This window comes from Cryptomeria japonica, chromosome 1, assembly GCF_030272615.1.
Source record: "Cryptomeria japonica chromosome 1, Sugi_1.0, whole genome shotgun sequence".
Lineage (NCBI taxonomy): Eukaryota > Viridiplantae > Streptophyta > Pinopsida > Cupressales > Cupressaceae > Cryptomeria > Cryptomeria japonica.
Window position 1 is genome coordinate 9,843,401 of NC_081405.1, and position 72,089 is coordinate 9,915,489.

Sequence of the window (72,089 nt, forward strand, 5' to 3'; positions counted from 1 at the left end):
CTTGGTCTTCTCATGAATATGGATCTTGAGTTGTTCTTGTTAGTTTTGGAGGGTTCATTTAACGAGTATCTAGAATGTTTCTCTTTATGCATATGAGTTTATTTACAATGTCGTTTATGAGGAGTTTAGGAGATGTTATTAGCCTTATGCCTAGTTAGGGTTTGGATTTTAGTTTGATATTTCTTGGCTAGAGAGGCATATGTCCATGTTGGTTATATGCAACATGTATTTTATTTGATCTATGATATTGAATATTTGATTTTTTTTTTTATTGGTGATCATTTTTTACTCGAGCTTTGAACCACTGGGGCCACAATGGGGGACCCCATCCCCTGAGTACATCATTTATGAATTTGAGGCATTAACACCTCTTTATCTCTTCCTCTCTGACATATTCTCCATTCTCCTTATCTCTTCTCTCCCCTTATCTCTCCTCTTTCCCTATCCCTCCTTTTCCTCCTTATATCTCTCTCTACTTATCCCTCCTCTCTCCTTATCACTCCTTCCTCCTTATCTCTCCTCTCTCCTTATCTCTCCTTCATCTCTTTCATGGCATTTGGGTTCAATCTCCAATGTGGGGCCCCTACCTCCATCTCCACCATGGCGTGTGAGAATGATCTCCAACGTGGGGGCTAGATTCTTGATGTTGCGAGCTACCATACTCTGCTAACCTCCATCCCGCGTTTATCGTCATTATACTCGTCGGGCAAGGAACAACCGTTTGACCCAACACATCAACATGTCAGGATTCAAACTTGAGAAGTGACATAAACACCACCTTGCAACTTACCATTGCACTGCGGGGACATCCCCTAAATAGTTGGTTGTTGTTAATGCAAGTTTTAGTTGGGATTGTGAAGTGGATTTAACTTAACACAACTTAGAACTTTGAAGTGTTCGTAGAAGGACATGTTATGTGATATGGTTTACATGTTTTTTCCCTTTTTTCTATGACAACTTCTTGGAGGTTCATGTTCACATGGTTTGATGTGATGGACTTGGTATAGTTATGGTGACTTGTTGTGAGAGAGCATGTAGTGATTTTTGTTGAATGTGTGGATCATGCTGATTATTCTTTGTTACTACATAGTTTGATTATAAGCCATGCCCTAGTATGAGTATTGATTAGTGAGCTTGATTGTCGGCATATTCCATCATTTTACTTGCGTATTTAATTTCTTATTTGTTTGTTTCGTTTGTTTTGAATGCGTGTGCATAAATTATTATTTGGTTGAACCCATGAGTACTATTTTAAAGCAAATGTGACCATTATTTAGCCTATTTATTTGTATATCATATTGACAAGCAATGAGAAAATATTGCATTGATATCCTGTGATATTGTATTAGAGCTTGACTATAAGAGAGGCAGTAGAGAAGAATACATTAGGATAAATTTAGTTACTACTATAGTGTAGCTCCTTTCAATTCACACCTATTGAGCTAGAAGTTGTTCCAGTATACCTCCCATCAATACGAGATGCCACAGTGGTGTATGAAAATGAAGCCATTGGAGGAGGCTCCTTTGACATTATCAAATATTGACATTATCAAATATTGTTGACAATGTGGTCTAGATAAAAGTCTATCCCATTATCATATTTCTTGCTATAGCCCAGAGTGAAATATCCACCAATATCACACGAGCAACTAGATGGTGGTGAATGGGAGTTAGATGTGCATGGAGCCTCATATATTTATTTTGAAGGCATCCATTTCTTGTGGGTTTGAGAACATCCTTTAAATCTACCTTTCACACTCAAACTATCATGGTCAATGTTCTTGTCATTGCTACAAACTCCACTCACGTTAAAGCTTTGTGAATAGGTAGATAGGCCACCACGCCATGATTAATGAGTAATGCCATTTTTCTTGACTAACAGTTGATTCAATCTGTGAAAGGCTGATTGAAGGTGACTATTTCAGGAGGTCAAGCAATCTACTCGAAAGGACTATGTTGAGAAACTTGTTGCATATTTGTCTCTATATTATGGCCACAATGACTATTTTATCCAGACCACCAAGAACATGCCAAGATTTATTGAGAGGTTGTGTAATTCGACTTGGCGGTGATCAAAGTGTTGGGCATGCGACCAGTGAGTAATAGAACATCCTGTAACTTTGTCTTCTAAGAGTGTTTGTTGTGGGCATTTTAATCCCTGCAAGGGCCTGTAGAAAGCTCAAATGTAGTCATGTGTAAGCCAATCCAAGAGGAGTAGAAGACGTGTACCTACATAGATAGGCCAGTTCATTTTTGGATCGATCTCTCTGCAAGCGATAAGAATCAATTACGTGTCAACTACCATTTTCAATACATATGCTCATAAATGGCATTTAGTGGTCTCTACCACCCCAATGACATCGATTCATTCCAAATATGTCCACTTCAACTTTGGGGCCTCTATAGTCGTAGTCGATGTAAGGTGATTTTCCTTTTTTATTTTTGATGAAAAATTCAGGTTGGTACTCAAATAGGATGAAAAATTCATGTTGGTACTAAAATAGGTCGTTTAAGCCCTCAATCACAAGATGTTGAGCATAGTCATTTTTAATTGCAGGTAGTCATTAATTCTGAATATGTTTCTATTTATTTATTGGAAAAGTTTCGAGTCGTAGGTCTAATTTTAACATTTTTTCTTTTCTATTTTTATAATAGATACATTTGAGTACACTATTCTTGAAGTGTATAGTAAATCTTGTGACGAGGTTTTATTTTTTAGTCTTCATTTGTCAATTTAGTGGATATTATTGCTTGTAAATTAATGAGGTAAATTCACTTCAGCTACTAAGGTCAGTGGTCATAGATGAGGACCTTCTAAGTCAAACAAAGTAATAAGATAAAATAATATAATGGTAGGAAGTTCTTCAAATTGTCTTCTTCCTAATTGAAACTATAGCACAAGATAACTATTTTGCATGGAAGACCAAACTTAAAACTCAACTTGAGTTAGAAGAAGTTTGGCATGTGGTTGCAGTACAACACTATGCGATCTCAAAATGATGTTGATGCATAAGGGATAATTGATCAAGCCGATTGGAAGGCCAAAATGATCATTACATGTTCAACATGTTTGATGAAGTTCAATCTTTCATCCGAGACTCGTCCATAGCCAAAAATGCATGGAACAAGCTCATGACAAGACATGAGGTGAAGAATTAGAATTAGATCGTAAATTTGTAGAGTCAACTACATGGCTTAAATATGAAGAATGGAGAGCACATAGAATTCTTTCTCAATAGGATTTATGAGTTGAGAGTTTTGCTACAATCATTGTGAGAAACAATTTAAGATACTATCCTAGTGTCCATTACCTTACAAGCATTGCCTTCCAAATACAAAGTTTTGTGACAAATTTGAGTGCCACAAAATAAACACCTAGTTTTGTGAAGTTGGCGAATCTACTTTAGATGGAAGAGTCTCTAAGCCAAGATCATGTCGAGGAAGATCATGCCATGACCACACACCATAAAGGCAAGAAGCCTAAGAAGTGGTTTGGTGGATCTCCCAAATTTGGTAATTTGTCTAGATCTCATAAGAAGTGTCCAACATGTGAAAGGGTTGTATGTGATGTCGAAAGCTATTGGTACAACTCCTTGGCCAAAGGATCATCCAAAAAATTACAATAAATAAGTCATTTCAAGGTGGCAATACACAATGGGAGTAGGACAAACTAGAACAAGATGACAATGTTGCTAAATAAGACTCTCCTTAAGAAGATATTTGTTTTCAACGCACACTTCAAAAGATAGTTCGCAATCAAACTCAATTTGGTATGTGGACTCGGGTGCTACAAAGCACATGACTAGACGTGAGGAGTGGTTTCTCACATTGAAACCCTATCATTGTAAAGTCTCTCTTGGAGATGATACTACCTATGATATTCAAGGCATTGGTGAAATCTCTTTATAATTTGACATGCATAGGTGTATGGTCAGTAAAGTCTCATATGTGCATGGACTTACCAAAAATCTTCTTTCTATCACTCAATTTCTTGACCACAACCTAAGGATTGAATTTGGTAAAAATCATGATAAAAATGGTAATGCCTCAATTGTGATAAGTCTAAAATTGTAAAGATTGTTGCAACTACTACTAAAAATGGTAAAATACTTAAGCTTGATACAATTGACAATAATCAAGCCTTAGTGACAAAGGATAGTGAAATTGCTATGTTATGACATCATCAATTTGGTCATTTGAGCACTATTACATAAACTTAGTAATAAAAGGATGGTCAAAGGGCTCCCCTCACTTGAAAACTTGAGTGTTCTTTCTTCCAATTGTATTGCTAGAAAACAACATCAAGCAACATTCTATCTTAGAGTTTGTTGTCAAGACAACCTTTGTAGCTAGTGCATAATTATCTGTGTAGGCCCTAACACCTAATCATTATTGATGATCACACAAGAAAAATGTGGGTGTATCACTTGTAGAGTAAATATGAAGCCTTTCCCTACCTCAAAGAGTTTCACACTCTTGTGGAGAAAGACACGAAGTATCCTAGTCATGTCCTCCACTTAGATTGAGGGGGGGAATACATTAGTATATAATTCTCCACTTGCTTGAAGGAAAATTAAATTCAACATCAAAGTTAACTTGTACAACATACACACTTCACCAAAATGTAGTTGTTGAATGGGGCAACCACATCATCATGGAGATGGTACATAGCATGTTGAAGGATTCTGAATCGGGACATGCATATTGGGATGAATTTGTGAATACAATAGTTTATCTTCTAAATTATGCACCAACTAAAGAACTTGATGGTATCGCACTAGAAGAAGCCTAGACATGGGTAAATCCATCTATTTCTCATCTTCGTGTATTTGGTTGCACAATATACATGCACATTCCTAGGCAACAAAGAAAGAAACTTGATGAAAAATATATTAAATGTATTCTTTTTGGTTACAATGATGAGTCTAAGGCCTATCATTTTATGGATCCTAACACAAAGACGATATACATAAGTGGAGATGCCATTTTTTATAGATAGTGCTATTATATTCAATCTAGATGGGAATTATAGATAAGTGCAAAGATAGCTTTGTAGTGTAAAGATAGCTTTGTAGCCAAGGATGATGCCCATAAAGAAGGGATTGACTATAAGAAAACATTCTCCCACAATAAAAATTAAAACCATCAAAATGATTGTTGCTTTAGATACACAATTTAGATGGAAATTGTACCAAATGGATGTAAACAATGCATTTCTTAATGGGACCTTATGGAGGAGGTCTATATGACCCAACCAAAAGGATACATTGTATGTGGTAAAGAAGAAAGGGTATGCAAACTTTCTAAGTCCCTATATGGTCTGAAATAGGGTCCTAGAGCTTGGTACATAAAAAATGATGAACATTTGCTAAAACATGGTTTTAGTAGGCATCCATATGATCCAAATCTCCACCGTAAGGAATGTGAGGGGAGATTGTGATCATTAATGTGTATTTTGATATAACCTAGTTATTATGGACATCTCAAAAATAATGGTTGAGACAACCAAAATTGATCTCAAGAAGGCATTTGATGTGAAAGATCTTACGCTAATAGACGTTATTATCTTGGCTTAGAGGCACAACAAACTAATCACTATATTTTTGTATCTCAAAATAAATATGCTAAGACACTACATGAGAAGTTACAAATGATGGATTCCAAACCCATGTATACATCTATGGAATCAAGATTGTGGTTATCGGTTATTGATCCATCTCCTTAGGTAAGTGCAACTCTATTGACAAGTGATTGGAGGTGTAATTTACTTGACTTACATTAGACTAGATATATGTTCTATTGTTAATTACCTCTCAAGATTAATGTAATCTTGAACCAAATATGTGCAATTGGAAAGCAAAAAAATGGGTACCCAAGTATATCCAAGGTACAACATTCATGCTTTTGAATATAAAAGGATTGCTCATTTCTTCTTAACGAGATATATAGATGCAAATGATTCAAGTTTTGTTGATGACAGGAAATCCACCTTTGGATTTATTTTCTTCCTAGGACTAGGTCCTATTTTTTAGGGAAGTAAGAAGCAAGCCACAATTGCTTGTTTTTCAACATATGCAAAATATCTTGTAGTAACTGAAATAATTTGTGAGCCATTTTTCTAAGTCACATACTATAAGGATTAGGGATTCCTCAAAATCAACCTACAATCCTCTATCATGATGATTAGAGTGTTCTCAAAATTGTTCACAATTTAGTGTTTCATGAATGGACTAAGCTTATTGAAGTTGTCTGCCACTTCATACAAGGACATGTTCACAAAAACAATATTCAACTCCAATTTTTCTCTACTCAAGAACAACATGCTGACATCTTCACCAAGCCTCTTAGATGAGTGAAGTTTGAAACCTTTTCATGATTCTCTTGTTAGTACTTTAAAACAATGATGCAATAAAGGGGAATGCTGGCATATTCCATCATTTTACTCATTTATTTGATTGATATATGTTTGTTTGGTTTGTTTTAAATAGGTGTGCTTAATTTTTTATTCGGTTGAACCCGTGAGTACTATTTTAAAGCACACAATTCACCATTTTTTAACCTATACATTTGTAGATCATATTGACATAGGCGATGATAAAATAATGCATTTTTTTAATAGTGATATGCCTTGATCTATTTTCATGGATGTGTGTATTCTCCAGTCACATGTTTATATATGGAGCTTCTGATTACAATTCATGGGTTGGATATGTTGTTGGCATGAGTTCTACTGATGGTTTTAGATAACTTTATAGATATGGATGATTGAATGCGTTAGAATTTGTTATGGTTGTTATTTCCAATTGAATGTGTTTTTTTTTCACTTGATAGTGTCTTGGAGTCTTTATTATCACTTGTGTTTGATGCTTGTGTTCATTGGATTGGTGTATCTTCATCATGACTTTTTCTTTTTCTTTTATATGTAGCATGTTGGAGGATGAGAGGAGTATTTGCTTGAGATGGTGGACATCTTAGATAATATTATAGGTGTCTTGATGGATCACAAAAGCAAGTTGGAGATTCATGTGGTTTTGTAAATGGTCATGATGATTTATTTCATTGATTTACCCTTATGAAATATATACAATTTGGAGAATGTTAGGGAAATGACATTATACACCTTGCACGAGAAAATTATTATTTTAATTATGTAAAATGGTTATTTATTCATTGTGCATATTTAGAGTTGTGTTTAGTGTAAGGAAGTTAAGGTAGCGGAACAACTTCCTACACTAATCTTGAGAGGAGGGTAATGCATAACTTTTATAGATCTTTACAATAGTTACAAAAATTTAACTTAAATAGCATGCATACCACAACACAATGATTTATGTGGGGAAAACCCTTTCAGGAGAAAAACCCCACACTCTAAAAGTTGCTTAGTATATTATTCAGAAATCAACAATATATTACAATATACTTGTAGAGAAAGCTTCTTACACGAGTATCACCAATGGAGATCTAGAGGCAACTCAACAACTATTAGACTCTTTGAATACATCACACTGCATAGACATAATACAACATGCCCTCATAAAAATAGGGTTGCCTTCTAGGGAAAACAAAGCGCACCAAATATCTATCGTTAGATCTATGACCTAATGACAAACAATCAGGATTCATAATGACAAATTATAAATAAAATTTTGTTTTGGGGGCATTGTTCCTAAAAACCCCCGCCAAGGCATGTTGCCCTTTGGACCCCCGACACCCCGCCTTGCAACCCCCACACTCACATATCAATAGTACCCTTTTATCATTGAAAGGTTGAAACACAATTTTCCTAACATTTAGCCACATTAAGTATCTATTTGGGTCCACTTTTAAAGATGTATGTGACATTGAGTGGATGTGTTATGTGTGGGTTACACATTGAAAAATATTTAAATTTATGAAAATTTGTACCAAAAAGTAAGTGTTGGGGTCAATGGTTTTGTGTACTCATAGTATGAAGACACATGGTTGTATTTTACCACTCAATTGTTTTGTGTGAGTTTGAATATATAAAGCAATTACATGTTTAGTGGTTGAGGGTATCTGTTTGATTGGTTGGCTAGTTGGTTGTTTGACTTGGCTATCATTGTATTGGGATCTCTTGTTGAGTGCATATATGTGTAGCATTACATGAGATGCGTGGTTACATGCTCAAACACACATAAGATGTATTAGAGGAGCTTGATGTTTTAGAAGTATGAACATAGAGACTCTGTAAGTGTATTGTAATGTTTCTATTGTTGAATAATATATTGAGTGTGGATACTTTTGGAGGCCACATTTTTTATTCCTAAGGGTTGTCACAGAGTATAATTTGTGTAATGTTGTGGTATGCTTGCATAATGGTTATTTTGTAAACTTGTATGCATGCTTTTCTCTAATGAGCTTATGTAGGAATAGCTTTGATCAACCTAGTGATTTTCCAACATCTTCACTCAAAATGAATTCAACCTTGAAAATTGGAAAGCACCCTCTACAAAAATATATAAACATATAAGAATCATTCCTAAAAATCCAATAAAAAAACCTAAAAAATTATACTTTTCATGTTAAAACTTACCAAAAAATAAGTTTTGTTAGTTTCAAACTCATATTTTCAATTTTCTACAACTCATATTTAAATTCATAAACTAAAACAAATGATAACAATGAAAGTGACATGTAATTCCATATATTATAAACATGATTTTACCATGATGAAAAATGACAATGTCAAAATGTGAAAATTATTAGCTATTGTGAATCCCATCAACATGGCTACAATTATCATGACATGATATACTATATCTAAATTAATGTCTTGTACATGCTAATTTATATGGAAAACAACCACTACCATTATAAAATCTTTAAAAAAGAAAGATTCTACCATGCACATGTAAAATCATTATACATGAGTGGTAGACAACATAATCAGTACTTGGAAAAGGTGAAGTTGTAATTAAACTTTAGGGACCAATGGAGTTAATATTTATTAAGTCAATACATAATTAAAACATATAAAAAATTACTCAAGGTCAAACATGCTATTTGCTTCCATTAACTTCAGTTAGGGTGCTCCTAAAGCGATTTGGTCCCGACTCCCTGCTATGTTGTAGGATACCTCCAAATGCAACCTGTCACCTAAACACTTAAATTATTTTATAAACAGAGCCCACTAAGTCCTCTGACCAATGCTTCTGCAGTTGAACAGAAGCCAGGCCCTGTTGAAAGCAAACTAGAATCTGCCCAATAATACTTGACAATAGCATTCTGTTGAGGGTCTTGTGCTATGTTTAGAGGCTACCACTGAGTAACTTTTGTTTGATCGGCTGCAATAGGCCGACCGCCGACCGTTTGGTTTGCGGCGCTTTAAGGTTAGATTTTTTGTAATATCCTAGATCTGTTTCATGCATATTAATAGCCCTATTTATATTTTTGGATAAAACCTTTGAAAGCGCCTGCTTTTAGCCCTTGAAGGGAAAAAATTATAGTTCTCTCGCTGTTTTCTTTTTCCTTGGCCGATTGTCGATAGCCGAGTGCAATTTGTGTAGGTAGGTAGGGATGCTGGGAAAGTGAATCTGTTTCAGAAGTCTTGTTGGGCTGCGTGGAAATCGATTTTGGTAATAGGCAAGATGAAAGAAAAATCAACATCTTTGAAGGCAGCGAAGCTACATCAACAGCAGCACAATGGAGATGTTTCACCTTTTACCTTTTCCAAATTGTTGGATCCACAGGCTTCTTGGGATAAGGTATTCAGTATTCCTTGTCTCTTCAAGCATTTAATTTCGTTTCACCTGTTTGTCTTTTCCCGTCACTTCAATTGGTAAAAAATAGTGTTTTTAAACGCAGATAAAATATTGGCTGAATTCAGTTGATTCTAAATTTAAATATTTTAGTCCTGTTTCTTGACTGATTTAGATTGGTAGATCTCGTGGGCTAAGCTTGGACCATATTAGCAAGATTTGTTAGCACGTGTTAAACTTGAATCCACTTTTAAAGAGTATCTGCTTATTATCACTAGATTTGTGAGTTTCCCGATTGAAGTGGCGGGTATTTGAATATGGGTTATACTCTTAAGACTGCGTAGTTTATTATAAAACTATGTTAAAGATGATGAGCCGCATCATAGGTTTGAAATTGGGAGGGTTTTTGAGAAAACCCTAAAATGGAAGAACTGTTTGTTAGGGCTTTGATCACGACTTTTGATTGGATCATTGAGAATCTCCATTAAGGTATCATGTGAAGATCAACAGGATTAATTGTATACGCAGCAGCTCAACAGAGAGATAGGCAGTTTTAGGAATACCGACGTCTTAAGTTTGTTAAAGAAGCAGATTTAAACATTTTTTGACTTAGCCAAAGTATGAGAAGGAAGACTCGAATAGTAAATCTGTTCATGACTATCTCCATTTATCATAATTACATAATTTATTAGGGCTAGCTGGAATAGTAAATCTGTTCTAGTGTATATTCATGACTTACTTCAGATTATGGAGTCCAACATTTGATCAATGAGAAGTTCGAATTACAATTGGCTTTAGCGTAATGTACACACTTTAAGTTAATAGCAAAGTAACCGAGCATTCTAGATTATTTAACGGCTGATTTGTTTTGATTTTAGTTTTTGCCTTGTTGACTTTCCATATTCATATGTTTATCAGATGTTTTATATCACTTGTAATTGATAGGTTGTCATTATGCTAGTTGGGATGGTTACAGTTGACATAGGAGGCAGGGTTATGTGGACATCACAGAATTGCAAGCGTTTCTTCTCCCATTCTTCCGAGTTGAGATTTGAGTAAACGATAATGATCACTTGATAGGATTCCTCTATCCAGTAGCAGCTGACCTAACTGCCAAAATTTCAGTGAATAGACCTAGCTCTGGTATCCATTTTTGGAGGATTTTGAAATTCGGGTGTAACCTGTTTTATCGGTAGAGAAAAGTTTGCAGTAATTCCTAAAATTTGATGTAAATACCAATAACCATGACTTTTGGGCAATTGATGGCACATAGGCAAGGGAGGGGAACATATCCTCTTGAATCCACCATTGCTTTCGGCAAATCCTCCTTCAATAATCTATTTCTGTAACACATGAAAAAAGTTAATAAATCTGGGTTTTCCCCTGTTGGTGTAAATAATTATTCATCATGGATATTATTACACTTACTTAAGTTTACTTAGGATAATGCATTTCATAGTAGTTTGGATATGAGACACTTGGGTGTTTGTGCCACATTGGGATAGTGTGTGTAGGAGAAATTCCACCTCTTATGGTGTTGATCTTGTTATTACACTATCATATCCACTTATTGTGGAGTGATAATTCCACCTTCGGTGGGTGATCCACCTCATGTGGAATATTATATTATTTCTCCTACCTACCCACACCTATTTCCTACCTACCCTTGTTTCTTATTGAACCACATGTCATATTTGTGTGCTCATACATATCCCTAGCCTTGCCTATATAAGCAGGCTCATCTACATTGTATGTAACGATAATCCAGTTGATTGTTGATCATTTTCTATTGATGAGAATACAGTTTATTCTTGTCCCATATTATGTCTCTATCTTGTACATTTCATTGACCTCTTGATCTTGGCAAAATCCAACATGGTATCAGAGCTATTTGGGGCTTCATTGATTCGTCTTGAAGAGGCATTATTGTGACGTCAAGAGGCAGATCTGAGGAGTAGCATCATTTGGAGGCGTCCTAGACCAGATCCGACCTCGCCATTGCGTCCGGAAGGCCATTTCCATGAATTTTGGTTATAAAGTTGGCCTATTTTGTTCAACTTCAAATGGCCATAACTTGCTCATTTTTGCTCCTTTTTGGGTGCAATTTTTTTTGAAATGGGCTAGAATTTCGTGCTCTCCGCAGTGGTGAAAGAATTTTTTGATTTTGATGCACGGATTTTTCAGAAAATGCAGTTTTTGGTGACTGTCCCTGAGTAATCCCAGTTTTTGCAACTTCAGAGGCTTCGTTTGGGGTCATTCGACCTTCTTTTCAGGTGCCGTTTTTTTTGAAAGTGCGTATTTTTTCGTCTACTTTCACATGATACTATCAGATTGATGTCATTGTAAGTAGAAATTGTACTTTCAGATCTTGGCCATTTTTGGCTATCTTGGTACTTGTATATTTGCTTGAATCTCAGTTAGATTCATTGCACTATTGATTGAAGTCTCTTATATCTCATTTGAGAAGTTGTAAAATTTGCATCATAAGCCCACTTTGCCTTGTCTTGCAAGTGGCTCATTGTAATCGCACTAAGTATAAAGTGCCAAAATCATCACTTTTGGGGGGGTACTTTGATTGATTGAATTTGGGGGGTGTCTCTTGTGCTTTTGTGCTCTTGTGTTCTTTCCTTTTTGCTGCTATGGGTTCTTCTAAATTTCCTCTCTTAACTCCACATAACTATGCTACTTGGAAAATTGATGCATGGAGTAAACTTATGGAAAAAGGACTCACTCATTACATTGATGGAACTATTGTTGCTCCAGCTGATCCTAAGGCTGATCCAGTTGGTCACTTAGATTGGCTCACTAAAAATATCATGGCAATTGGTACCTTAAGAAAGTATGTATCAAAGGATCTCATTTTTCATATTGAGAAATGTACTCTAATCAAGGATGCTTGGCAAAAGTTTCAAGACTTGTATGGTCAAGTTGATGAGATTAGGGGATATCAAATTGATAGTGATCTCACCATGTTAGATCCCAAGAACTTTGATACTATACAAGATTATGTCACTAAGGCAAATGAGTTGAGGGCACAACTCAAAGATTGTGGCATTGATAAGAAGGATATTCAATTGATATTCAACTTGATAGGGAAGCTTCCACAAGAATATGCAGCATTTGTTTCTAGTTTCCAAACTCATAGGATGACAATGGGTTCAAGCTACAAAATGCCTACATTTGATGCTTTCAATGAAATGTTGATGATGGAACAAACTAAGTTGATAAGCATGGGCATTCTTAAGGCTTCTTCTAAGTCTCAAGCATTAGTGGCAAATCAAGGAAACAAAGGAAATCAAGGAAAGGACAACTCAAACAAGAAGAAATGGCAATCAAAGCCTAAAGAAAAAACACAATCTTCTCCACAACAAGGAGATTCATCCTCTTCCAAGAGAGATAATTCACCAAAGAGGGAGAGACCTACTTGTGCTTATTGTAAAAAGATTGGTCATGAGGAACATCGTTGCCATGCTAAGAAGATTGATGAGCTCACACATATCATCAAAAAGCATAACATTGATTTGCCTAAAGTCTACAAGAAGGATGATTCATCAACTTCCACTTCCTCACATTCAAAAGGAAAAGGGCAAGCATTCATGGCTTCTACAAGTGGAAAGACTCACTCTTTTGGAACAAGAAAAGGAAAAGCTCTATGTGCTACAACAAATCATACTTCAGAAAGATGGCTTCTAGATTCAGGGGCTTCTCATCATATGGCATCTTCACAGTCTATGTTCTCTACATTTGAGCCTTGCACCATGCCTCAGATTTTGATGGGCAATCATACATACATGGATGTGATTGGGAAAGGATCTATTGACATTGGGGATAACTCCTTCAATGATGTGTTGTGTGTACCCCACTTGACAAACAATCTCCTTTCTATCTATCAAATCACACATGGCGCAACTAAGAGAGTTGTGGAGTTCACACCTGACTCAGTTTTTATTAGAGACATGGAAACTAGAGCTATCATTGCAACTGGGGTGGTTGATCATGCATCTCGGTTATACTCCTTTTCAGATTTTGTTGATGATGATGATTTCACATTTGATGATTCTACACATGATGATCACACTTATTGTGATGGTTCAGACTTTGAGGAGAACTTTGGACACTTGAACATGGGGATTCTCACATGTAACCCCGTTCTTGAGTCTTGTATTTCATCTTCTCATATTGATATCACATCACCTATTGCACCTGATGATGCAGATAGTGCGACAGTTTTGCCTTCATGTGATTCAGTGCAGCAGGATATACATTGTCTTCCAGCTTCAGATTCATGGGATGATTACATGACAGATATTGCAGGTTTGTTTGTGGAATCCTACATTGCAGATTTGGGAGACATCATTGATGACATTCATCTTCTCTTTGATGAAGGTGATTCTTCTTCGATTGTTGCGAGGGCACACTCTGACCCTCTTGTTCATTCTCTACATGATCATTCTTTCGAGGTTGACATGATTGTGGATACTTATGTACAGCAGTTGGAGGAGGTCTCTTTATGCTTTGAGGAGACACATGAGTCTTTGGATATTGTTCTACATTCATCTTCACTAGATGTTGGAGTTCCTTTTTCAGCAGTGTGGAGCAGTTCACCACCTTTGGAAGGGGTATCTTTTAGCATCGACATGGGGACACTTGAGCAGTTTTCAGAGATTCCTTTCATCATGAGTTTTCTTCATACATCTTCCCTTCATGATTGGGGAGACTTCATGGATACACCTTTGGTTTTGTTTCTTCCTAAGGGGAGGAATGTTGTTCGACGTTCGTGGAGCAGTTTCTTCATACATTGAGCTTCTATCATTGGTGCAGATTCTTCATTGAGGGAGGATCACAGTTTGACTTCTCTTCTTCTCTCATATGGGGGGGACTTTTTCCTCACATGGGGTTTTGTTCCTCACATACTTCTTTGAGAGTTCTCTTGTATAGCTTTCATCTCTCTTTTGGGGGAGGGTTTTTTCCCATTGGGTTTTTCTCTCTTTCCCCACTTTGTGAGAGATTTTATTGCATTGGTTTGCATGCATTTGCATTTGTTCATGGGTACCTTACATGGCCTCGTAGCCGGGACCCATCTTGCATTGCTTAGTTGCATTGTAGACTTAAGTGCATTCCCCTAAGTTGCACTTAAGGGGGGGTGTTGGTGTAAATAATTATTCATCATGGATATTATTACACTTACTTAAGTTTACTTAGGATAATGCATTTCATAGTAGTTTGGATATGAGACACTTGGGTGTTTGTGCCACATTGGGATAGTGTGTGTAGGTGAAATTCCACCTCTTATGGTGTTGATCTTGTTATTACACTATCATATCCACTTATTGTGGAGTGATAATTCCACCTTCGGTGGGTGATCCACCTCATGTGGAATATTATATTATTTCTCCTACCTACCCACACCTATTTCCTACCAACCCTTGTTTCTTATTGAGCCACATGTCATATTTGTGTGCTCATACATATCCCTAGCCTTGCCTATATAAGCAGGCTCATCTACATTGTATGTAACGATAATCCAGTTGATTGTTGATCATTTTCTATTGATGAGAATACAGTTTATTCTTGTCCCATATTATGTCTCTATCTTGTACATTTCATTGACCTCTTGATCTTGGCAAAATCCAACATCCCCTTCAAGCAATCCAAACAAATAATGGTAGATGAGAAACGAAGGATGTACTTGCCCTCTAGAATCTGTCATTTCTCCTCAAATCCCTTTTCAAGAACCCCTAATGTGTAACTCTTGAAGGAGCTTCTGAATCTGGGTTTTCCCCTTGAGACACTGTAAATATAGTCATTTGGGAGTCCTTAAGGGATAACTTTGTGATGACTAAAGCCTCATAAAAGGTTAAGAGCTCATAAATTTGACTTTTGTGTTGCTAGACACCACACATGTGATGTATAAAGGGCGATAGAAACATTTTAATGAAGATGCCTTACACATACTGTGTGTTTCAGATGATTTTGATTAGAATGGATTAACAAAAGATGTGCCCAGGTCCAATACTCATTTTAACAGCCCCATAAGAGCCCCTGATTTTTTTTTCTTTAATATGGAAGGTTCTCCACAGAGTATAAGTCTGTGAGACACATGTGGCAATCACTGTTCAATGATGCCTCAAACCAGAAACCTCCTTGTTCCTGTGCAATTAATATACAGATCTTGGAAGGTATGGGCTGAAACTCATGAAAATCAGCAAGATATTAATGCTGTTGAAGAATCCATATGTTATTATGGGGGGAATGGGAAACTATTAAATAATAGAAAACCAGGTAGATTATTGACCTGGATTCTGGGAGCTTTCCGGGAGCCAACATACTGTATTGTGGAACATAATGTGTTATAGCATTAGTGATGGGCATCAGTGCAGAAAGGATCTAGCACTGGTATCATGTGTATAAGTCTTGGTGCTGACACTTGACAACCGAGCAGAAGATTTGCAGATCATAGAAACTTAACTGACACCTTGATCAGTTATAACAGAAATCTTCAGTCAGAAAAATATCAAAACCGGCATTCATCACATACCATTGGAAGAAGAAAATTAAATATCTTTAAACAAATTTTTAAATTGAGTGTCTGATGACACTGATTAAAGTGATATTCATGCACACAAATGACCAAAATAGGGCAATGGGATTTTATGTACATTAGCAAGTAAAAGCAGTGGAAGGAGAACAAAATGCAACTTCCATTTAAACAAAAGTACAGCAGACAGGTTTAACTAAATAGAAAGCTGAAAAAGTATTGTAAACCCCAAAATGAAATATATCATGCATAAATTATACAATGGTCAAGATTCAAGAGGACCAATGTTGAGGATGAATAACAATTACAAACAACACCTGAATATACTGTTCACTGTATGATGATAGATGACGTCCTTGAGATTGTCACGTGGAATGCATCTGTGACTGGTAGGATATACCAGAACTATCACCAAAATGCTCTCCTAAGGACTAAAGAACTTCTTTTCAACATTCAAGATGGCTTTTTGTGGAAGTGAAAATATGAGAAATAAATTGTTGATTATGAGCTCTGATATGCTGCGAGGGAGGACAATGGTCATTCTGTTCTGCCTGCAGGATCTTGAAGCACGTTGCAGTCTCTGAGTAATCAACAAAATGCTGATGAGTCTTCTGTTGTCATCATGCATTTAAGTTTCCACCACGGGCACTTAACACCATGTAGAAGAAAAAGAAGCCCTCCTAGTGGACCCTGTAGAAATTTAAAGAGTAGCTGTCGAAGAATAAAGTGTTGACAGACCCTATGAGCTACAACATTCACTGGAAAGGCACCAGCATTTGTTTCTAGTAACTTTGGAGATTTGTAAGGTGAAATACCTAGATGAGGCTTTGCAAAACATCTCCTCCAATTTTGTTTGCTACAGCACAACTATTTTACCTTATTTAAAGAGGTCAAACTCTACATAGCTCTAATGAAGCTCAACTGGATGTATGCATGGAAACTTCCAATCTATAAAATATTTAGAAATATTAGATAAACAATATTAAAACTACTTCATTATTTTCAAAGACTACTATCATTAACTTTTCTGTAAATAACATGGATATTGAACTATCTTTTGTTATTAATTTAGAGAAGGTTTTATCAAATTGAACCATTTTTCTACGCAGAGCATCAATATAACCCAGCTTAAGATAAGAAAATTAAATATCTATAAACCTTACCTGATTAGTATCTTGAGTGCATCTGCCACTTTGCCATATTTGGGTCCTATTTATTGTACATGTAGACATCGAGCACTTCCAAAAGTTTTTGTTCCTGTTGTACATCTGGACACTAAGTACTTCCAAAAGTTCTTACTTTTATGCAAAGAAGAAACCTTAATAATCACTCGATACAAGTAAGGCGTGTCCAGCCATAAAAAATAGAAGATTTTCATCCTTTATCCTTATGTATTAGTCTTCATATAGTGTTTTGAAAACTCTATGCTGACTAAAATTATACAACTGGTTGAAAGGCATTATTGAAGTCTGAAATATATTTTGACATTTCAATTTAGCTGTTCTTAAGGAAACTTTTAATATTGATGATTGATGACAGGATTGTAGATAAATGTTTAATATTTTTATTTTAATGACTATATGCTAGAAAGTTAAGAGAGCAAGATAGTAGCTATTTTCTGTTAAGCAACCATGCTTACTTTCTTCTTAACTTATGGTCACTTTTTGGTTGTTGGCAATCTATTATTTTCTGTATCTGATTTTAACTTTCATCTTAATCTGCAGGACCAATTAGGAGATGTGCTGCATTGGATTCGACAAGCCGTTGCACTTATATGTGGTCTAATTTGGGGTGTCATGCCCTTAGTTGGGGCTATTTGGATAGTTGTGTACGTTCCTAATACCAGTACTTGTTTTAGCACATCCTAAACTACTAAACATTCTTATCTTTGATTAACACTGCATATTTTATCAAACCAGAATGAATTATATATAAATAGAATAACTTTGAGATAAGAATAAGAACCTGGTATATATATTATAGACCATGCATTATACAGTTCTCCAGAATATGGACAACAATATATACAGGAAAATAACCAATACAGCTCCCTCAACATGTTTTTTCACTTAGTTGTCACAAACATAAAGTTGGCCAGGGAAGTGCATCAGTTGGACAGCTGTCCAACACCCACACATATTAAACACAAATACGTATTATGACTAATTAAAATCTGACTAGGGATATCACTCACCATGGCTGGTCAGAAAACGAAGAATGGCTATGTACTGTATTGACATTCAAATGTAATAAGATACACATTACAAAGCTGTTTTTCTCAATCTACTGAATTATATATCCAAAAAAGCTAGTTCTTTAAAGGAAAAATATGACAGAGTGCTATGAGATTATCGTTTAAGATATAAATTTATAATTCATGAGTTTCAGCAAGCCAAAGTAAGTTATAACTGTAAGGAAAATTATCTGGCTTCTTTAATTCTACCTATGTTATGAGTGAATCTATGTACTGATCCAACATTTGTTGCATTTGAAGTTTGAACCAGCTAGAAACTGACTGCACTAGATAGTTTGTCATCTAAAACCATTAAAAGGGATCTTTAATAAACTGCAAATTACTTCACATTAGCTTCATTGGCCAATTTAATATATGTTAAACGACATGAAACAATTTCCCTGTACAAAATTTTACATTCCTTAAAGAGGTAAAGAAAGCTGCATTAGTATTCAAAATCTATGTCCAGAAAGGTTAATGATAGAAAAAAAAATGACAATTTGCAATTGATTGATTTGCTTAAAAATTAAGAGGTTCCCCATCTGAAGACCAAGGGGACCATAGACGACTTAAGGATTGCTTAAGTGCTAGCAGCTATAATGTTCAAGCATTCTGCCTAAATAAATTAATGATAGAAACGAATGGCAATCTGTAGTTCATGTGCTTAAGTTAAAGAGATTTCATCCAAAGAATGAGGGGACAACAACTGAATTAGTGGCCCTGATCTTATGTTAATGCTGTTTAGTATATGGTAAAATTAGTAATGGACATGATTTTTCCACAGTCCATGTCAATGATAGAGTGCTTCTGGTAATAATTCATTCTCAATGATTTATCATTAGGAAGAGGAAGAGGAAGAGGAAGAAAAGATAGAATAAAATTGGATGATTCACTTTTTTTGGTTCCAATAAACAGGACCTCACAGCAAAGTTTGACATTGCTCCTAGTTCTTATTACTTGTCAATGATATTGCCCTCCCTATATAATCTATAAAAGAATGATACAAAAGTAACTCACCAAGTTTTACTGAGTTAATGAATGTAAGTATTTATTTAATTCCCAAATTTTGCCAGGTCCAAGTCAAAATTGTATCTGGTGAGTTTTGCTAGGTCGTGACTTTCACAACTATGCTTTAAATCATTAAATATGTCCTTGTCATTGTAATTACCTACCATGCATCATTTACCATTTCAGAATCATATATTTCCTCTCCCAATTCCTTGTCAAAGTATTGGGTTTCTGTTCTTCATGAATATGTGGCTCAACAGAATTTCAAACACTGAAAATGAAAGCTTTATCTACCTGTAATTATAAAAAATTATGATTTGTTTCTCTTGAGGATCTTCCGGTACCCATCTTTTAGGATTCATACTTTTGAGTCGTTTGACTTGTCTCAAAAACATGTCATTAGGGTATTAGCATATATAATGTACCAGAAGGGTGCAAAACTTCAATCCAGACTTGACTTCTGGCATTGAATTATCAGGTTTTATTAAGATAGAGTGCAGATATGGCTGAGAAGCTTTCCTGGTCCATATAGGCTCAATGACAACTTTCAACTTATGCACTGTCAGACGTCTCATTACAATAGCTAAAAAATAATAAAAGTCTCTTGATCGGAGGTAACTTGATAGGGTTCAAACTAATCTGATATGCATTTAATCTTGTAATTAACGCTTTATCTACCTGTAATTAATCTTGTAACTTGGCAAATAACTTTTGGCATCTAAAATCTTGTTGGGATAGTTCTTGGTTTAGAAGGTCTCTGATCATCCCCAAATTTTGAGCCTCTTGCTGTCTCAAAGCAGAAGATCTGTTAACTCAACTAGGAATTCCAGGAGCTGTGACGTACCCTGCTGAGAGCCACATAAATAATTTATTTTGAAAATTTGTTAGATATGGTGCAAAAACCTTTTATGAGAATATTCCTAGTATTGTTTTGAACAATGTGGCTACCTTTTGTGTTGACCGACTTATCGGGTTGGCAGATTTTGAAGTTTCAATTTTCATTGGCCAATTCTCAGAATTTATTAAATTGGAAGTTTTATTAAGTCAGGCTGTCGTCCTGGCAAAGTTTCACTGAAAAATATTAACCTGGGCAAAAGTTATGTGCTAATTTTCATTTGATGGATTGTGAGTTTTATTTGGCAAATTCATAAGAGTTTTGTATCATGCGTTGACTGCCAACGAAGACATCTAAGCACCAATGTCAAAGTTCACAAGTGAAGAAATTTGTTAAACTGTGGTAAAATTCTGATAGAGAAGTTATATTTTAAGAGACTTCACTTTTATTGTCAAGTGACTTGATTGGCTACAATGGCATCATTGATCTCGTGTGAAGTTTTTAAATTCTTCTTGATATGTTGGAAGAAAGAGAGAGTGATGATAAAGCTAAGCTACCTTATTGGCACATTCAAGTAATTTGATTACCTGTCTACAAAGGCCAATGATGAGGAGATAATTAGTTTTGTCAGTGTCTTTTTCTAGGTTCATAACATCCTTCAAGAGGGTGACAAGGAAATAAAAATTAGTGACGTGAAGTTTGACCACAATAATTCTCAAATTGCAAACTCATCACTAGATGTTGATCCAAAAACAAGAAATGTTTTAATGGTGCTCTCTTCAATGTTGGTAACCTTGCTAAACCATCGAGAAGCTTACACAATGGTATCCAAATGATGAACCAAGAGCAAAATTATATTGGTCGATCTCCAACAGCAAGTTAAGAATCGCTCCTAAATTCCTGGTGCAAGTTAATAACTCCCTTCGAGTTAGAGATGGAAATTGTGAAAACATTATTGAAAGCCGATAAGAAATGGGAGGTTGATTTCCAGTTTATAACAAGTATGATGGCCCAAAATCTTTTTCGTCTGAAGTTCTGTGGGGGAACGCAGACATCAACCTGTGCAAAAAGTTGCCTGCTGCCCAGTCACAGGATTTCGCCGAAGATTTCAAAGCTCGACATTGTCAGCGTTGAAAGATGCCGGCTTGTGACTTGAACTCGGGCTGCTGTGGCTGGAGAGGTTTCTGTGCTCGATACAAATTCTTTGAAGAAGAAGAAAGGGCTAGAGATAGAGCCCGCAACCCTGTGGAATCGGTACTTGGATTGGCTTTATCAGCACAAGGAGCTCTGATTGTATATCGATGTCAGCCGAATCGGGTTTACGGATGAATTCGTGGACGCGATGGAACCCAAGTTTCAAAGCTCTTTTAAGGCCTTGGACGAGCTTGAGGCTGGTTCGATTGCCAATCCGGACGAGGGCCGCATGGTCGGGCACAGTAAGTCTAGGATTGCTCCCAATCCTAATTTGTGGCAGCAGATTGATAGAACGCTTGACGCTATCTGCAAGTTTGCTGACGATGTAATCAACGTCAAGGAAGACCTCTCTGCTCGGAGCATTGCTCGATTCTTGTTGCCAGCTTCCTAGTGTGAATTCACTTTGAATTTGGTTTTGGAAGAGTTGCAGAAGGATCCGTGGGTGGCGCAGACGGATGCAAGAGTTGCACGTTGCACTAGCACTGCTCTCATTGTGGCTGCGGGGCTGGTTGGGGCTTGTGTGCTTGGCACTGCTGCCAGAATTATGCTTTTCATTGGCGGTCCCTCTACCAAGGTTCATGCACTGACGAATCTCTATTCAAGGTAGGAAGATTGCTTGCATTTCTTCGCAGAGGAAGAATCAGCATTTAGAGAGAGTCTGACATATCGTCAGAAGTAACCTTGGATGAAGAGATCAAAAGGTTGATATTTGCTTCAGAGGGAGCTTGTTTTTCAGCTTCAGAGGGAGCCTATCATTTCAACTTCAGAGGGAGTCACGTCATCATGAAGATTTGGTTAATGCATTTTTCTCCGTGATGGAGAAATTTGAGGTGAAAGCCCTTGTTAATGAGTTCTTCTTTGAGAGAGAGAAGTTCGAGGTGCAATCCCTTGTTAATGAGTTCTTCTCTATGAGAGAGAAGTTCGAGGTGCAATCCCTTGTTAATGAGTTCTTTTCCTGTGAGAAGTTCGAGGTGCAATCCCTTGTTAATGCATTCTTCTCTGGGAGAAGTTTGAGGTGAAAGCCCTCGTTCCACCCTCTGCAAGTAGGTATGGTGGATCCACCCTCTGCGAGTAGGCATGGTGGAGATGCATTCTTCTCCGTGAGAGAGAAGTTTGAGGTTTCAGCCCTTGTTATGCATTCTTCTCTGTGAGAGAAGTTTGAGGTATCAGCCCTTGTTATACATTCTTCTATGTGAGAGAAGTTTGAGGTATCAACCCTTGTTGTGCATTCTTCTTTGTGAGAGAAGTTTGAGGTTCCAGTCCTCGTTCCACCCTCTGCAAGTAGGTATGGTGGATCCAACCTCTGCGAGTAGGCATGGTGGAGATGCATTCTTCTCTGTGAGAGAAATTTGAGGTTTCAGCCCTTGTTATGCATTCTTCTCTGTGAGAGAAGTGTGAGGTATCAACCCTTGTTATGCATTCTTCTTTGTGAGAGAAGTTTGAGGTATCAGCCCTTGTTGTGCATTCTTCTTTGTGAGAGAAGTTTGAGGTTCCAGCCCTTGTTCCACCCTATGCGAGTAGGTATGGTGGATGTCATGTGAGAGATTCCATGACTTAGCATTTGTGTGTATTCAACCTCTGGGAGTAGCCATTGTGGTCAAACATCACGATGAGGTGATATGCTATCACAATGAGGTGATAAGCTTCTTTCATTCACATGAGTGGTCATTATGTTAGTCATCGATAAGGTGATGTGACTTGTAGAGATTAAGAAGGATTCCTCCCTAGCTAAGAGGGAGTGTTGATGATATAGCATCGGTAGAAATCCTACAAGCCGACACAACAAGATCAAATGTGTGAATGGCCTATTTGCCTTACACATTTGATGATGTGTTGATGATATAGCATCGGTAGAAATCCTACAAGCTGACTCAACAAGATCAAATGTGTGAATGGCCTATTTGCCTTACACATTTGATGAATCTATCAACTTATATTAATCCTTTAATATCTTTATTAAGTCACATGCATTATCAGGTTTAATGATTAAACATACATTATCGAGTTTGACTTGTCGGATTTGTTTTGAAGGGGCCGACTTTTGGTTAAAGTCTGCCACCCCTCATTTGAAGGCATGCAATGCTTCATGAAGGTTGTGCCTCCTTGATGAGAGCCGACTCTTGGATATCTCCTTTCGACGGATATATATGGACATGGTCTTCTCTCTATGGAACTGAAATCAGACAGTAAGTTCGATCATAATCAGGCAGATCGAATTCATGTACAAGCAGATCAATTGATGGTGAGAAATTTATGTAGTGTGCTCAGGGGTGACGATAAGAGCTTATTGTCTATGGTTGGGAAGGCAACAGATCTGATGTTTGCCTGTGGTTAACGAGCACTACCTTAAAATCAACACATATGTCTGCCAGTTGGGTTTCTGTTATCTATTCTCTTTTAGTTTTGTCTTTCTCCTTTTTGTACTTTCAGGTAAAAAATACACAAAAACTACAAATACCCCCATCGTATGAGGTTGCTGCCCCTCTCAAATGCAGAGGAAGATTGCAGTTTCACAGCAATCTCTCCAACAGTTGGGACATTTGTCACTGCCTGTTGGGCGAGTCACTTTAAAATCTGCATTGACATATCTGTTTACAAACACATATATAATGTACCAGAAGGGTTCAAACTTCAATTAACAGACTTGACTTCTAGCATCGACTTGTCAGGTTTTATTAAGATAGAGTGTAGATATGGCTGGGAAGCCATTACCTGCTCCATATAGGTTCAATGCCAACTTTCAACTTCTGCACTGTCAGACGTCTTATTTCAATTGCTAAATAATAATACAAGTCAGTCGATCATTTTGCAAACTTGTTTGTAAAGAGGTAACTTGATAGGCTTCAAACTAATCTGATAGGCATTAATCTTGTAACTCAATTACCTGTCTCTTAAGATTCATGGATGCTATGGTTTATTTATTCTGGATAGGAGTAACATTCAATACTCTGGGTTGATACAGAAACCTATGGCTATTTGGGAAAATCCAAAAAGTCTCCCCATTGTTGAGTTGATGAGCCTTTCCGGTTGTCTTATTGATGTAATGATTTCATTGATTCAATTATCTGACAAAGAGTTGTCTCCCCATTGTTGAGTTGATGAGCCTTTCCGTTTGTATTCTTGATGTAATGATTTCATTGATTCAAATTTCTGGCAAAGAGTGTGTGCAAACTTATATAAGAATTAGATAACACTTTTTCAATTCTTCATTGAAGTGCAATGGCCTATTCTTAAGATGCATTCTTCACATTTATGGCAATGTTATATTTTCTTCATATATATCATGCAAGTCAATAATATTTCTTACTACTTGGCGACCTATTCATAATATCAATTTTGCCGGCTCACATACAGTTAATCTTTTAAACTCAACTTATACTAGACAATGATATTATTTAAATCCTTCATTATTTTTTCGAATAGTAGAAGCAATAGAAGCAAATTAGAATTTTCTTGTGATGCCATGTTACATAATCCTAATTAGGTGTTTCCTTTCAGATTTTTATTGTTGTCTTCAGGTATTGTCTATGTATATTATGCTCTTGTGTTGAAAGTTGATGAGGAAGAATTTGGCGGGCATGGGACACTTCTTCAAGAAGGAATGTTTGCATCCATCACACTCTTCTTGGTAAGTTTTCATGCACACTGTTTTTATTTAAGAGTTTTATTTTTTCAACAGATTATTTACTTTTATTTTTCTTATTTTCTTGAAAGCATTCTCATGCTTCATATATTCTTGTGCAGCTTTCTTGGATAATGGCATACAGCTTACTTCATTTTTGATTCATGGATTAATTTCCGAAGGGCTAGAGAAAGATTATGGACTGTGTAATCTTGAAACTGGACAAATTGAAGTTCAGAATGCTTCAGTGAAGTTTTGTTGCAAAACCACCAACCGCGTGCCTCTTATTTATAGCTCAATTGCATGTTAAATCCATTTGTAACTTTGTTTTTGTGTTCCTGCATTTTGGTTCTGATTACACAGCATGTGAAGAATAATATGCAAAGCGCTAATGCTGACATTTGTTTCTACCAAACGGTTAAGAAACTTAATGTTGGATAAGGCAAGTTCGAAAGGTTGCTCTTGCAGTGTCTATTTGGGTTACAGATATCATATTTTATTTGACACATGTATGCTGTTGTTTTTGATAAATACACCTTCCAATGTGACTAGGAAAGTGTTGCTCAGATGATCATCAATTTGTATAAAATTTGATATAATTTTATACATATGAAGGTTAGATTCATCTGGAAAGTCATGGCTATGTTGTTTGTAGAATACTCTAATTTCTTGCTTGTAAAACATTGTAGTGAATATCAATAAATAATCATAATATGGATAGCAGTTTCCAATTTTAATATGACACATTGTTGGAGAGTGGTACTGTAACAAATTTTAATGGTCGAGGATCCTTTAATACACAGGGGACACCTTCTCTCGTTAAAAGAAGAGAAAACCTGTTGTAGGTATGGGAGTATAGGACATGAGTGAATTCAATAATTAAGTGTTGATGAAAAATAAAGTTCAGAGAAAGTGTTGCCACAGTTGATTATTGGAAACACATTTTTTTCCGTGCTCTTGTAAATGCCCAAATTGATTGAAGAAAAAGAGCGATTTTTGTAGCTTCCAAGCTGCTTTTCTTGATGCTTGACCTCAAAATCCAAGCATGGAGAAAAGCAGCTTGGACGTTTAAAATAATTACTTACATTATTTCTTCCTCAAATTGGGCATTTTCAAAGAGCACGGTATGAAATTTGTTTACAATAATCAACTATCGCTAATGCTTCTCTGAATTTTTTTTCTTTTATCAAGATAAAAACTATCGAATTCACATGCTACTCACTTCCTAATCGTCTGTGTCTACAATGGGCCATGTCTTCATTTAATAAGTCAAGAAGGTGTCCCTTGTGTATTAGAGTATCCTCAATCATCAAGGTCTGTTACAGGATTCATTGGATTTAGGCAAAATGGCCACTTTGCAGGATCGAACTCTTTTTTGTTTCAAATACAACTACCTTACCAGATATACAACCACCAGAGATAAAATGCACAACATGTCAAAACAGGTGGGAAGTTGGAAGAGAAGCTTTTTTGGGCTGTGGTTTAAACTTCAATATCTGGGTGAAACTGCCGTTGTCACATGCATTTGTGAGGGAGCTGGAAGAGACAGCATTATTTTTGGTCATTATTGAACTGTTGGATTTGGGTGAAACTGTTGTCATCACAAATTTGCCCTATCACAACTGGAATTGCCAGTCCATTATTTGTTCAATTTGAGCAGCAAATCTGAGGGGTATTGCCAAACTTCATTATTTGAAATGTCACCTTATTTCCTCTTCATATTCTTCATAATACTTGCAATTAAAAAAGTTCCCCGACTTCTCATTGTCTTTCTCTTCTGAAATATTTTGGTAATGTTGTTAGATGGATCGAGGGGACACTCTACCAAATGTACCTATGTAGACAAGTTCCATTTTCTGATCCTTTTGCACTTTTCTCTTCTATTTGTGTTTTGAGCTGATTAAGTAAAACCTTTTCCATGTCATGCACCATGTAAAGTTTTTATTGATTTGTGCCAATTCAGCCATTTCACATTTTCATTTTCAAGTTTGGCAAAGTAAGCATAATTATTTGCACTCTCTGCACTATGCGCACTTTTGGAAAACATGAGATGTTCTGCACTTTGTTTTTTTGGCAGGTAGAGCAGGCTAGCTTTATCATCCACATTCATGCTTAAATTGTAATAACACTTTTAACCGTTTTGCTTTCTTCGTCTCAATATTTTAATTTATCTTTTGTAAGACAATATAAAATGGGATGCTGTGTAATCTCAAATCTCTTTTTAGACTAAGACTACGGGCAAGATGTACAAGTATGCACAATTATACATGATTCACTGCGTTGATTTTGCATCAATGAAAACGATTATGTGTTTATGTTTTTGTTTAGTATACATACATCATTTCTTGGAAACAAGATTTTCAGATATTGAACAGAAGCAAACAATCTAAACACAACCACTACTGACGATTTAAAATATAGATCAATAAACCATTGCAAATAAGACCGGAAGGAATAACAACTTGAATAAATCATAAATACATGACTGGAGAATATAAATTGTTAGAGGTTGCCTACAAAGCTACCATTTAATGAATTCACAACAACAATGTAAAGCTTGACAAAGTTATTAGTTTCAATTTAATCAAATTACAAACATAGGTGAACCAGCTTCGCTAAGTTTATATGCTTGAAACAATCTTAATTTAATTTAATTTAATTCCATTATTCAAGTTTTAAGGCAAAATGCTTAAAAGTTATCGAAAAGTTTGAAATAGATAAATTGTAAAGCAAATTTCATTCCGAAGGAAAAATGAAGTTACACAGCCATTTTCACCCAAAAATAGAACAGTCGGAATTTAAAAAGATGTTGATTAATCTTACCTTGCACATAGAGAATATCCTTAAGCTTTAGAGCTTTGATCTTGTTTTTTTCCTTTTTCTTTCACGAGCAACTCTTTTAATTTATTTAACTTTAAAGATGAAAGTGAAAAGTAAGTTCTAACTTATATGTGATGGTATAATTATTATGGATAAGTGATGTAGGAGCATCCACGGGTGTAGAGCAATCTTGTATCATTCAAAAATATTGTTTATTTAAATTCTGTTAAAGTGAATAAAATTAAAATGCAAGTTACTATAGGTCTCTACATATGTTTCAAGGAGATATAAGGGTTTGAAATTTTTTAATATTTAATATTTAATATTTATGTCTAAAGATTATAGATCAATAAACCATTGCAAATATGTTCAAAAGAAATAACAACTTGAATAAATCATAAATACATGATTGAAGAATATAAATTGTTAAAGTTGCTTACAAAGCCATCATTTAATGAATTCACAACATCAATGTAAAGCTTGACAAATTTATTAGTCTCAATTTAATCAAATTACAAATATAGGTGAACTAGCTGGATTAAGTCTATATGCTTAAAACATTTTTTGTAAGTTATAAATGTTTCATCTTTGGGATTTTGGAACAATCTTAATTTAATTCCATTATTCAAGTTTTAAAGCAAAATGCTTAAAGTTTATCAAAAAGCTTGAAATAATTAAGTGTAAAGCAATGGTTGAAGATGATTGACTCCTTTAATTTTTCTAACTTTAAAGATCAAAGTGAAAAGTAATGGTTGAAGCTAGTCAAATGTTTGCAAGTGGCGATATGTGATGACATAACTACCATGGATAAGCGATGCAAGAGCATCCATAGATGTAGAACAATTTTGTATCACACAAAAATATTGTTTGTTTTAATTCTATTAAGGTTACGTGAATAAAATTGAATGCAAGCTACTATTGGTATCTACGTACGTTCCAAGGGGACATAGGGGGTTGAAATTATTTAAAATTTGTGGTTTATGTTTAAAGGCAATTGTAATTTTCATGTGTGGGCACATATTTCTATTATTTATAATGCAAAATTAAGAAAATCCCCATCTTGGCATGGATTTGGGGAAGAGGAAGAGTCGTGGCAAGGTAGAGTGGAGAAAACACCTTTCTGGTGCCCACTTTCAGAATTTCAATAGTCACCTCCTTAGGTGCCATTTGGAAAAGTTCTATGGACATTTAAGGGTTGTGTGTTGCATTTCTTGATTGCCATGTGTTGATTTCTAAGAGGCACAAGAGCACTATATATTGGGTCTTGGGCTAGTGGTTTAATCATTCAAACTCGAGTACTTCAACACAAAGCTTAAGGAGCAAAGTTGTAGCTTATTTCTATAAAGTGTAGAATATTGTATTTCTCTAATCCATTGGAGTAATAAGATGCAAGTATTTTCTCTTGCAATTTCTATGTTGTGTTGTTGTTGTTGGGTGGAGAAGCCCTTCATTAGTTGGTATCGAAGTGGGAGTTCTTGAGTTTGCAAATAAAGCGCCAAATATGAGGCAATTTGCACCAAGACTGGTAGATTGTGGGTTGTGAGAAAATGCCTCCAAAAAGAAACCAAAGAGGTTGAGGAAGAAATCTTGTTATTGTAATAGAGGATTTTAGAGTTCTCCAAAGACAAGTTCATGCACTACAAAATGAGTTGTGTAGAAGAGTGGGGTGAAGATGAGGAGATGAAAGTGAAGATGAAGTTGATGAGGAATGATAGTTTGAAGAAGAACAAGAGTTCATGAGAGATCTTCTTGAAGAGGATAGATTTTCAAAGACCATTTCCAAGATTGAAAAAAGGCCGAGAGTTGAAGTTTCTACATTTTCTAGAAGTCTAAATCTAGAGGAGTTGATCGATTGGATCAATGATATGGAGGAGTACTTCGATAATAAAGAAGTGGAAGATCCTGATAGGGTCAAATTTGCATAGGTCAAATTGAAATGTCATGCCAACATTTGGTGGAGAGAAGTTCAACTAGAGAGAAATAAAATAAGAAAACACAATATAACGAGATGGGATCAGATGGTGGATAAGTTGAAGAGGTAGTTCATCCCTATTGATTACAAGCTTAAGTTGTTGAAGAAGATGCACAGTTTAAAGCAAACAATCAAATCTGTCAAGGGATACACAAAAGAGTTCTATTGGATCTTGATAAGAACAAGCCATTCTTAGGCCAACAAGGAGAAGGTACCCCATTACATTAATGGTTTGTAACTGAGTATTTAGGATAAGCCAATTCTAGAAAGAATGATTATTATTGAGGATGTAAAGAGGAAGAGGACGATCATAGAGAGATTGAAATGAAGATCAAAAGAAGATTGAAGACTCAAGTAGTAACCAAAATTAGAAGGGAGATAATGCCTATTGTCCTTGTGATTAAAATAATGATCGAAGGGGAAGGGGGAGATTTGGATGAGGTTTTAGAAAAAGAGGATTTCATGGAACATGTTTCAAGTGTGGAGAAAGAGAGGATAAATAACATGATTGTTCCCAACATCAAGAGAGGATAAATAAAAGACTTGAGGGTAATGCACAAGTTGCCATTGTAGATGAAGATGCCGAGTCTTCACATTTTGATGATATGAAAAGATGAGAGGTTCTTGCCACAAGAAGAGCCTTGGTGAATGAGGAGGAGGATTCAGTTCAAAGGAAGAGCTTGTTTCACACAAGATGCAAGTGTGGAGGCAAAAAATGTAATGTGATTATGGATGGTGGCAACACTAACAATCATGTTTTAGAAGAAATGGTTAGCAAATTGAAGTTGGAGAGGAAAAGATATCCACATCCATACTAGATTGCATGGTTGCAGAATGGCCATAACTTTGGTCAATGAGCACCATTTAGTGAAGTTCAATATTTGGAATCATTGTGATGAAGTACTTATGACATCATGCCTACGGATGCTTGTCACATGTTAGGGAGGCTCTGACAATTTGATCAGATTGTGGTACATGATGGATATGCAAAAACCTATTCATTAACGAAAGATAAACTTCGCCACAAGTTGAAGCCCTTGAGGAGGAAGAAGAAATAGTACATAGTAATACCAAAAATTTGTTTTGTTAATGGCATGGAACAATTAGTGAAAGAGGTTGAGGGAGTAGAGTTAGATATACTAATACAAGTTGCGACCATATGGATTGCATTGAGAGCGAGTATAGAAAAAGTTCTAGCAGAAAAGGATGAGGTAAAATTTGATTCCTATGAATTTTTTGATGGGAATGATAAAATGGGGAATGATGTTGCAACAGTGAATCCTTTGGAAGACCAAAGTGCAACTAGAAGTGATGAAGTATATGGATGAGTAGAAGTGGGGTTCCTTGATAATCACATATTTGGTAAAGAGATTGATGAAGATGACGACCTCCAACTGAGAGAGGATATGAGAAAAATTGATAACTTGTTACACATTAGATAGGATGAATCTCATGTTTTTTATTCTAACATTGTTTTGAATGCAAAGAAAAATGAGTTTGTAGTTGCAATATGTCTTTCTAAAGGATTGGAAGAGATTAAATACTATGTTAGAGTTGCAACTAATGATGAAAAATATGTTGCAACAATAACATAGGTAATGTATGACATCTTTGTAGAAGAAGAGAAATTGGATATCTATGACTTCCTTGAATTTGAGAGTGCATATTGGTGGGAGTTAGACTATGTTAAAGGGGAAGAAATGAAGGAATGATGAAAGAGGGGAGAGACATAAAGGTGAAAACTAAGACGAATATTCAAGAAGAAAAGCGAGAATAGTGGATTTAAAATAAGATTATGGTTTTCCAACATTCATGAGCTTCAATTATGAAACATTTATTCTACCCAGGGTGTCTAATATAGGAGCATCCATGGGTGTAACACGATCTTGTATCACCCAAAAAAATTGTTTGTTTTGATTCTATTAAGGTTCAGTGAATATAATTAAATGCAGACTACTATAGGTATCCACATACCTTGGAAAGTGTCCAAGGAGACATAGGGGGTTAAAATTATTTAATATTTGTGGTTTATGTCTAAAGGCAATTGTAATTTTCATGCATGGCCATATATTTCTATTATTCATAATGCAAAATCAAGAAAATCACCATCTTGGCATGAAGTTGGGGAAGGAGAAGATTCATGGAAAGGTGGAGTGGAAAAGACACCTTTCTAGATGACCACTTTGGGAATTTCAACAATCACCTCCTTAGGTGTCCATTTGGGAAAGTTCTAGGGACATCTATGGGTTGTGTGTTGCATTTATTGATTGGCATGTGTTAATCTCCAAGAGGGGGCATAGGATTTCCAAGAGGCACAAGAGTACTATAAATTGGGGATTGAGCTATTGGTTTAATCATTGAGAGTTGAGTCCTTTAATATAGAGTTAAGAAGCAAAGCTTGTAGCTCTAGCTTGCAGATTTGTAAAGCCAATTTGGCTATTATTTAGTAAAGTTTGGAATACTGTATTTCTCTATCTCATTGAATAAATTATAAGCAAGTATTTTCTCTTTCAATTTCTATGTTTTTGTTGTGTTTTTGTTGTTGGGTGGACTAGCCCTTCATCAATAAGTGCCCAAGATACTTTGGACACCAAAGAAATTTTTGAATACTTCAGCCACTTTTGTATTTCTAGGTAGAATCCATTCATTCTTGTCTCTTTAACTTATTTTATGATTTAGGTGGAAGTTTGAGTCGCTTATGCAACTTTGGGTGGATCTTTTCTTCAATTGAGTAAATTTTTATCAACTAAGGCAAAAGGTTTTGTTCTCTCTATTGAAACATGGTAGAAATTTTGATCATTTGTGCATTTTTGGAACATGGTGAAACTTTAATGTGGTTTTGCCATGTAAGAATCAAAGAAATTTTATAATACCTAAGCCACTTTTGCATTTATAGGTGAAAATTTTGATCACTCTTGTCACTTTTAGCTTTTCTATGATTTAGGTGGAATTTTGAATCATTTATGCCGCTTTGGGTGGAGCTTTTCTACAATTGAGCCAAAGTTTATGAACTTAGGCAAAAGTTTTGATCAATCTTGTCTTTTGTTTGAAACATTGTAGAACTTTAGTGTGGCTTTGTCAAGTAAAAAGTGTGCCTTAGTTCATTTAGGTAGAACGTTCATCCACTTGGGCTAGTTTTTATAAGTCTAGGAAAATGTATGAGCCATTTGTACCACTTAGGTAGAGTTTTTATGTGCCTAAATCACTGCAAAAGTGTGTCAATGTTAATGTTTTTCAAATTATAATATAGGTAGAACTCACCTTCATTTGTGCCAAGAGAAAGATATTGGCCACTTAAGCCATTGATGCAATTGCCCTGACATAGACCTCACTAATCATCTGTTCCTTTATGCTTTGATATTTTGGGTAATTTTGTTGGAACTATCTATGGTCATTAATTAGTAGCACTTATTTATGTTAGAGTGAATACTATATTGTACCTAGCAAGTTATTTGTGTGGACTTATTCACAAATTGACTTAGGTCAAAGGTGTTATTTTTAGAAGTTTTAGTTGTCTAGATAAGATCTTATCATATCTTATATTTTATTTACTTCTTGTCCTAGGTTATTTAATATCTACATCAATGTAGTTTCTCATACTACATCACACCTTGTCTACATAAACAAGGTCATTGTACATTTGCAATATTTCTCATATCTCATATCTCAATATTTGAGCATGCTCATAATCTTGCACTCTCTTGTGGAAGACATTTTGTAGGTGATCTTAGAGTTTGTAGATGCTACACTTTAATTTTAGTGTGTGTTGTTGGTTGGTAGAGGGGAAGTTTTATTGGTTACTAAATATTTCATTTTTGGATAGAATTGATCTTAGCTACAGATACATTGCTAGTTTATGAGTTTCAATGTCTTGTGTTGCATGCTACGTTAAGTGGATTTTTCTTTGCATTTTCCCTAATGAGATTTCAAGTTATGAGATGGTTGTGAGGCTATGTGAGAAAATAATATTCTACGTAATGATACTAAATTTTGTTTTGTTTGTTCTAGTTTGAAAATATGAGTTGCAAGATTATATGATGTAGATATGTATGTTAGATTTGTAGGAACAAAGGTTTGTTTGCATCATTTTTTGTTATTAGAGTAGTTTGTGATGGCCTATAGGGAATTCCATTTGAATTGAAGAATAAAGGGTAGGAGGAATACACACCCTTGAAGAAATGCTACTGAATGGTCTAGGAGATTAGAAGCCACTGAAACCAAATTACTCTTTGATAATTCTAAGGAGGAACAAGAAATTTGGAAAATGTAGCTAGGGCAATAGACACTATGAAGAGGCTCATTATAGCCATGAGTAAATAAGTATCCAAGATAAAAATCAATAATTTAGATTTCAAAGGAAAACTCAACCCAAATTTATTCCTAGCTTAGGTCTAGGAGTTGGAGAAGTATTTCAAGATGGAAGACATACATATGATCATAAAATGGTAAAAAATGCAACATCTAATTGAATCCTCATACCATTCTATGTTGGGAGAGATTGAATAGTTCAAAAAGAAGACAGAGAAAGGATTAAATTGTACTATACCCCAAGATGTTGGAATATCGAAGAGTTTGATTCTTTCTTTCTAATCATTAACAAAAATTATTGAAAGAATTTTAGAACTTAAAACAAAGAGATTAGCTAATGCAAGTTTATATTGAGTGATTTGTGAGGCTTAAAATCTAGATTCATATATAATAGAACAAAGGGAAAACAACAACTATGTATGTTAATGGACTTAAATTTCAACTTCAATACAAGCTTGCCTTGGTTAAGGTCTATACTATAAATGAATCATATGAATATACCTTAAATGTAGAGGATAAATTGAATTAGAAAATAAAAATGGTGCTCGAAAGAGGTGGTAGCAACTAGAATAAAGGAAAATAAGTTTTATTAGAATTTTTCACACTTGTTAGAACTACTATTAAAGGCATATTGGGTATAGGCATTAACATAAAAAAGAACTACTAGTAGGGTATGGTATTTGCATGGACTACAATTTTTAGAGCAATTCTTCTCTTTCTCTCAAAGCTTTTATTCTAGCTACATTGACTTTTAGATCTTCAATCTCCTTTCTCAAATTTTTATCACTTTGGGAGACAATATATTAGAAGTTGAACTATTATAGGATGTAGAACAAGTGTTTGTATCTATAAACTGTGCTTTGTTAGATACAATTGTTTCTAAACTTACAAAAAAGAAGTACTAAGAATTTTTGGCACAAATTGGACAATAGTGTTTGTATTAGGTTGAAAGTTTTTTTGTTGAGCAATTATAGCCTCATAATTAGCCTTAGCTTGACCTTCAAGCATAACTTGTTCCAATTTTGGCCTCATGCCTTAATTGCATGTATGGAGTCATTTTGTAGTTTCAAGTCTTGTGTAGGTTGCATCCTTATGGCAAAATTGTAAATCAATTTTGAGTTTTTTTTTTTTTTTTTTTTTAAAGTCTTAGGTCTGAAGGGGGTATGTTGCTTATTTCATTAAAGTTCTCTTTTTGAAGTTGTCTTAAAGGTGTCAAAAAGTGTTATTTCCCTTTAATTCATTGCATACCTTTCAAAGGGGCTTATATTTCTATGTAAGCCACGTGATTTTTGAGCAAATGTTTTGGAAATAGATTCTTTGCGTTTTGGAGGGAAATTCCATCAAAACATGAGGAAGACTCAAGTTGGAGCCTGCGGTCAGAAGGAAAAGCTCGGGTAAAGGGAAGTAAAGCACAATTTGCTTCAAGGGAACCCTAGTTTTCAGTTACTGCTTAGCAATGACCACCAAGAACAATGAATGCTTCATGAGAACAACAGTTTCAAGGAGTAAAAAATATAGATATTCATGTAGGAACAATAGTTCTGAAAAGTTTGCACCTTGATCCTCAAGATTGGCAAGCAGTTTCAAAGGTATAGAGTGCAGTTTTGATGAAGATTAAAGAGCAATTTCATTCATTTCAATGAGCATAGCAGTGAGAGATAGCCACATTTTCATTCATCAAAGGCAGATATCAAGGAATTCTGGAATTGGTAGGGCTCCAAGCAAACCTACATAGCCCTAAAATATTGTTGTGTTCTTGTGTATTCATTATATGACTAGACAAATTTCATTTATTTCATGGGTTTTCAATAATCATGTGACTGTTCATTGCTTTTGAGATTTGTCCATCCACTGTTTAAAAGATTTTTTGAGAGCATGAGCTGTGAAAAATCTATTACAGTTACTGATTATTATCCTCCTATCTTTGATAGATTATTTGAGCAACAAATAATGGAAAATAACACAATTGCAATTTCACAAACTCATAAAAAATGTGCAACACAATGAACACAATATTTTCGGATAATTGTCCCTGGAAAAACCCCGAGGGGAAAACCAGTACTGCAGATGAGGAATATATATTAACAACATCAAATCAAGAGATACAAATACTGCTTGCCTATTACTGACAGAGCTTTGACAACCTCCCAATTTCTCCTGCTGAGATTCCACCCTGCTACTATCCCAACGCTATCACTGCGCCCTTGCTAACACTGCAAGACTACTTGCTAACACTGCAAGTTCTTCACACAATTCATTCATTGTTTTCCAAATGCCCCCTAACCCCCTTATATACTACTCTCATTGGAAAACCAACGACCGAGATTAATTCTCAATCAACGGTTGAGATTAAAACAACTAAACAACCCTAACCAAATTGGTTGCTAGAAGTTTCTAAAAGAGTCAAATAATTAATAAGAATTGTTTGAACTCTAACTACATTTGTTAGCAAACAATTATTTACTAATTATTTAACAAATGGACAAACAACTGTCCAAGCTAACAAACTAACAAACTAACACTCCCTCTTAGCGAGGAAGCTATTCTGCATGACACCCAACTTCTCTCTGAAAAAGATGAATTTCGCCTTCCCCAATGCCTTTGTCAGAATGTCTGCTACCTGCTGATCTATAGGTATAAACTGTAGCTGAACAACTCCACGCTGTACACAATCTCTAATGAAGTGATACCTGATGTCTATATGTTTCGACCTATCATAAAACACTGGATTCTCAGTCAACTTAATGCAACTCTGATTGTCACAGTGTATCACTGTAGTCTCCACCTTCTGACCAAACAAGGCTACTAGAAACTTCCGAAGCCATATAGCTTCACATGTCGCCATGCTAGCTGCTATGTATTCTGACTCTGCAGAACTCAGAGCCACAAACTTTTGCTTCCTACTAAACCAAGAGACAACTCCTGATCCCAGACTGAAACAACACCCTGAAGTGCTCCTCTTGTCTATTGTACTGCCTCCCCAATCTGCGTCAGTATAGCCCATCAACCTGATCCCTTCACCTCGAGCATATCTAATCCCATACTTGATTGTACCTCGCAAATAACGCAACACATGCTTTGCCGCTGTCCAATGCACTCCCTTTGGTTCAACCATGAACTGACTAAGAGAGTTAACGACAAAAGCTATATCTGGCCTAGTAATGACCAAATACATGAGAGAACCAATCAACTGCCTGTATAAGGTGGGATCTACATCCTTCTCTTTGGATTTGTCTACCTTCCTCCAATTTGTGATCATAGGTGTAGACATGGGTTTGCAATCTTCCATCTTGAACCTCTTCAATATTTCGATGCAATATTTCCCTTGCCCAAGGAAAATGTCTTCATCTGTCTGCCATATCTCCATGCCTAGAAAGTAGTGCATAAGTCCCAAATCTTTCATCTCGAACTCTGCTGCACTCTTCTATAAGTCCCTATAGGTCCCTCTTGCACTCTTCTATGAGCCCTAGTGAACCTGTTAGAAACAAGTCATCCACATATAGAACAAGAATGAGAATCTCACCCCCAACCACCAAGTAGTAGAGATTAGCATCCGCCTCACTCTTCACAAATCCCATTTCCTGCAAGTAACTATCAATGCGTTCATACCACGCTCTGGGAGCCTGCTTGAGTCTGTACAAAGCTTTATTTAATCTACACACATGGGTCTCTTTGTTGTGTGCTACAAAGCCTTCTGGTTGTTCTATGTATACTCCTCTTTCAACTCACCATTGAGGAACATTGCCTTGACATCCATTTGATGGATCTGCCATCCCATTTGTGCTAAAATTGAGATTACAGCTCGTATAGAAGTATACCTGGCAACTGGAGCAAATGTCTCCTCATAGTCTATTCCCTCCTTCTGAGAGAACCCTTTTGCCACAAACCTTGCCTTGTATTTCTCGATGCTACCATCTGCACCGTGCTTAATCTTATAGATCCAACGTGATCCAAACACAACCCTATCTGTTGGTCTAGGCACTACCTCCCAAACATCATTCTGCATAATTGAAGTATACTCCTCAACCATTGCATCTTGCCACACCTGATGTTGTGCAGCCTCTTGATAGCTAGAAGGTTCACTATCTACCAACTAACTAACTAATGCAACATAGTCATCAAACTTGGTTGGTTGTTTCCGTTGTCTACTACTCCTCCTAGGAGTACCTACTAACTCCTGAGTATTTCTTTGTGTCTGCTGAACCTTACGGTTGTTGCTACCAACTGTAGAAGATGAAATATCAACCTCCATGTCTTCTTGATGCATCTCTTCTTGCACCTGTTGCTCCATACTCTGAGAACTCTCACTTCCTGAGCCTATGCTTGTACTAGTAACTGTACTAGAGCTTTGCTGACCTTGATTCAGTTGAGTGATCCTTGGAGCTTGTGTTGGTTGCTCACTCTGATCATCTGCTGGCAAATCTCTGGACCTTCTAAATGCCTTGTCCTCCATGAACTTGACATCACGTCGAACAATAATCCGCTTGGTCCTTGGAATGAATATCCAATATGCCTTTGAGGTTTCACTGTACCCCACAAAGTACCCTCTCCGCAGTCTGATCTAACTTGGTACGTGTATCCTTTGGAATGTGACAATATGCCAAACTCCCAAAGATCCTGAAGTGACTAACATCTGGCTTCTTCCTAGTGAATGCTTCCTTTGGTGTCATCTTCCCTAGCACCTTATGTGGAACCCTGTTCTGTATGTATACTGCCGTACTACTTGCTTCTGCCCATAAGTAACGGGATAGGTCCTGATCATGTAGCATAGCCCTTGCTGCCTCCGATATGGACCGATTCTTCCTCTCAGCAACCCCATTCTGTTGCGAGTTGTAAGGAACAACCCACTCTCTCTTGATTCCTTCCCTGGTACAAAACTCTTGGAATTCATTCCCTTTGTACTCGCCTCCATTGTCTGACTGAAGAACCTTTATCTTCCTTCCTGTCGAGTTCTCCACAAGAGCCTTGAACTCTTGGAAGCGATTGAAAACCTCATCCTTGGTCTTCAAGAAGTATATCCAGGTCTTCTTGGAGAAATCATCAATAAAAGTACTAAAGTACTCATACCCTCTGAGAGATTTCGTCAACATTGGTCCACATACATCTGAATGTACTAGATCAAGAACACCCTTGGATCTAGTGTCACTCCTTGGAAAAGTTGCTTTCACAAACTTCCCCAACACACATCCCTTACATACATCATCATGCTCTGTGCTCACCTCTGGAACACCTGTCACAGTCTCATGAAGCAATTTAAGTGCTCCATGATGTATATGGCCCATCCTCCTATGCCATAGCTCTCCAAGATCTCTAGGATTACTGCTACTCATGAGTACCTTAGGAGTATCAAACTGCAACCTATAAAGTCGACCACTCCTAACTCCAATAGCTATGGGTGATTTCCAATCCTTATGCTTAATCAATACATTTGCCCCTCTAAAGAGTACATTGTACCCTTTGTCCTGAAGGATAGATACAAAAATCAAATTCATCCCTAAGCCTGGAACATGCAACACATCATGAAGAGAAATCATCTTACCATTCTCCCTCTAAAACTGAACAGTCCCTTTCCTAACTGAGTTGAGTTTGGACATGTTTCCCATAGAGATCTAGATTCTGGTGCTCCCCTCCTTATAACTGGAGAAGTATTCTCTAACTCCTGTCATATGAAATGACGCCCCACTATCTATGTACCAAACACTCTGTGAGGTTGAGCTAACCATACACGCTATGAGTGCAAACTCATCTTCCATTCTATTCGAGAGCTCATCTGCACTTGCTGAAGCTACAACTTGCTTCTTGCCTTTCTTGTCATTCTTCTTCCTTTCTGGGCAATCGCTGACATAGTGGCCAAACTCGTGACAGGCGTAGCACTTGATCTTCAACAAGTCTTTCTTCTTCTTCTCACCTTGTGGATTTGATCCTTTGTTGGACCCCTTCTTTGCTTTTCCTTTACCCGCTAGGGCAACGTTCTCCTGTTCTGCCTCACTTTTCTGACTCTTATTGTTGGCTCCATTGACAAGGCTTAGTCTAAGCTCCTCCTGAGTGAAGTCACTCCAAAGTTGATCCCAACTTGGTAAGGTGTCTCGTCCATTAACAACTTGAACAAAGACATCCCATTGCTTAGAAAACCCATTTAGAGCTATCCGTACTAGCTCATCATCACTTGGTTTATCTCCAACAGCCGCTAACTCATCCTTGACAAGTCTGAGTCTGGTGAGGTAACTCATCACGTCTTCTCCCTTATTCATTCAGGTATTCCTCAGCTTTTCTCTGAGAATCAACTTCCGACTAGTGGTAGCATTCTGGTACAGATTCAGAATGGCATCCCACATCTTCTTTGCAGTATCTAACTCTGCAATATGTGGAACTATATGGTCCTTGACACCATCAAGGATTAGCCTTCTCGCCTTGGAATCATCCTTCTTGTATGCTGCAAGTTGTGTTGCATCTGTAGGCATAGTCACAATAGTGGTAACATATTCCTTGATACCATTCTCTTCTAGCAATAAAGAAATTCTGGCTTTCCAGACACCAAAATTAGAGGCTCCATCTAATCTGTCCTGATCTCTTAAACCAACTGAGGCCATCTCAAAGGTTAAAGTAAATAAAAATTCTAAAGAGGTTAAACTAGGTTTTATAAACCCTCAGTTTCCTTCGCCTAGGGTAAATCTCTTCTACCCTTAACTTAGCTCTGATACCATGTGAAAAATCTATTACAGTTACTGATTATTATCCTCCTATCTTTGATAGATTATTTGAGCAACAAATATTGGAAAATAACACAACTGCAATTTCACAAACTCATAAAAAATGTGCAACACAATGAACACAATATTTTCGGACAATTGTCCCTGGAAAATCCCCAAAGGGAAAACCAGTACTGCAGATGAGGAATATATATTAACAACAACAAATCAAGAGATACAAATACTGCTTGCCTATTACTGACAAAGCTTTGACGACCTCCCAATTTCTCCTGCTGAGATTCCACCCCGCTACTATCCCAACGCTATCACTGCGCCCTTGCTAACACTACAAGTTCTTCACACAATTCATTCATTCATTCATTGTTTTGCAAATGCCCCCTGACCCCCTTATATACTACTCTCATTGGAAAACCAATGGCCGAGATTAATTCTCAATCAACGGCTGAGATTAAAACAACTAAACAACCCTAACCAAATTGGTTGCTAGAAGTTTCTAAAAGAGTCAAATAATTAATAAGAATTGTTTGAACTCTAACTACATTTGTTAGCAAACACTTATTTACTAATTATTTAGCAAATGGACAAACAGCTGTCCAAGCTAACAAACTAACAAACTAACGTGAGCATGCAATATGAAGAGGTATTTTGGATGTTATTACCTTAGTAGACTTATTTGCAAAGTACTGAGATACATACAAAGTACATGAATTGTTATGAATAAGCAAGTCTAAGGATACAAGGCCTCTAGATTTTCATTATAAACAAGTCATATAGTGTTTTCTTTGCCATAAGGAGTATGCATTCATGAGGGCTTGTTAAAATTTGAGTGTTGAGATTGAAGTTTGGAGTCTATTAGCTTTTTGGAATGGGTCCATAAGATTGTGAAAAAAATACAATGATATCCTCTGTCATTGCTCAAAGATTAACATATGTATTTGTGCTTGCAACAGATTGCAATAGGTGGATAATATTGTCCTTCTTTGGCACATTGTTTGTATCTTGTTATGTTTCTCTTATGTGTTTTGGCTACATCTGGCTAAGAACCGAGCTTCCTTTGTTTTTGTATCAAGTGCAAGTTGTTTTCACTCACAGCAAAGGGAGTGAAGACCAAGATTTGGTCAAAGGTTCTCTGAAATAAAGAAAGATAGTCCAGGATGCTTCAGAAATAATCTAGAAGTCTAGAGAGATCTATCAAGACAATCTTGCCTAAAGACACCACAGTTCAAGGAATGCCAAATCACTGACAATTATAGGGGTTGCAAGCTTCAACAGATAGTAGAGTAAATTAGACTTTAATTACATTAGTTAGAGGGCAAAACATTAAAGCTTCATTAAAAGGAAATGGCAATAATGCGTAAGAATGGTTTGAAGGCATTTGAAAGATAGTCTTGAAATCTTGAGAAAGGACAGTCTCATGACTATTAAAAGAGGGCATATAATGAAAAAGACAGTCCTTCATAAAGACAATACACTCAAAGATAGATGCAAAGTCATTTTGGCTACAACCAAAAGAGTTGGTCACTTGTACAAAAGATAGCCAAGGCTTATGGCAGTCTCAACTATGAATAGCATGAGGGTTTTATTTTTGAAGGCCCAAACAATATCAAAATATCTTCAACAATCAAGACAAGAATCAGGGAGCAAATTTGTCACAGAAGAAATTCGAAAAGAGAGAACATGTTGATAGTGAAAAAGACTTAGAGATAAAGTCATAACAGTAAGGGCATCAAAATAGTGAAAAGGGTCAGCTCATCGAGGACAATGAAAAGAAAATATAGTCTATTGAAGAACTCCATGATAAAGACACTATCATGCAACAAGAATGACGATCAAAGAATTATTGCAGCATAAGAAGTGATGATGGCTTATCATCTAAAGGACCAAACCATCAAAGCAATCAAAAACATCAAGTTTGCAGCTACAAGACACAGTGCAAGGACAATCCAGTCCAAAGTGAATAAAAATAATTTTCTAATAAAGAGTAGTCAAAAGGACTAGAGAGTAGTCCATGAAAAATAAATTGAATGACTGATTCAATAATCGGATAATGTATTCAACAATATACAAGCGTATATATAGAGATTACAAGACGACGTTATAAATTAAGAACAAGTCGTTTAAAGTGAACTACTAAAAAGAAAAAGCTAAATGCTAAATAAAACTTAAAAGTTAATTAACTAAAAAGCTAAATGACCATTAAACAAGGAACTAAATATAGGTGACTAAAATATAATTAAATATTTTAATACCCTCCCTTAATGGTCATTCTATCTACTAACTACCCTACAGAAGACACCGCAGGTCTTTTGATCACAAATGAAAAGAACACTCTGCTGTGGTGGAGACCCTCCTTGGATCTGAAAAGTGTTAATGACCAAGAATACCAAAATCCATCCAACTTGACGTTGGGTAACCAAACTGAAACCTGAAACCATGATTTTGAGGAAAAATCAGCAAACTCTCCAAAACTGAAGATACAAATCATCATTTTTGTGGAAAAAAATGGTAAAAACCCTTGAAACGATTTTTGTGGAAAAAATCGAACAAAACCCTGAAACTTTGCATGGCAAGACCCAAAACACCATTAGATTATTTTATTCTCTCATTTGAACATTTTCTCAAGCTTTCTCAAAAGTGTTTCATCAAACAAGCTATGAAATCAAAGCTCTAATTTTTTTCTTATATTGTTTGTAGATTTGCAAGTTGGGAAGGAGTGGCGGCCATATGCATTTGTGGGAGTTCAAAATCTTCATTTTATTTGTTTTGGGTTTGCAACAATTTTATTTTGAGAATTTTTTTCTTTCCCTCTTGTTTTCTCATAACCCTAGATCTAATTTTTCTCTTATATTGTTTGCAGATATCTAGTTTGGGAAGGAATGGTGACCATATGCATTTTTTGGGAGATCAAAATCTTCAATTTATTTGTTTTGGGTTCGCACCAATTTTCTTTTGAGATTTTTTTTATTTCTTGTTTTCTCAATAAAACCCTAGATCTAATGTTATTTTTCTTTTGTTTGTAGGGGCAGATTTGGAAAAAATGGTGACCATTTGATACATGGAAAATTAAAATCTCCATTTTATTATTTGCGAGATTTTTATTTTGATATTTATCATTTTTAAAAAGTTTTTTATTTGATTTTTAAAAAAATAAATGACAAAGGGTTGCCGCAGCTCTGAGAGCTGTGACCCCCCATTTAAGAGGGTGTCGTAGTCCTCAAGGGGCTGCGACATCCCCTTACATGGGGAGCCGCAGCTCTGAGAGCTGCGATCCCCCATGTAAGGGGGTGCCGCAGTCCTCACCGGTTGCGACCTCCCCTTACATGGGGTGTCGTAGACCCAGGTTTGTGAGCTCCCACGCAGGGGGCCGCAACCTCTTAATTTTTTAATATATAATTCAACTAATTTTCTTGAACTCTAAATTTAATAATAGTGAACATTTTAGTAACATTATTGCAATATTCAGAATTAAAATGAATTTAACCAACATTTCATATCTAAATGACATCCAAATTTATGAATAACAGTCACTATCTCTTAACTGTTTTGATACAAATGACTAAATATACTACCAATAGACATAAATCAATTGGTATTTAAATGACAATTAATGATTACAATGACTAAATAAATGATTACCATGACTAAGTAAATGACCGGTTAAAAAGAATCAATGACTAAATTAACCACTAAATATATTAGTATACTACCAAATTGATGACTAAAATATATTAATTTTCGTTGATTTTTTGACGAATACCGGTTCCATTTTCTGTGGCATTGTTCGACGATGCTTGGTCAAGGTTTCGACGAATTTAGGTTTGTCGCTTTTTCGATGAAATTTTTGCGACAAAATTTGTAATGGTGTTTCGTCGGTAATCCGACAAAAGTTTGTCAAAATTTCAACAAACATTCGTTGAAAATTGGTGCCAAATACATTAGTGTATATAGGGGCATTGTTGCAGCAAAATCAGAACAACAAGGTTGGTAGTGCAAAGGAATAACAAAAGACAGTTAGAGGGATACATGGCACAAATGACAATGCAATGAATATTTGGAAAATGTCATAAGTATACAAATAGAAGAAGCACAGGCACAGGTCCTCATGAGCAGTTCTCAAAAGCAAGACAAAATCCAAAAGACTCGCTCATTGCCAAGGGAACTTTCAAAGCAATAAGGATTCTTAGAGCAGCAATGGATATCAAGATTTCCTAATCTTAGTGATAAATCACCAGCACAAATGGAAGATATCTCAGTGACAAATTTGTGCGAATCAAGAGGCATAGCAGTGCTCAAAGCAAATCAAAGACCATCACAAAAGTATGGATAATAACAGTGAACTCCAAGGAATCACATCATTTTGGCCTCAAAATCAGAGGAATAGTTTTATGAGGTGTACTAGCAATAGCATTGAGTAGATATTGCACAACTAAGGCAACTTCATGACATCCAAAAAGGGTGTTTTCCAATTTTGAATTTCAAATTCAAATTGTCATTAATGCAAGCACAATTGTGAGAGTACTAATCAATAGAGAGAAAGGTTGAAATTCAAATTTGAAATGTCATTAATTGGAAGCTTGAAATTAGGAATTTTGGAGAAGTATCAATAGTTATAGTGTAATTAGAGACCTGATATGGATTGAGTATCTATCAAAGGCATTTTAGAGAGTGAAATCAATATCATATCTTCAATTCTAGCCTTATTTTCATGGAGTTTTCAAGTCTATTCACCTATTCAAGTTTTGATTTCAAATTCAAAATCAGTTGGTACCTTATTTAAAGGAGAATTTGCAGCCAACACACCCTTCTTCAATTCACTCAAGTCTTCCACTTTTGTCAAGTCAAACAGCTGGAGCATGGAATCCAAAGAGAGCCAAGATTTCAAATACAAAAATTCTGGAGATTCTTTTTCAATAAAGACAATTTCATCCCTCTTTGAAAAGAGTTCTTGCTTTTCTTCTCTGTGTACATAGTAGTGAAACTTGTCTTGTAACTCAAATCTTTTGAGTTCTTCTTTGATTTTTCATGTACTCAGTTGTGTTGCCTCTTGCAATCTCCCTTGTATGAAAATCAGAGTTGTCTCTATGTATTGCATGAAGATTCTTCTTGAAAATCAATGAAAGATCCTGTTGTTCCTGCTCACATTTCTTGTCTTTCCATTGTTCATGTATGTTATGCTGAATATTCATTGTGATTGGTCTTAAAATCCTTTGCTATTCTACACATCTATACAATGTTTTGGCAAGTAATCCTTTGATTAGATTAGGTTGTATGTTGTGTGAATATTTCATTTTAGCTAGTATAATTGCATGATTCACATCATCTTTCATGCAAATTGAAAAGAAAGGACTCCATATGAAATGTTTATGATCATCATAGGTACAAATGAGTTGTGAATGTAATTGATTTCTTTGTTGAGTCAGTTGTAATCAGCAAAAAGTCAGTTTAAACAAGACATCTTGGTGCATCACTTGACAATATCGGTAGTTTTAGTTTAAGAGTTATCTTTCTATCCCTTTTCCTTCATCAAAATTGGTAGTTTCTTGAAAGTCTTAAGGGATCCAACTCTGGAGGTCTACTTTCATTATAGGGTACCACAACCTGAAAGTAGTCCCATGTTTCACAAGTTAGCTGAGTTTAGGCTTAGCTAGGGTGCGAACATAATTGATAACATAAAACACAATTGCTTGGCTATGGAAAAATAGTGTTATTGTTTGTGCATTTCGACTTGCACCTCCTCTCAAATAAGCAAGTCAAATACAAGGAAGCGACAATGAGAAATTGGGATGCAATCCTTGATTATTACTAGCATAGATGCTTGTGTTGCTTAACTTTCCTTAGCCTTGATCAAATATGAGAGTCGTGAGGTTGTCATATAGGGGCTAGTGGGAGTGGCACTCGGGCTGCTTGTGGTCCAAGTGAACCAATTAATGACATTGATCCTCTGAAGGAAGAGCAATATCATGATTATTGATTTGATTTGATTTAGCATTTATCATTGAATTATCAATTGTTGTCAATTTTGTATATTTTTTTGTAAATAATGATTATTGATATACACACACAACCAAGACTCTCAATACAAACCTAGATAAAAGGAAATTGGGGAATTGTCAAACGTGAACCCCAATTGACAATAAAGAAAATAAATAAAATACCTTGTTGAATAACTGTTAATGTGCAATCGCTTGTTAGGTTCATCTGGAGCACATTTGACAGACTGTAGGACACTTCAACATGTCATTGACATTAAAAGCCAACTGATTGGACATTTGCTAACATGATTCCATCCTAAAAATCATCTTACATTGGTTTATAACTGCACCTTACAGACCTAGTAGAAGCAGACCGTGGCAAAAATTTGTTAAGGATTGTATAGAATGAAAATTTTAATGGACACCTGATGGAACTCAAACCTAATTATGACCTTTTAGATTTCTATAACTGATTTCTAGAAATATCACGTAGAACAAATGTATGAGTAAGCCTTGTGCATAGTTTGTTGGTGAATTGAACACTTGAGAACCAAATAAACTAGCTCAAAGTTGCACCCTGTATTTCAAATAGGCATATAAGCTTTTAAATAAGTAAAAGGAGTTTGTGCTCCAAAGCCATCTATGGAGATTGGTGAAACAAGAAAACTAAATAAGAATGTTATCAAAAGATACACAAGATATTGAGGACCCAATTTCTATTTGCTAATTCAATGCTTCTATAGGAAGAAAATCTATCATGAAAATTTTAATACAATATCAGCGAAACATAGTGCTAGTAAATTACTCGTGTATTATATTATGAATTGACTCCATAAGAATTTAAAGTAAGACTGTCAAGTTTATTAGTTTGTCAACTTTTAAAATCCATAGTTGATCCATAATCCAATTGGAAATTCTAATACGTAAGTCTTAAACATGATTTAACTTCAATGCTGATCCAGTGCAATCTGTTACTGAAACTAGCCTAAATAAAACAAAAAATTGATGTGTTACAATTATTAGCTGACAACTTCATCCATCATTCAATTTATAACATGTACACTGCTCAAATGCATACGTACAATGCCATAAACCAGCATTCACATCCATACATGCTATTGCTATACCAATATGTGGTTCTTCAGAATTCCTATTCTCAAATTTAATGCTGGTGCTTTATATTTTTTGTGACTGATTTTATTGTTAATTTTAAATGAGCGGAGAAAACATATAAAAAATATAAAACAACAGAAAGAAAAATATAGACAAACACACAACAAAATGAATTACGAGATTCACCATTAAAGGCTACATCCACGGGAAAGCAAGGAAATACCTTCTATTATCAACTACACAATACATGGTATCTACTCATCCATTTATACAAACATACAACTATCAATGAAGAGTCAAGAGAAGACAAAAGGTCATGTGACCATTGGCCTTCACATTCTCAACAATCTCCCACTTCAAGTCCAACCCATACAACCATGAATAGTAACATCCTTTACATTTTCACTTTTAATGTCACATTGCAACCAAGCCTAAAGAACATTTTAACTTCGCCAAAGGCTATTCAAGGACACTCAAGATAAGCCTTCTCCAAGTCAAATTGAAGTAAAAAACATCTTCTCCCACTACTTTTCTAGGCACAAACTCACCCATTAATCCATAATCAAGAACACCACTTTCTACAAGTTCAAAATACACTCCTCCTTCGTTCACAAAAGAACCCTTGAACATATGGACAACATGGTTACCTGCTCCTGTGCTCCCCTTCTCTACCCAAACTTCCATCCATTGTGGACCCTCTGCATCATCCTTAACACCAAATACCTCTGAAAATCTTGCGCTTGCATCAACAAGTTGAAAACTCGATCCCTTCAATTTGTTGACCCAACCTTCTAAGAGTTGTCGTTTTAGAGCCTCTTTTGCAATCCATTCCACATCTAGAACCTCTAACTTGCAATGCATCCTTATAGCTTCACACATGCACTCCATCTGGGAACTTTCTAAATCGTTCCTAGCCTTGACATGCAACATCACGTACATAGCCAACGAGCTTTTAGCAGGTTTTTTTAACACCTCAAGCATAGTAGCATTTTTCAATAGCATTATGGTCTCGAGAAATTCGTAATTCAATGCCGATGACTTCAAATAATGCAAATCCAAACCAATTCCTAACCCGTCTGCTTCCTCCACTAGCTCATCACACAGAGATATTATCATGCACATCTCTTCAGAGGATAAGAAATAGTCCACATTGGCCACACTTCGAAGCAGCTCTAACTCTACTTGCAATTTCTTAGCCACCAAAACCGTGGGCTTCGATTGCATACCAAATGCCACTACTTTGGGACACATTCTCCTTAAAATTGGAACATTTACTCTCGTTTTCTCTTCCTCCCTCTTTAGGGCCTCCTTGCACATGAAATCTATAGCGTGCCTCTCCATTGCATTGCACAACACACTCCTTGCATCATCTTGCCTAGAGAGCAATGAAGCTACCTCGAAATCATTTGGAAGACTAAAAGAAAAGGTGTCTGAGTCCACCAAGCTTATTCCCTCCTATGCTACGTACAATATCCTCTTGTGCCTCCCTTGCATCAAGAGTACGTACTCCTTGAGTGTCAGATTCTCCTCCCCCAACCTCGCAATATCTCTCTTTGTTGCGTCCCTTTCCTCTTCAGACTTGAACTTGACCTCATTGTGAATCAATCGTGTAACATCTCCCCCATCATCCATGATCTTCCCAGATCCCTTCATAGGGGCATCTGTGGACACCATTCTGGCCTTTGTTCTCACCAGATAGCTTCCATTTTTATCCACTTTTTGTAGGCTTAATCCGCCTCTGGTCTTTTTCTCAATGGGGTTGATTTCCTCACTACCACCAAGTAATATTCCTTTCAAACCTCTTCCAATATCTTGCCCCAACTCAAGATTTTTCTTTTCACATGGAACCAAATCGTGGTTCACGCTACTAGCAAAGTCCCATCCTCCAAAAGAGCATTCGCCACAGCCAAATAAACAACAAAAGACTTTTTTAGAATATTTTTGCCAAGCTAATAAAAATGCTTCCCTTCACCCTTCATCACACCCTTGCCCGGATTCATCCAAGGAATCTTCACCTAATTCCTTATTGTCATACTTAAATGAATCTCCCTAGGTAGCGGCTTGTACATGTTCAATGTCACTGCCAGATTCCAACATACTAAGGAATTCATCAATAACATAATCAGTTCCATCATCTAGTTGAGCCAAAATCTCACACAATGGTGAATTGGAGGTAGGATGAACATCTCCCACTTCAAGTTGACCCTCTAATACATACAAGGAGGACATAGAGGCAAGGAATGAAAAACTGAAATCCAGTTCCCAAACATCAACTTCTTCCATCTCTGCTCAATAACTCCTCTGTGGCTTTGATTCCAATTGTTAATTTTAAATGAGCAAAGAAACACAAACCAACAAAAAGAAAAATAGAGACAAACACACAACAAAATGAATGATGTGGTTCACCATTAAAGGCTACATCCATGGGGAAGCAAGGAAATATCTGCTATTATTAGTTATATAATATATGGTCTGTACTCATCCATTTACATAAACATACAACTATCAAATGAAGAATTAGGTGAAGACAAAAGGTCATGTGACCGTTGGACTTCACATTCTCAACATTTATTTCTAATTGTAGATGAAAACCAAGAACTATGCTTGACAGCTATGTAACATATAATTGCAATGTTTGCTTAATTTATAGGTATGAGATCAGCGAGAAGGAAATGAATAAATGAGAAAGCAACACAAAACATGTAATATCCCTTGCCCAAACTGACTGATTTTGGCTCAAGGAATATTGTTAAACACTTTGTATGCTGTCTTTCTCTATTCTGATTTTTGTATTTCAGATTGTTTGATACACTTTGAAAGTTGCCAAGAAATTTAGGAAGTTCACAAATGATGTTGACAATACCTCTTACAATGAACTAGTATGCGAGTGCAGTTCTTTTTGGTATTTTCAATGCATATACATGAAAACTAGATATGGAATGCATACCTACAGCCAACTAACATTTCGACAAACAATTGGCATGCAACTATTATGCTGATCATATATGCTATTAAAAGGACATTTCGTCAAACAAATGGTATGCAACATATATCTTCTTTATTGAATTCATTCCTAAGTACAATGCTGCTATGGATTTGCCAAGACTAATTGGCTTACAAAAAGACTACAGCAATGCCAAATCTGATTCTAAGTTATCACTTACAACGGCAAAATTATATGCCTAAGATTTCAATACTAACTACTAATAGTTGCAAGAGGAACCTGATAATAGTGATGCTCAATGATGGAGATGAAAGTTGCAATCGGAATCAAGCACAAATATTGTAGCGCGGCACTATTCACGCGCACTGTTCATGCGTACTGTAGCAGCAAGAACAAACTTTAAAAAGAACGATTACTAATGGTTGCCAATGAATCTTCAGGTCTACACTCGATAGTCCTCAATATTCTTCAAACCCTTTCTGTTATTCCTTTACTTTAAGCACAAATATAACTTCAGAGTGAAGCTCTCCTGAAATGCCAAATTCAGTGGATATTTCACCACCTCAAATGGTTGTAACACTGAAGAATTGACGTTCTCCAATGGCTAACTGAAATCAAAAACCCTTGGCTTCTTCTCCCAATTTCATATCAAATGCAATTGACAATAATCCGATGATAAGAAAGAACCTCTTATGTTAATTTATTCTTTCCTTGTAGGAGCTCACTTACTTTTCTTCCCAATGTGGGATAAAATATTTTCTTATATTTGCACCTTATAATATTAAAGTGACTTTATTATTATAAGTTACTTTATAACTTTATAATAACATTAAAATATTTAAATAAATCACTTAAGTCACTTAAACTTTAATATCACTTGAAATATTTGTCAGATTGCTATGCCGTCTAAAATAGGAATCTCTCCTCATAATTCCCCATGTGACCAAACACACTTTCTAAAAATAGAAAGGGTCCATCTCTATTACCCTTGACTTACTATACATAGTAAGTATGGCAAATGGAGTCCAAATGATATCGAACAAAGGCCAATTCCCTGAATGTTGGAGAAGAATCAATCCTCAAAAGACCCTCTAACCATCCACATTAGCCTACGAGGGTCCAATTATAGGCTAATCATTGGCTAGCATGATGTCACTAGCTAGAAGGGGGCATCACAAAACACCATAATGCAACATGAGGAATATTATGTTGGATCAGAAAGCCTCAAAATTGCAGAGAGTACATTAACCATAAGCATGCACATGCATAATCCAGAATGAAATAAATAACAGCAATCATATGTTGTGTAAGAATTCATTTTACATTGCAAAAAATGATGGGCATTCATATACCTTATGATTTTTGAAAACTCCTCCAATGTCCCATAATAATTTTACTTTCGTTTTGGACACCCATTGGAAATAGTGGAAGAACACAAACACCTTGGAGATAATTTTCACAGCAGGCTTAGGTGGGAGACTAGGATGGTGAAAGGGATACTACAAGGAGGGTGGAAAGCTTCATACTTACTACAAAACACATGTAGGAATGCTGAATTAATAAACTGGAAAACCAAGAAATCATTTTTGGCTCGCTTGTCTCGCCAATAACACTTTATGGATGTAAGTATGAGAGTAGTATGTCAAATCACAAATGAAGAAAGTTAGAAAGAAATCAAAAGAATTTGGTCATAAGCAACCTCAAAATCATAACTTTAAATCTCTTATGATGTCCTTTTGGCAGAAGCAAAAACTTTTCTGTTGAAGGCATTGATGATAAGTCAGACATTATCTGAAGAAGGTTCAAAATATGGATAACCATTGTTGGCCTAGAATGGTTATGGAGGAAGAACTAATTTGTGGGAAGAAGACATTGATGACACAAAACAACAAGTGAATTAATAAATGGAGCATTAAATTGCACGACTATCCTAAAACTAAGGAGAAAATAAAAAAATGTAACAAAACAATTCAGAACTGCCATCTAGACAAAGCAAATTGGTTGGAAGAAATCTTATTATGTCAAAGACTTTAACCCCACATGGGAACATGACAAAATAAATTTTTGGAAGCTGCAATTAAGGGGGGGGTGGGGGGGGAAGTAGTTGATTGCAAAGTTGAGGAACATCATCTTAGGTGTGAGACTAGTAGATGGACTATATCTAAAGAAGTTTGAGAAACAAAAACATGCCTGTTCTGCAGCACATGGGTATTGGAGACAGAATGGTACCTCATCAAGGATTTTACAGCCTATAAGGATATCCATAGCCATCATGAAAACAACCTGAAAGTAGGCAACCTAGCAGCCTTATTCGAGGCAGCACAGCTTAACAAAATTGCAAGTTTTTTTTAATTAAGATCCATAATAGATAATCCAACATCAAAAAGAGTTTTGAAAATGCCTGAGGGTTGCAGCTCTTCATCAATTAGACTGCTTGGTCTGGTGGATGCAATTAAAATCTTTCATTTCATCATTCCCTTGTACAAGAGCAACAATAACAATGGATTTTGTTTACCACTGCTTTTTTAATGCATTACCAATTTGATACAACTGTATGGCAGTTTCACATTTACCTCCATTACCATATGCTGTCATGCTTTCATACTCCCTCTATGAATCTACGATGGGTTGCTTCACTTTCTTTTCAAATCAACAATGTGTAGGCAGGCTCACTTTGTATTCTCCATCTTCATCTTCCCTCCTCACTGTCAAGGACCAGCCACTGTTGAAGGCTCTGATACCACTTGTTAGATCAGAATGCCTTGAAATTACAGAGATTACATTAACTATAAACATGCACAGGGATATTATAGAGAGTTAAATAATAGCAACCATAGGATTATTTTACTTTGCAAAACATGATTGGATTCTGATGCTAATTTTTTCCCTAAGAAATTCCTTATCTGAAAATTAACCACACTTACATTAAACTAACACCTATAACATTGATAAAAAATGAAATAAAATACTTTGGGTCACAAGGATTAGAAAAGCCAACACATAAAGGGCTGGGGGACTGGCTCGATTGGCGAGAGCTTCCTGTGGTAAAGCATGTGGTCATTAGGTCAAGTCTGCCCCCAGCCCATGTGTTACTGAAGGAGTGCACGAAAGGATCACCAGTCACATTAAAAAGTTTACCAGGTGCACTACAGTTTATAGGGGGAGCTACCCAATTCCTGCAGTATGAAAAAAAAGCTGACACAAAAATCCCCATAGAAAAACAACATGGCACAAACTCCAGCTTGGAAAAGTTGTGCCTCTGTCAACAGAAATCAGCGAGACTACAAGCTGTTGTTCTTCTTGGAACTTGGAAGCCATCAAAGATGTTTGGGTCATATCGACAAATTTACAATGCTTTTCCTTGCTTGCTCTACTTTTCAACTCACTTAGACTACTTCATACTATCTCATAAACTCATTTTGGAATCCGTAAAACATCCCTTGATACCAATGGATTGAACCAACTGAATGATATTGCAAATGCCCAATGTGTGTACTTATATACAATTTAAGTTACAAAATGTCACAAATGAACTCAACGGTCGATTCACCTCAACAATCAAAAGGAGAAGCACTTAATCCTTTACTCATGGCAGTGATTGTTCACCTTTGGCAAATTTGGCAGATACCATATCTGCCTGGGAAAAATGTCAACGTGTCATATCTGCCTAGCAAATTTGTAAGGTGACATCTTCCTGGCAAATTTGGCAAGTGACATATCTGCCTGCCACATTTGTATGGTAACAAATCTGCCTCACATTTCTAAAGGAGAGATGCCAGATGGATTTTTGAGGGACCAACCTTCCTCAGAGTATACACAACTTCCTACAAACTCCGATGCCCTTCTCGATCACTCTTTCCAATGTGTAGACTCTTTCAGCTTCATCTTTGGAAGAGCAAATATGAGTCTTTTATGTGTATTTATGCTGATACAAACAATCGAACTGAATTAAAAGTGTATACAATTATTTCAGCTGATCCATGTTGGATCAGTTGTCTGAGAGCAGTTTACCGAGGTACATTGTACATACCAACAGAGACTTGTGATTCTGGAAGCATAATATGTACCTTCCCTTCCCCCTTAACACACAGGCGCTTCACATTGATAAAGTTCAATTTGACAGCAAGAACACTAATTCATGTACTAGCATAATTATTAACATGCATACATAAATAAGATAATTTAAACACATATTTGGCTGTCATTTCATTGAAATTTCACTCACAAAATGCTAAAATGCCCTTTTAATGTAACTTGTAAATGCTAGTGTACAACAAAGACAGGGCTCACTGACGTATGCCCAAAACAGATGTAATCTTGTTTAGGCCTGACAATTTGTCAACTTTCCCTTATAACAATCAAAATTTAACTCTTAAGATTCTAATTTAAATGAGCTGTCCATCTCTGCTATTTTAAAATTAACTTGAATCCTATTTGGTGTTCATCATCTAAATCTTATTCTCAAGGCTACTTGCAGACATTCGCAGACAAAAGCAGGTTCAGTACTGTTAAACAAAACAGTCAAATACAGATATGAGGACACATTTGGCTACCATTTCTTTGAAACTTCACTTCTAACTCCTATATACCCCTTTATTGTAAGTTGCACATGCTAGAAAACAAAGCTCACTGGTAAGTGATCAAACAGGATTAATCTGGTTGAGGCCAGAAGTTTCTGCAACTTTCCTACTCAGACTACCAATCAGAATTTAACTCTTATGATCTTATTTGGCATCAGCTGTCTAAATCTGTTAATCTAATCAAAGAGGGAACAAGTTTAAGGTTCCTGCATTGAAATTGATGCCTATTTGGCATCCGTCATCTAAATCTACAATTCTCCTTGCAGAGATGCATAAGAAAAAGAGTGTGCAGTACTGTTAAACAAAACAGTCGAACACGGATGTGGTATTTTTCTTTCATAAACTTGTACAATAGTTAACAACTTCTGGTTCTCCCACCAATTAGAATTTTAAGGAAGGTTGCATCTGCAACGAACAACCTTCAACATCATTACTTGAACCTTAGCTAAACATTGTTATAATTTGTGAAGTATAAGAAAGCAGAGAAAGAACCAAGACATTCAAATGTGGAATTTGTTAAGATCTGCCAGAAGGTCATCGAAGTATGTAGAAAATTTGCTTCACCAAGGTTTGGCATCAAGTCAAGAATAGTATAGTGGGTTCTTTATATGGTTGATGTGAAATGAAGAAATTGACTCTCTACCATTGGTTTCCTGTGGAAGATAATAATTATGTACCTTATGCTGATCAAAGATAAGCATGTTAGTTTTCATAGAGATATTGAATCTGTCTCTCTGGGCACAGGCTTAACATTCCAAATTTTCTGGAGTTCATAGGGCAAATATTTCCAGGTTATTTTTGTTGCCAAGCTGATGTAATTATCATGATCTTTGATGCAATGTAAAATGCATTTCTAACTCTATATATATGTATTTTGACTTTCAATTTCTTCAAATTATACAGAGTACCTTTCTTAGGTGATCTCAAAGCCTCCCTCAAGTATCTTTCTTGGTGTTGTGCTTTTTTTTAAATCACCATATGGAGCCACAAATCCATCAGACAGCTACTTTTTTCACCATGATTTTCCACATCAGCTTCCTGTGTTTTCTACCTACCCTATGAATTCTTTTAGTTCAAAAATTATCTTCAGGTTTGTTTTCAAGCATTTGATTCTTCAGATTCAAAGCGCCATCCATGTTGCCATCTGCCATAAGTGCATCAATAACTATCTTGTAAGTAGCATTATCTGGAACCAGTCCAATTTCTAATATTTCCTGTATGAGTTGGTAAGCATTTGTGCTTTCTCCTTTTTTACAAAATGCTTCAATGAACGCATTGTATGTTCCAATATCAGGCTCAAAACCCATCTTTGCCATTTCATCTTGTACCTTCAATGCTTCTTCCAAATCACCCTGATGGCAATATCCCAAAATCATACTCCTGTAAGTAGAATGAGATTGCTTAAAACCCCTATTTGATATGTCTTGCAAGAATTTGATTGCATCATCCATCTTGCTTTTCATGAATAATTTTTCAATGATTTTACCATATGTGGCAGCATCGGGAACAAGACCATATCGGGTCATTTCATCATAAAGCACCATGCTTTCCTCTATGTTGTCATTTTTACAATGTCCAGCAATGAGAGTGCAGTAAGTGAGGCGAGTGGGAACCAAGTTCTCCTCAAATATTTGGTGTAAAAGAACGTCTGCTTCTTGCATCTTGTTGTTCTTGCAGAGTCCACTAATCAGGGTATTGTAGGAAACAATATCTGGTATAAGGCCGTTCTGTTTCATTTCATCCCAAAGAATCATAGCATCATGGATGTTTCCTGTGCCGCAAAGTCCATCTATTAGAATATTGTAACTGAATAGGCTTGCAGAACAGCCCGCCTCTTTCATTTCAGCAAATATCTCCTGTGCAAGCTTCAACTCGTTATCTCTACAGAGTCCCAGCATCAGTGTGTTAAAAGTTTGAATATTAGGAATGATTTTGCTCGCAAGCATCTCCCTGTATAATTCTAAACATTCACCTGATGCACTCCACATTGCCACAGAATGAAGCAGTTTGTTACAAGTGCTCACTGTAGGAAGAAATGAATGACGCTTAAGGCAATGAAACATGTCGATAGCCTGATCAATCCTTCTTGCCTGCATATATGCCTTGATTAGCATGTCAAATACAGCAGGGCACGAATTGCAAGCTCTATAAGTCTTGACAAGAACTTCAAACGCCTGGGAATCTGCATTTTCAGACTTACATTCTTCGACCAAAACCTTCTGCATAAGGGCCTGTGCATCCCGAATCATTCTTGCTTTTGCAATTATATGAATGATTGTACAGTAAGTTTGTATAGTGTGCCGGAAACCCTGTTGCTTTCCTGCCCATTCAAAAAAACTGAGAGCCAGATGAGCTTTGTTTCTTATCTTAATCAAAACACGAATCACTTGCTCTGTAGTCAGTCCTTGGGGATACATTTTTTTTAGATAATTCCACCGACTCTTGGAATGATGCTCTCTCAACACCGTGCATACATTGTTGATTAATTCTTCTTCTTCCCTGAAATTCAGACTTTTGGGTTGTTCAGTTTCTATAGTTTCGGACTTTTCTTGTATTCTTCTTATGTATCTTTCCCCTTGCTGATTATCATGTTGCAATATCAGCTCCTCCCCTCCTGCAAGTCCTGAATCTGTCACTACTGATGTGACTCTTGCTCGTAAATCAGGCAATCCAGTGCTTCCTCCTTGGTTTATCAGTCTGCAAAAGTTCATTTGCTCCAACTTTGGGCTTATTTCCATCGAAACCATGTTCATACCCCTGCTTCTCAAACTCATTTTTATCATCATCTGCCACTACAAATATTCTCTAAAACTCATAAGATTTGGACATTATACAGATCTAGAATCACAGATTCTTAGGTGTTCTTCAACAACGTCAAAGATGCTTATGGAAGTATATAAAAGTTATTCTTCCAAATTCAGAAGCAAGCATCTGGGTGTAAGTGACTAGGTTTTCATATTACTAAAACCCTTGAACTTCGCATATGGGTGCATGCCCTAGGTTGTAATATTACTCACATTCTTCTCTCCAAGAAAACTTTCTTCGAAATGTCTATGCTTGCTCTGTTGATGCCCCTGCTTTGTAAGAGTAATCATTTTGATGATCTCTTAATCATAAGACAATAATCAACTGAAAATCCAACCCAAAAAATGAGAAAGAAAACACAACCCCCATCTCATTACCTGTAAAAGGTGTGTTCTTTACACTTTCCTAGATTTGGAAATTTGTCTTGAACATTCTGCAGACTAATGGCACCTAATTCAGAAGTGTTCCAATATAAAGAATGTCGAATGAGGCTGGTTCCAGTATATACGTTTCTAACGTTTTAGAAAGAAACCAATTGTACAAATCTACTTCAAGCCTTTCTAGATTGCCGGCAACTTACTTGGAAACTGTGGTAGGTGTAGCAATTTGGCGTTCCTCACAACGCTGTACTTCCTGATGTGAGGTGCCTGCAATTTGATTCTGAAGTTTGTTCCCTACGGGAACCCAAAACACTGATTTCTGTACCATGGCTATTCTTGGTCTTGTGGACGTTAAAATTCATTCTTTCTTTCTATATTATTATATTGAACAAAATATTCAAGATTAATAATGAATTAATTTAATGAATCAAATTGAAGAAAACTCACTCACAAAATATTCAAGATTAATAATGAATTAATTGATTGAATCAAATTAGTAAATACTGTAAATGAACGTGTCCTGAAAGGCAATTAAGATTGAATTAGGGCTTAGGTATCCCTACAAAATATAAATTTTGACAATTGTGAAACCACAATAAAGAGAAATAAGAATCTAGTCTTCCATCTAAAGTAGGGATATAAGAAAACTATTTGCTTCAATCAAGTGATGTCATCTTATTCAAATTGTGTGTTTCTAATCTATGGCATTTGCAAAACTTATTAGTCTTTCTTTTTTAAAGGAGTAAAAAGGATCATTATATTGTTATTTATGTTGGTTTTTATTGGCATTGTCTGTAATAAATCTTTTCTTCATTTGATATTTATAAAAAAAATTAAAAAATAGTCTAATGTATTTTTAATTTTTTTTTCCTCTAATATTAAGAAATATCATCTTTTATGCAAGGATTGAAATTTGAAACTTCATTCATCTTAGTCAAACCCAATGACTAAGTTGATAGTGATAAAATAGGGTGTCGCGATGAATTTGAAGGTTGATGTAGACTAGTTGATGTGTTTAACGTACAAAGTGTTAGTGATGGTTACACAAGTATTGTGTCTTAGTTGTTGAACATTGTTATATAATGACTAAATAATCTAGAGTGATTTCTTTAAGCACAAACTCTATACACATAATTCAAACATTTTAACATACATGATGATTCAAAATAATCATATCTAGGATGATGGAGTTATTGATTCAACCCCACAAGCCCATGAATCACCTGCAAGCAAAACACCTGTCACAAATGGAGATCAAGCAAGATAGATTTTCTCAACAACTTAAAAATTGTATTGATGCACAAAATATTGAATGATTACAACGAATTCTTAGAGAAAGGATAAAGAAACCTAGATGAAACCCTAGAGGAAGATTAAATTAGATAATGTAAAGTGTCACAATCATAATGAATGAGACAACATAAGCTATTATTAGCTTAATCTAATAAAAAGAAAAAAAACACTCCTAACTTTAGCTTAAATGAACAAAATAATAAGGACCTAATTAAATAATTAATTGGGTGATTATCCTAATTACTCTAACACCCCCCTTAAGATTAACTTAGGGAGAAGCTAAAACGCTAATGATGAATGCAAGAATGCAAACATGAATGGGTCCCAACAACAAGGCTTGACTATGTAGTTATGTAAAAACCATGCAATCTCTCACAACTGGAGAAAATGATAACACCACGTGGGAAAAATCCTCTCCAAAGAGGAAAAAAAGAAGAAGAAAAGATTACATGTGACCAAGCATGAAGGACTTAATATGTCCCCTCAAGTACTGAATGGATCACATAAGTAAAATCAATATTCCCCATAGGAGAGAAAGGAAGAGACAACGTATCCCCCTATAAGGAAGAAGCTCTCATTTCGAAGATGAATGCTCGAAGACTAGTGCTAATGATGATCCAAGAGCAGCAAACTAGTTCCTCCTCTTAAGAAGAAACATATGTAATGACCAAGGTAGAAGCAACTCCATGAAAGGGGGTTAAAGGGATAGTCTCATGATGTGTGTCATGGAAGATTGCTCAACTAGATCCACATTTATGAATCAAGATATGCAAATGAAATGAAGCAAGATCAGACAACTTTGAAGATACTTGATGAACAACCTTTGAAGGCACAAATGAAGATGAGATGATAAGAATGTTGAAGCTACCATCAAAGATGAATGAAATATCCTCAATCATGACCCCAATGTATGAGAGTGTGTGATGTCACAAAATAACCTTGCAATATTTGACAAGTACTCTTCCCATAATGTTGAAACATGAAGGGAACTATCAAATTATTGAACTAAACTGATCTTTGAAGAAGTAGGAGGTGGAGGAGGAGGCACAACAAAATTCTTAGGAACCACGGTGGTTGATGGAAGCACACAAAAGTTCAAGTGACCAAACCTTTCCTCATATTTGATCTACTCTAGATGAACGAGAGTGAGGACCAATAAATGGAACTACAAGCTTAGTGGGAGAAAAATGTGAGAACTTATATAAGCATGATGCATGATCAACACTACTAATTGCAATAAGTTCTCTACTATGTGGATCTCTGATAAGCACTAAATCAAGTGTGGGCTCTATTATTTTACCCTTTTCACTATGAGTAATCTAATACATGGAAAGGAGATTGGATGATAATGAAGGGGCACAAAGTACATCATGAAGTGCACCACTATCAACCTCTATAAAGCCCCTCCTATTAATACTCATGTAAGTGTTAGCCATCAAAATGTGTGGTAAAGTGCAAGGCTTGTTTGAAGAGAACATACCCATAAATGAAGCCATATGATGAGAGACTCGTGAATGAAGAAACCTATAGCAAAACTGAAGATGTGTGGATGCAAAGAGATCGCGACCTTTCATCTTGTTTTTGCCACATGCCATAGAAGTTGACCTAGAATGTGCAGGTCTTGAGGTGGGAGACGAGGATGAATTAGATGAAGGTGGTTGAATATTGTGCTTCTAGAGAAGATTCTTCATCTCATCAATCTTCTTTGCATCATGTCATGTCTTAGTGCAATATGCACACTTTAGTTTATCCTTCTTCAATGAAGACCTCTTAGAAGATGAATAAGAATCCAAAGAATCATGAAATTTAGATTCCTTGGGATACTCATGTGACTTGGAATCCTCGTGTTTATATTTCTTTCCTTTGCCATTTTAAGCCTCCTAATCTCTAGTGCCTTTTGATGCAATAAGAACTTGTGATTTGGAAGACTGCAATCTACCCATCTAAACCAACTTTGATTGCTCCCAAAAGAATGATGAATAAAAATCATCAAGGGAAGGCATGGTGAACTATGTACCAAGGGCATCTCTAGTGGCATAAAAGGTTGACAAAAAAATTAAATAATCATGACCAAGTTTGGCAAGTATGGAAAGAATCAACTGAGATCCCTCTTTCTGAATACCACATTGCTACAACTACAATATGAGATACTTTATTTGTATGAATATGTCTTGTATGTTGTCAAAATATATAGGATTCAAGCCAATAAGTGTTAAGAATTAGGTGTTGTACACATTGCATAATATTTATAATGTTTAGTTATTTATTATTATCTGTGTGGTGGACTTAGGGGAACCTAGAAGTATGTGCATCACTAGGAGTTGTTTGCAGATCTAGGGTTTTGAAATGTTGGGTCAAAATAGGTTTATTGGATGTGCTTTCAAACAAGAATTTTGTGGGGTAAGTTTTATAAATAACCCCCTGGGACAAAATAGACCTCACCACTAGATCCGGGATGGCTGAGAGATGAAAAATGATATAAAATTTGCCTTGTTTTTGAAAAGATGAAAAAAATACCCTAAGTCGAGTTGTACAACTATATGGCCTTGTAGGCGTCAATGTTGCATATTTTTTTTGACAATATAAAAAAATTCCAATAAAATTAAAATAAAAAATTAATAATATTTCTATAGGCAAATTTGAAATGGTTAGAAATTTATTAATTTTTGGGTAGGCTCCCAAACCCCCCATTGTCGCCCCTGCCACTATGATGTTACAAGTACCACAAGTACCATACTATTGACAAGTGCTATCCCACCATCCTGTCAAGTACTAGTAGTGTAAAAGCCACTAGTATCACCATATTCCACCACCATAGCCACTAGTATCTCTACTCGAGGGCCACCCTTGCTTGCCTCTATAGGCAAGTTGGCAAACTTTTTTCAAGCGTGCATAAATTTTACCTAGGTTGTTTATTTTTCAACTTCTTATACTCGTTGGAAAGTTGGTTTCGAGCACTACACAATGGTATTGGTTTGATCTCCTTTGTTAGGAAAATGGTGTCTCAACCTTGCATATACATAAGGTTACTATTTTTAGTAAGTTTTCATTTAAGCACAGATTAGTTTAAACTTTTCCCCAAAGCTTCTAATTGGTTAGATAATCATGCTAGTAATTTTTTGTTGCAAGATCATGTCTAGAAATTTGAAGATATTAAAGTTTTGATATTTGAAAGTTGCGAATGAAAGTTTTAGAGTCAATTTTGAGGGCCTTAGAGGCTCCTAAACAACCCAAAAGAGTCCATAACTAGCGTAGCAAGTTATAGTTTGATAGAGCGTGTTGCAAGTTTTCCAACGCTTCAAATGGTTCATCAATTGGATACCTAGTTCAAAAGTTATAACCTCCAAAAGTGGGTCTCCAAAAATAGGAAATATTAAAATGTGTTGAACACATAAATGAGTTGTAAAAGGGAGCTACACATGTTGGTGTGTTGACACATCATAGGTCATTTTCGATTGGAGATAGGTTGGGTGCCACTTTTTGGGTGGTTTTAACTCATGGTTTTGTGATACCATGTGTAAGATTTCATCTATTTTATTTCTTATATATTAGTTGCATGAGATGGAGGTTGTGTGTAAGAGTCTTATAGTTGTGGAGTTGCCTCTGGATCTCCATTGGTGATACTCTTGTAAGAAGCTTTCTATGCAAGTATATTGTAATCTATTGTTGATTTCCTAAAAATATATTGGGCGACTTTTGGAGTGTGGGGTTTCTCCCAAAAGGTTTTCCTCATGTAAATCATTGTGTTGTAGTATGCATGATATTAATATTTATGTATGTTAAGTTTCCATTACTGTTGTAAAGATCTATAATTTTTTTGCATTATCCTTCTCTCAAGATTAGTGTAGGAAGTTGTTCTGCTACTTAACTTCCTTACAAGTGGTATCAAAGTCTAATCACCTATGGTTTTTGTTGGTTAACAAATTTGCCCTTCCTTAATTTTACAGTGAATGACTCATGTATGCCCTTTTTGAAAGGCAAATGAAACCAACAGTTGGGTGAACTAATTATTGGTTTACCCTCTGCATAAGGGTGCAACTTCCCGTATGATATTCAATGAATTTTTAAACATAAACTAACATTAACTTCACTTTTAACCAAAAAGCAAAAAAAAAGTATTCCACATTCATTAGTCAACACCACATGAATGCTGCAAAGATAAATACTTTATATGCAAATACCACCGAGTTACAATCAGATGAATTTCATTTCACATAACTACCCTTATTAATGAAATCAAAATATCATGGACTGTGATCAAGTCTCTCTCATGCCTCAAAGGACAAGGGAGATCAGAATATCCAAACAAAAGTTAATAGTGGATTTAGTTATCAGATTCATTCACAGACTTATGAAAAGTGGATAATCAAAGAAGTAACATATTCTGCACATACACATATATCCCAATAGAGATTTGTTTTCCACACTCAAACACACAGATTTGAAAGCTGCAGAAAATGTAGCATTTCATTCACAGATAAAAAAATGTCTTCACTGAAAAATCCACAACATGCTAAAAAGAAACAAAGTTTTACTAACTTCACTCAAAGTTTTTCGGACCTTTGAAATAGATTCCTTAGTTACATAAATAGCCTCTAGGCTTATAGTCTTTTGAAAAGTAACCAGAATTAAGTTTTAACTCTATTTCAGAGTTAAAGAAACTATCCTACCTATAACTAATATAACTTAAAAAAGATAACCAACCAAGAGCCGCAAACAGGGCGACGATTCGTTGGTGGCATGATCAAGATTCTGACGCAGCCGAAGAATCTGCTTGCTTATCCTGCTTTGCTGAGGTGCCACGTATGTTCCACCACTCCAGATGTGCCATCGAGAAATTGAGGACAAGCTGATAATGAGGAAGCCCAATATGTATAATGCGTTGTTTCCAAACTTCTTTTTCCTTGCTTACTTGCAACAATTTTATCTTATGTGCTTCTAGATGATAAAAAAAACTGTCAACATGGACTCAATCCTCGCTATTTGAGAGAAATCATCAGTAGTTAGAGATTTCGTCTCTTTGAAAAGATGCACTCTTTCCTCGAAGGCTTTGATCATTTCCATTGCATCTTCGATAGTCTGTCCATCATCCTTCAAAAGTTATATATTAATGCACTTCAGATCTTTTTACATTATGTTAACGAGTTCTTTTAACTCCTTAAGCAATTTGAGAGATTCTTCATGACCTTGTTTGATGATTGAGTTCCTCCATTCAATATTTTTCTTTGCCACATACAACACGTTATCATCTAAACCATCCACAACCTTTTCGACAAGCAATATCATAACTCCAAACCTTTGCACATCATTCATTTGTGTCAATACTGCTACCAATTTATTCTTTTCTTTCTCCCATGCTAAGGCTTCCAATTCCAGCTCCTTACTTACAACCATCCTCACCCCTCTCAAAATTAGACCTGCCATATCTCCTCCTAAGTTCCCACCCACATCCTCAAACACTTTTATCAGATTATCAATGTAATTTGTGCCTTACTGTGCTATGGACTCAAGCCATTTATCAAAATTTTTAGCTATCATGCGATTCCTTTGAACTTGATCTAGTAGCTTCAGGTTCACTAGTGATTTCAGATCAAAGGATAGTGACATTTGTGACAAAGGCTGGGGATTCGGGCTATGTATAGCATTAATATATTCTGCCATCTGTCTGACAATCTGCTTCAACTCTTGTTTGTCCTTTTCATCCTTCCAAGTTTTGGATATCATCCTTTTGGCAGAGGACTCCAAATGTTTAGCATCCACATACCTTTAAGCGACTCCAAGATCAACCTTTTCAACAACATAATATTTTTCAGTGGCATTTTTTGCATCTTTATCAGAGATGGGCCTAGCCACTTCTGCTACCCAGTGCCCTGTGTTATCATCAATATCTATCATAGCCTCTGTTTTAAGATTTTTGGACTTAGATGTTTTACCAAGGCATTTACTAACCATGTCTTCAATGGGCATGGTGATGGGAACCACACTGAGTTTTTTTCTAATAGAAGTCTCTAGCTATCTGGGAGCACTGGAGGAAACTTTGGGTGGGGGCGTCTGATAGCTTGGAGGAACAACAATGGTCATGGTGCCTATCAGGTTCTGGTCTTCTTCAGGTTCTTTTTCCTTGTCCATATCTTGAACTGGGGGATCATTCGACATTGTTCATCCATGGTTACCTGAGTCTCTTCGCCCGAGTCTAGGTCAACAACAATCTGGTCCACTGTAGGTTTCCTGCTTTCCTTTTTTCTCTTAGAGCGTGTGACTCAAACCAGCGAGGGATTCAACAGAGATTTCTTTGACCTTTTACTCCCAACTTCTTTTTCCTTTCATCTTGTGGCACTTGCAATATCAACAATCACATTAGAGGAAGAAGTGGGAAACTAAGTAGCATCATGAAGTTGACCAGTTGTTTCCACTTTAGGAGCGAATCTATGATCCCTCAACCACTTCTCTATTCTCCTTATGACATTAAAGGACTTAGTTTGAATACTTTCTTCCTCTCTTCTGTCCCAATTGATTTCAGGAATTGGTTGCCCTTGAACTCTCTCATTGAACTCGAGATCCAAAACATCTTCACTCTCTTCCTCTTGTACTCCTTAAATATTTATTGACAATCCCATTGTAACTATTTGTTGCAAGGTGAACCTTGACCACAGTCTTCTTTTGACCTCCAATTCATCAGAACAATTTTCCCAATAGTCTTCTAATTGGGGTTCATGTTGGAAATCTGCATCAACATTCAAATGTTCAATTGCATATACTCTACTGTCAAACTTACGTCTAGCAATGTAGGGCTGTAAGTTCAATTTCTTAAATTCTAATTCTAGGTTCAGAGAATCGGAAATAGATTTGCAACTGTAATGGACAAGTTCAACTGGAAAAACTACCCCAGACTTACCTTTTTCCTTTAATTTCTTATCTATGTGGGCAAGCTGTCTACAAACTTCAATAAGCACATGGTTGTCTAGGGCGTACCTGGGAAATTTAAATGGTTCACCTTCAAAGCCCCCCACTCTAATGTAGGTAAATCTGGAGAATTAGACGTAGTAGCTTCCATATATGTTGACTAATTCCATGGCTTCAGCTGACATCCTCTTATTCACATTTCCCTGCAACTCAAAGACAACTCTGCCTGCAAAGACAACATTCCATCTCATAAAATTCTCAGCATACTTTTGTTGTTGCAAGTGTGGGTAATACTCATAAAATTTCATACCATCGACCTAGGGATCATGATGAAACCCTTGGCATTCTCTGGTGCAAGCAAGAATATAAAATAGATAAGAAGACATATAGAAACTGGTCATACCGACAAAATTATGCAGACCCTCATGAAATCTATAAGCAATCCGTTTAGATATTTTTCACCAGCCATCAACACTTGAATGTAAAAATAGATCGAGTCTTCCCATTAGAAGGCATGTGCATTCCCTTTAAGTCTATTCAACATAATTACAATATCTCGCACCTCTGTTATGATTGTGAGAAGTCTGGGTAACTTGGGACCTCCTTTCTGCAACTTAAGGAGCCAATTCCTGGTAATGACGGTCTTGTAGGTGCCCTTTTTCTCAGAGAAAAATGCATATGAAGTACCAATAGACCAGTCCTCATACGAATCCTTATGGGGAATGCCCATGGAGGCCATTACCGTTTCCCTGTTAATTTTCACTAACACCTCACCACTACTGGTTCTAATACACCTGTTGTCTGCATCATATCTACTCATGCATTCCATAACCAATTCGGGGCAAGGGGCAGCAGTAGGGAATGCAATAGCTTCAATCAACCCACTCTTAATAATCTTTCCCATCATTGAATTATCATCTGTGTTTCCTACTCTCTCCAGAAAATCTCCCAAGTCAACTTAAGCCAAAGAAGTATCTCCCAGCTCTGGAAGTGTACTCACTAAACATGATGTACGACCAAGTTTTGGCAAGGTTGGCCTCATGACAACCGCTTTTACATTCATCAAACAATTTCAAAACAAGGACAAAAATCTACCCAAAACAAAGGATTTCACTCCAGCGGCTTTCCGAGAAAGCAACGCAGCGGGAAAGGGATAATCAAAACTCACCTGTTACTGTCATGAAATCTCTGCAACCCTCAGAAGTATGGAGCTATAATTACCTTCAACGCCCTTCGTTTCTCCAACAATAAGTAGCTACTAAATTACAACTGAAGGGTTTGCATATTAAAGGTAAGAAAATCTATACAAAACTTACACATGCTTCTTAACAACTCATACAATCATGTGAAGGAACTCTTGATTTGATGGGATTATGACGACCACTTTTATTACAAATCACTTCCACATAAGCAGCTCGAGCTTTCATGATTACTTTCCATAATTAGAATTTTCAAACTTGACATGCTCAAAATATTCCTTTTTCTGCGCCACCTTTCATTAAGTTGCCCCGCCTTGTTATATTTCTAGAGTCAACTTACAATGAACTTTGAACTGTGAACCATTTAACAAAAAGTTCAAAGGTTCAAGTTCAACATGAGAGAACAATAATGAAGAGGCCTTGAAGTGCAAAATACCACCTCATGGCTCAACACAAAATTGAACTAGGAATGAGCAAAGACTTTTAGACAAACACAAAGATGAACCTCAAACCTTGAACCAGACAAGAAGGGTTCAATGGTTCAAGTTCAAAATTGACCTAACATACTTACACTGACCCCTTAACAACAAACAAAGCCGCGAGACACATAAAGGTGCCAGGTGAACTTTGAAATCTGAACCGAGACACATGTTCAACATATAGGTTCACTGAAACAAGACAAGTAAGACCACTTCATAATTAAGAACGAAACGTGCTGAATTTGGGGAGGCAACATTAATTACACTTTATTTTACCAAAGATAGGATTTTGATTATGACAAAATAATAGGGCAACAGTTTTAGTTGTGGGTTGTTGGGTTTTTTGAACTAATCTAGATTCAAGTGGGAGCTTGTGCAAAAGATGCTTTTTGATCTTGTTGCATGAATTTTTAGATGGCAAGTTCGTCAAGAAGAATAGAGATGGAGAAGTTTTTTGGAAGTAATTTTGAGATGTGAAGTTGAAGAAGGAGGATATGTTAATAGATCAAGATCTATAGGATGTTGTTGATGAGAAGGTCTCAAGACCTATAGATCCTACTAGAACTACTCAATATGATGTTATAGACCGTAAAGCCAAGGGTCTAATTAGATTATGCTTGGAACACTCTATTCTAATAAATGTCCATGAAGAAACCTTTGCAAAGAAGCTATGGAAGAAGCTTGATGAGATGTATCAAGCCAAATCTTTACCGACTCAATTTTTTTTAAGGAAGAAATTATATTCCTTAAGAATGGAAGATGGTGGATGGATTAAAGACTACCTAAAATATGGTGGTTTCTTAATTGACATCTATTATTGTTAAGATGAAGGAGGGGGAGAAATGTTAGATCCCGCTTTGTTCTTTGCTTGATTCATAGGATTCTCTTGTTATGGATATCAACAATACAAAATGTGGAGGACGGTATCCATCATTTCTGTTGGCGTATTCCACCATTGTCCACCCTTATATGGTTTGCTTTTGATTAAGGAAATCAGGTTTTAAGGGACCCGAAACCCGCTTACATAATGAGGAGATAAGAAAAAGAGAAACTAGAAAGAATAGAACAAAGAGAGAAAGGTTGAAAAAGAACAATAGAAAAAACAACAGCCAAGGAAAAGAATAGCACAAGGCCAACGAGAAACTGGCAACCTAAAACCAGATTACATATCAAATGAAAATATTTATAGTCTCTTCCACATCCTTAACCAACATCATCATCGCATTAACTGCCTCTTTCAGTTCTTTGTTTTCTTGCATTTGTTGATTGTCTTTGGTCTTCAACTCCAGCTCACTAGTATTTTGCCTGGTTTTGCGTCTAGAGGAGTGTAGAACATAACTAGAGGTCAGCTCGTCATCAATGATCACCGTATCTTTATTCTTCTTATTCTTCTCCAGGAAATCAACCAACACATTCATGTTTTGAGAAGACACCTTCAACACCGCCAGACTATGCTCCATAAATTTCTTCAAAGCGTTCTCAGTTTTTTGAATCTGGTTGTTTATTAGACCATTATCAACCTCACCCTTTTCTATGATAATTTTGACCACATCTTCAAGATGCTTCAAATCTCCCTTAATAATGTCTTTTTCTGGCCAGTCCAGAATTTCTTCTTCGTCCTCTGCATCACTAGTATCCTCCGCATCATCCTCTTTACCTTTAATGTTGGTATCCTTAATCAAAATTCTCAATTTTATAATCTAGCTCTCTCTATTTATTCTGAATGTTGGAGATGTTATCAATCACCCATTTATGAAAATTGAACATTTCCAGGGTACTATTTCTGGCAGCATTCAGAATGGAATCCACATTCTCCATAATCAGGGCAGAGTCCATAGACCTAGGGTTTCCCTCCTCCATGTTGTGTTGAACATCATCCCTGCTATTCGAGACATAAGGATTATCCTTCACTTCTGGCTCTTCAACATACTCTTTTCTCTGCTCATCCCCTTCCTCACCCTCAACCTCCTTCTCCTTCTCATTCTCTGCCTCTTCTTCCACCTCCTTCCCTTGTTCCTGCTCAGAACCAGCATGGTTTGTTATTGTGTGGTTAAATTTGTTATTTTTTATGGTGTATTTAGGATACTGTTTGTTGAGGTGGTTCATGAGGTTTGTCATGTTATCTTTTATAAATATGTGACTCGTAATGTAATATAGAGATCACTTAGAGGTGACTACATCATACACATCTCAACAAAATGGACTTATTGAATGAAGAAATCACATCATCATGGAGATGGCCCAAAGTATGTTGAAAGATTCTCAACTAGGACATGCATATTAGGTTGAAGCTATACACACTATAGTTTATCTTTTGAATCGTGCACCAACCAAAGCCCTTGATGACATCACACCAAACGAAGCATGGACAAGGGTGAAACCATCTATCTCTCATCTTCATATATTTAGATGGAATGCCTGTATGCATATTCGTAAACAAAATAGAAATAAAATTGATGCAAAATCAATGAAATGTATTCTTCTTGGATATAGTAATGAGTCTAAGGAATATTGCCTTATGGATCCTAACACAAAGAAGATATAAATTAGTAGAGATGTAATTTTTGATGAGAAGAGTTAGTCAAATTCTCCTCTCAAGATAGTGCTCTAATATTCAATGTGGATGGAAAAAACGTGGGAATGTTGATAGTCAATCAACACCCACAAGTGTCACACAACCTTTACCAAATTGGTATACTAGTAATAATCGTGATGCAAAGTCTGATGGAATTCCAAATGCTTTCACTTTAGGTCCAAGGACTCGTAGCATGACTCTCAATAAGGTAAATCGAGCCTTGATGAATTTACTTGTTGATAATTTTGAACCATATACTTTTCAGGAGGCACTTGAATCAAAGCCTTGTAAAGAGGCTATGGATGCAAAGTATCAATCTCTAATGAAAAACAACACTTGGGAGCTTGCAGATCTAACATTCAGTAAGACATCAACTAGATGTAAATGGATATTCAAAACTAAGTATAAAGAAGATGGTATTATAGAAAAATATTAGGCTAGACTTGTAGCCAAGGGTTATGCCAAGAAAGAAGGGATAAACTTATAGGAAACATTTGCTCCCACAAAAAAAATAAAAATCATTAGAATAATTTTTGCTTTAGTTGCACAATTTGGATGGAAATTGTATCAAATGGATGTAAAAAGTGCATTTCTCAATATAGACCTTAAGGAATAGGTCTATATGACCCAACCAGAGGGATAATTTGCACCTAGTAAAGAAGACAAGGTATGCAAACTTGCCAAGTCCTTATAAGGTCTCAAACAAGATCCTAGAGCTTAGTATATTCAAATTAATGGACATAGATATGACAATATGGCTTCACTAGGCATCCATATGATCATAATCTCTACCTCAAGGATTAAGGGAGTATATTATATTCATTAATGTTTATGTTGATGACTTAGTTATCACAGTCAGCTCAGAAATAATTGTTGAAACAACCAAA

At 36.1% G+C, this 72,089-nt stretch overlaps 2 protein-coding genes across 5 annotated transcripts; one reads left to right on the forward strand and one right to left on the reverse strand.

Moving 5' to 3' along the window:
* The first annotated feature begins 9,054 nt into the window (after nt 1-9,054).
* On the forward strand, nt 9,055-25,774 carry LOC131036646 (uncharacterized). Of its 2 annotated transcripts, none has more exons than XM_057968583.2 (5): nt 9,055-9,350; nt 9,532-9,725; nt 17,982-18,085; nt 25,026-25,155; nt 25,272-25,774. In XM_057968583.2, exons 2-5 carry the CDS (start codon nt 9,609-9,611, stop codon nt 25,308-25,310), a joined length of 390 nt encoding a protein of 129 aa, XP_057824566.1. In that variant the 5' UTR covers nt 9,055-9,350; nt 9,532-9,608; the 3' UTR covers nt 25,311-25,774. The 2 variants fall into 2 exon arrangements, with proteins under 2 accessions (XP_057824566.1, XP_057824565.1); XM_057968582.2 differs by having other exon boundaries at nt 9,056-9,350; nt 9,528-9,725.
* Nucleotides 25,775-53,387: 27,613 nt separating this feature from the next.
* Nucleotides 53,388-59,117, reverse strand: LOC131036660 (pentatricopeptide repeat-containing protein At2g15980). Of its 3 annotated transcripts, XM_057968604.2 has the most exons (3): nt 58,954-59,115; nt 58,751-58,823; nt 55,866-58,642 (listed from the first exon to the last, which is right to left on the reverse strand). In XM_057968604.2, the coding sequence occupies exon 3, from the start codon at nt 58,352-58,354 to the stop codon at nt 56,642-56,644; it is 1,713 nt and encodes a 570-aa protein (XP_057824587.2). In that variant the 5' UTR covers nt 58,355-58,642; nt 58,751-58,823; nt 58,954-59,115; the 3' UTR covers nt 55,866-56,641. The 3 variants fall into 3 exon arrangements, 1 of the variants encoding a protein (XP_057824587.2); XR_009104129.2 differs by adding an exon at nt 53,388-53,722 and having other exon boundaries at nt 56,477-59,117; XR_009104128.2 differs by adding an exon at nt 53,389-53,710 and having other exon boundaries at nt 56,477-59,117.
* Between the last annotated feature and the right edge of the window lie 12,972 nt (nt 59,118-72,089).

Excerpts from the sequence above, each read along its gene's own strand:
- LOC131036660 (XM_057968604.2), bottom strand. The coding sequence starts at position 58,354 with ATGATGATAAAAATGAGTTTGAGAAGCAGGGGTATGAACATGGTTTCG.
- LOC131036646 (XM_057968583.2), top strand. The coding sequence starts at position 9,609 with ATGAAAGAAAAATCAACATCTTTGAAGGCAGCGAAGCTACATCAACAG. Across the intron at positions 9,726-17,981 it reads CACAGGCTTCTTGGGATAAG|GACCAATTAGGAGATGTGCT; the intron begins GTATTCAGTATT and ends CTTAATCTGCAG. Across the intron at positions 18,086-25,025 it reads GGGGCTATTTGGATAGTTGT|ATTTTTATTGTTGTCTTCAG; the intron begins GTACGTTCCTAA and ends GTTTCCTTTCAG.